The following is a 72,089-nucleotide window of genomic DNA, read 5'->3' as shown; positions in this document are numbered from 1 at the left end:
CGTGAAGATCTTTTTTGTACAGTTCTTCCGTGTATTCTTGCCACCTCTTCTTACTATCTTCTGCTTCTGTTAGGTCCGTCCCATTTCTGTCCTTTATTGAGCCCATCTTTACATGATGGTATCTCTAATTTTCTTAAATAGATCTCTAGTCTTTCCCACTCTATTGTTTTCCTGTATTTCTTTGCACTGATCACTGAGGAAGGCTTTCTTATCTCTCCTTGCTATTCTTTGTAACTCTGCATTCAAATGGGTATATTTTTCCTTTTCTCCTTTGCTTTTTGCTTCTCTTCTTTTCACAGCTATTTGTAAGTCCTCCTCAGACAGCCATTTTGCTTTTTGGCATTTCTTTTTCTTGGGATTTGTCTTGGTCCCTGTCTCCTGTACAGTGCCACAAACCTCTGTCTGTAGATAATCAGGCATTCTGTCTATCAGATCTAGTCCTTTAAATCTATTTGTCACTTCCACAGTATAATCCTAAGGGATTTGATTTAGGTCGTAGCTGAATGGTCTAGTGGTTTTCCCACTTCCTTAAATTTAAGTCTGAATTTGGCAATAAGGAGCTCATGATCTGAGCCACAGTCAGCTCCTGGTCTTGTTTTTGTTGACTGTATAGAGCTTCTCCATCTTTGGCTGCAAAGGATTCATCATGGCTGGCATGCAATAAAAGTTGTGGATTCATGTTAATCTGTACATAATTGATTTATGCAATACTTTTTTCATGTTTTAGGAATATATAACAGTCCCAAAAGTTCAGATTTACATCATACATATATTTTGATTGAATATTTAATTATGACATATTCTAAAAAAATAAATGTAAAGACTAATGACATACAAAGAAAAAAAAAAGAATATAATCTATCTGATTTTGGTGTCAGCCATCTGGTGATGTCCATGTGTAGAGTCTTCTCTTGTGTTGTTGGAAGAGGGTGTTTGCTATGACCAGTGTGTTCTCTTGGCAAGACTCTATTAGCCTTTGCCCTGCTTCATTCTGTACTCCAAGGCCAAATTTGCCTGTTACTGCAGGTGTTTCTTGACTTCATACTTTTGCATTCCAGTCTCCTATAATGAAAAGGACATCTTTTTTGGTTGTTAGTTCTGAAAGGTCTTGTAGGTCTTCATAGAACTGTTGCACTTCAGCATTACTGATCTGGGCATAGACTTGGATTACCATGATATTAAATGGTTTGCCTTGAACATAAACAGAGAATGCTTCCAAGTATTGGGCTCTTTTGTTGACTATGATGGCTACTCCATTTCTTCTAAGGGATCCCGGCCCACAGTAGTAGATATAATGGTCATCTAAGTTAAATTCACCCATTCCAGTCCATTTTAACTTGCTGATTCCTAGAATGTCGACATTCACCCTTGCCATCTCCTGTTTGATTACTTCCAATTTGCCTTGATTCATGGACCTAATATTTCAGGTTCTATGCAATATTGCTCTTTACAGCATCGGACCTTGCTTCTTTCACCAGTCACATCCACAACTGGGTGTTGTTTTTGCTTTGGTTCTGTCCTTTCATTCTTTCTGAAGTTATTTCTCCACTGATCTCTGGTAGCATATTGGGTACCTACTGACCTGGGAGTTCATCTTTAAGTGTCCTATCTTTTTTCATTTTCATACTATTCATGGGGTTCTCAAGGCAAGAATACTGAATTGGTTTGCCGTTCCTTCCCCAGTGGACCACATTTTGTCAGAACTCTCCACTATGACCTGTCCATCTTGGGTGCCCCTAAACAGCATGGCTTAGTTTCACTGAGTTAGACAAGGCTGTGATCCATGTGATCAGATTGGGTAGTTTTCTGTGATTGTGGTTTCAGTCTGTCTGACCTCTGATGTCCTCTCTCAGTGCCTACTGTCTTACCGGGGTTTCTCTTACCTTGGATGTGGGGTATCTCTCACAACCGCCACTCTTGACTTTGGACATGGGGTATCTCCTCTCAGCCACTGGCCACCCCATCACCACGCAGTCACCGCTCACCAGGATATATGGGAACAAGTTATGGACATCACCAGATAATCAACACCAAAATCAGGTTGATTATATTCTTTGCAGCCAAAGATGGAGAAGCTCTATACAGTCAGCAAAAACAAGACTGGGAGCTGAATGTGCCTCAGATCATGAACTCCTTATTGTCAAGTTCAGACTTAAATTGCAGAAAGTAGGGAAAACCACGAGACTATTCAGGTATGACCTAAATCAAATCCCTTATGATTATACAGTGGAAGTGAGAAGTAGATTTAAGGGACTAGATCTGATAGATAGAGTGCTTGATGAACTATGGACTGAGGTTCATGACATTGTACAGGAGACAGGGATCAAGACCATCCCCATGGAAAAGAAATGCAAAAAAGCCAAATGGCTGTCTGGGGAGGCCTTACAAATAGCTGTGAAAAGAAGAGAAGCGAAAAGCAAAGGAGAAAAGGAAAGATATAAGCATCTGAATGCAGAGTTCCAAAGAATAGCAAGAAGAGATAAGAAAGCCTTCTTGGGCGATCAGTGCAAAGAAATAGAGGAAAACAACAGAATGGGAAAGACTAGAGATCTCTTCAAGAGAGATCTCTTCATTTTAGAGATACCAAGCAGACATTTCATGCAAAGATGGGCTCAATAAAGGACAAAAATGGTATGGACCTAACAGAAGCAGAAGATATTAAGAAGATGTGGCAAGAATACACAGAAGAACTGTATAGAAAAGATCTTCATGACCAATATAATCACGATGGTTTGATCACTCACCTAGAGCCAGACATCCTGGAATGTGAAGTCAAGTGGGCCTTAGAAAGCATCACTATGAACAAAGCTAGTGGAAGTAATGGAATTCCAGTTGAGCTATTTCCAATCCTGAAAGATGATGCTGTGAAAGTGCTGCACTCAATACGCCAGCAAATTGGGAAAACTCAGCAGTGGCCACAGGATTGGAAAAGGTCAGTTTTCATTCCAATCCCAAAGAAAGGCAATACCAAAGAATGCTCAAACTACTGCACAATTGCACTTATCTCACACGCTAGTAAAGAAATGCTCAAAATTCTCCAAGCCAGGCCTCAGCAATACGTGAACTGTGAACTTCCAGATGTTCAAGCTGGTTTTCGAAAAGGCAGAGGAACCAGAGATCAAATTGCCAACATCCACTAGATCATGGAAAAAGCAATAGAGTTCCAGAAAAACATCTATTTCTTCTTTATTGACTATGCCAAAGCCTTTGACTGTGTGGATCACTATCAACTGTGGAAAAGAATTCTTCAAGAGATGGGCCTACCAGACCACCTGATCTGCCTCTTGAGAAACCTATATGCAGGTCAGGAAGCAGCAGTTAGAACTGGACATGGAACATCAGACTTGTTCCAAATAGGAAAAGGAGTTCGTCAAGGCTGTATATTGTCACCCTGCTGATTTAACTTATATGCAGAGTACATCATGAGAAACGCTGGGTTGGAAGAAGCACAAGCTGGAATCAAGATTGCCAGGAGAAATATCAATAACCTCAGATATGCAAATTACACCACCCTTATGGCAGAAAGTTTAGAGGAACTAAAAAGCCTCTTGATGAAAGTGAAAGAGGAGAGTGAAAAAGTTGGCTTAAAGCTCAGCATTCAGAAAACAAAGATCATGGCATCTGGTCCCATCACTTCATGGAAAATAGATGGGGAAACAGTGGTAACAGTGTCAGACTTTATTTTTGGGGGCTCCAAAATCATGGCAGACAGTGATTGCAGCCATGAAATTAAAAGATGCTTACTGCTTGGAAGAAAAGTTATGACCAACCTAGATAGCATATTCAAAAGCAGAGACATTACTTTGCCAGCAAAGGTCTGTCTAGTCAAGGCTATGGTTTTTCCTGTGGTCATGTATGGATGCAAGAGTTGGACTGTGAAGAAAGCTGAGCACTGAAGAATTGATGCTTTTGAACTGTGGTGTTGGAGAAGACTCTTGAGAGTCCCTTGGACTGCAAGGAGATCCAACCAGTCCATTCTAAAGGAGATCAGCCCTGGGTGTTCTTTGGAAGGAATGATGCTAAAGCTGAAACTCCAGTATTTTGGCCACCTCGTGCAAAGAGTTGACTCATTGGAAAAGAGTCTGTGCTGGGAGGGATTGGGGCCAGGAAGAGAAGGGGACGACAGAAGATGAAATGGCTGGATGGGATCACCGACTCGATGAACATGAGTTTGAGTGAACTCCAGGAGACGGTGATGGACAGGGAGGCCTGGCATGCTGCAATTCATGGGGTTGCAAAGAGTCAGACACAACTGAGCGACTGAACTTACTGAACTGAGAGGGAAATGTAAAAAAAGAAGAGAGATCCAAATCAATAACCTAACTTTCACCCAAAAGATACTAGAAATAGAGCAGCCAACCAAATCTACAGCAAGATAATAGAAGGAAATAATGAAATGTGAGAAGAAATAGAGAATAGGAAAACAATAGAGAAAAATCAGTGATACCAGAAGGGTCTTTTATAATCAGGAACATATTAAAACTTTGGCTACAATGAGTAAAAGAGACAAGACTAAATTGCTAAATATCTGCCTTACTTGATAGACTGTGTACTCTTTATAAGCATAGGTATCATGGTTGCTTCGCCAATTCTGTATCCCAAGGACCTATTTCAGTGTTATGCATAAAGTAGGTGCTCATTAAATATTTGCTAAATGAATCATCCATTTGTGATTTCCTACCTAAGGGCCTACCACTTTTATCACAAGACATGCTAAACCTCTCAGTTTCTGGCTTGTATTACTGATATGAACTATCCTTATTTTGGTTCCTTTTATCTGGTTTTGCTGCTCCCCACCCATTTCCTTAAATTCTCTGCTATAGAAAATGTCTATGGTGTTTGGACAATAGTGCTTTAAATTTTTTTCTAGTTACCTGATGTGGTTTTAAAATTTCCTGTTAGGAAACTAAGATAAACGTAAGCTAGGGACATAAAGTTCCAGACTTTAACACGAAGACAAACAGAGAAGATTTCTTTTTGATAAATATTTTGCAGTAATCACTTCAGATCGTTATGGTTTACCAGCACATGGACAATTCCTCACTTCATCCATCCTTACAGCAATCAGAATCAATAGGCTCTTCCATGTAGCCCTGGTGTTTCAGGAGGCAGTGGCTACTATTTTTTAACTCAGAAAATAAATCCTAACTGGTCTCCATAATTATGATGATATCAGTTCTTTGCCAGCAATTGGAGGTATAACAGCTCACATTTGTTAAGCATCAACTTTAAGCCATGCACGATTTTAAGTGTTTTACATGTATAAGCTCTTTTTCTGCAACTACTTTATGTGATAAGTATAAATATTATTTCATTGTAAAGTTAATAAAATTGAGGTACAGTTAAAATAACTAGAATTTAATTAGTATGGATTTGATACTCCCTGATAAAGAGGAATTGCCCAAAGTATCTGGAATAGACTTTCTCAGAGGTATGCAACATCTAGGCTAAAATTTTCAAATTACCAAAGATTTTTGAAGAACCTGAAAAAAAAAATACTCTAGTAACTAGAACATGAGTTATCTCCAGGCAGGAAGAAGTGTAAGAATTAAGAAGAGAAAAGAAGGTTATTTCAAAAGATATGCCAATAACAATGGCCTGAGTGGAGAAAACAGAAATGCTCTCAAGTTTCCAGCAAACTCCCACTGACAAATCACGTTCGCTTCATCTCAGTAGAAGTGAAAGGTTAGATGTTATATAATATAATATAATATATATTTGCATATTTATTTCTCTTTTTTGCTGGTTGCCCTCATGTCTTCAATGTCAGGAATGAAAGAGTAACTATTATTGCATACCTTGTAGACATGAAAAGGATAATAAAAACATTTAATGAGCCAACAAATTTAGCAATTCCAATGAAATGGCCAAAATCCTTGAAATTGCAACTTAAAATGTCACAGAAAATAGCCTTATATCTTTTAAAAAACTTGAAATTGTCATCAAAAATCTTCCCTTACAAAACAGAACAAACAACAAAAATCTTCAAGTCTGATGATTTTATGTGTCAACTCTTATAAACAATTTAAAAAATAATTGCAAATATAAAGTCTTTCATAAAAATAGTGAAACACTACCAAATCTGCATTTTCTAGGGCTCCAAAATCACTGCAGGTGGTGACTGCAGTCATATTAAAAGACGCTTGCTCTTTAGAAGAAAAGCTATGACAAAACTAGACAGCATAGTAAAAAACAGAGACACCACTTAGCTGACAAAGGTCTGTATAGTCAAAACTATGGTCTTTCCAGTAGTCATGTACGGATGTGAGAGTAGGACCAGAAAAAAGGCCGAGTGCCTAAGAATTGATGCTTTCAAACTGTGGTGCTGGAGAAGACCCCTGAGAGTCCCTTGGACTGCAAGGAGATTAAACAAATCAATCCTAAAGGAAATTAAACCTGGATATTCATTGGAAGGACTGATACTGAAGTTAAAACTCGGAAACTCTGGCCACCTGATGCAAAGAGCTGACTCATTGGAAAAGACTCTAATGCTGGGAAAGATTGAGGGCAGGAGGATAAGGGGACAACAGAGGATGAGGTGGTTGGATGGCATCATGGACTCAATGGACATGAGTTTGAGCAAATTCCAGGAAATAATGAAGGACAGGAAAGCCTGGTGTGCTGCAATCCATGGTATTGCAAAGAGACAGACACAACTCAGTGACTGAACAAAACAACAATCACTGTTTACACTTTCTAAGTTATCCAGCTCTTCTTACTAGCACTTTTCACATACACATTCTTCTACATGTGTAATCATCTCAGATATATCATACGTAATGATATAATTAACTTATTTCTACCTTCAGTTTCTACCCACTCCCCTCTTCCTCTCTGAGAAATGTCTACTACTGCTGTAGCCAGAAATTATTTATTTTTTCTATAAAATTTTTAAACTAAACCATTAATTTTGCAAATTATCTAGTATGACATTAGCACATATTTCTATTACTGCCTTACATGCTTTTCCAATCTTAATTGTATTTAGATTTGTGGGATTATTTCTCCTATCTATGTTGCCGGGTCTTAGAGGACTGTGATTAGATCACAAATTTCTCTGTGTCCTGTATGACACACCCATCACAGTGTTTGGAACCTTGTAAACAATAAAAGTATTTTGTTCAAGGACTAATTTATTGATTAACTACAGGTGTATTAGCGTTTAAGATAACTGAAGTGTTTCTTTCTATAGATAGGGGAAAATACAGTGTAATTCTTTTCTCTTAGTAAACTTCCTACTGCCATAGGTTTACACAAAAGATTTAGCTATAAAGCCCAATTTATAGAGCACTGCTTCAGCTGAATTTCTTCTATTAGTCCTGGACAATTATATTACCTACAGACACTAATAATCATGGCCCAGATAATCATGATGGTGTGATCACTCACCTAGAGTCAGACATCCTGGAGTGTGAAGTCAAGTGGGCCTTAGGAAGCATCACTATGAACAAAGCCAGTGGAGGTGACTGAATTCCAGTTGAGCTATTTCAAATCTTAAAAGATGATACTGTGAAAGTGCTGCACTCAATATGCCAGCAAATTTGGAAAACTCAGCAGTGGCCACAAGACTAATAAAGGTCAGTTTTCATTCCAATCCCAAAGAGAGGCAATGCCAAAGAATGTTCAAACTATTGCACTCATCTCACATGCTAGTAAAGTAATGCTCAAAATTCTCCAAGCCAGGCTTCAGCAATATGTGAACCATGAACTTCCAGATGTTCAAGCTGGTTTTAGAAAAGGCAGAGAAACAAGAGATCAAATTGCAAACATCCATTGGATCATCAAAAAAGCAAGAGAGTTCCAGGAAAACATCTATTTCTGCTTTATTGACTATGCAAAATCCTTTGACTGTGTGGATCACAACAAACTGTGGAAAATTCTTCAAGAGATGGGAATACCAGACTACCTGACCTGCCTGTTAAAAAACCTGTATGCAGGTCAGAAAGCAACAGTTAGAACTGGACATGGAACAACACACTGGTTCCAAACAGGAAAAGGAGTACGTCAAGGCTGTATATTGTCACCTGCATATTTAACTTATATGCAGAGTACATCATGAGAAATGCTGGACTGGAAGAAGCACAAGCTGGAATCAATAGTGCTGGGAAAAATATCAATGTCCTCAGATATGCAGGTGACACCACCATTATGGCAGAAAGTAAAGAACTTAAGAGCCTCTTGATGAAAGTGAAAGAGGAGAGTGAAAAGTTGGTTTAAAGCTCAACAATCAGAAAACTAAGATCATGGCATCCAGTCCCATCACTTCATGGGAAATAGATGGGGAAACAGTGGAAACAGTGGCTGACTTTATTTTAGGGGGGCTCCAGAATCACTGCAGATGGTGACTGCAGCCATGAAATTAAAAGACGCTTACTCCTTGGAAGGAAGGTTATGACCAACCTAGACAGCATATTAAAAAGCAGAGACATTACTTTGTCAACAAAGGTCTGTCTAGCCAAGGCTATGGTTTTTCTAGTGGTCATGTATGGATGTGAGAGTTGGACTATAAAGAGGGCTGAGCACTGAAGAATTGATGCTTTTGAACTGTGGTGTTGGAGAAGACTCTTGAGAGTCCCTTGGACAGCAAGGAGATCCAACCATTCCATCCTAAAGGAGATCAGTCCTGACTGTTCATTGGAAGGACTTATGTTGAAGCTGAAATTCCAATAATTTGACCACCTGATGCAAAGAACTGACTCATTTGAAAAGACCCTGATACTGGGAAAGATTGAGGGCAGGAGGAGACGGGGACAAAAGAGAATGAGATGGATGGATGGCATCACCGAATCAATGGATATGAGTTTGGGTAAACTCCGGGAGCGGTGAGGGACAGGAAAGGCTGGCGTGCTGTGGTTTGTGGGGTCGCAAAGAGTTGGACACGACTGAGTGACTGAACTGAACTGAACAGACACTAATGTGCCTTTCTTAAGTTGGCCCTACATATTTGTCATATTTTTTTTTTTACTTCAGAAGAGCTTTAATCATGAAATATAGTCCAAGAAAAAGAAATATCACCTGCATCAGTGCAACTCACATTTGCCTTGCCTGTCTCTTTTAACAGTCTTTGCTGTATTTGTCTTAGCAAAGTAACAAATTATTAGCCATTTGGAATGTATGACATTAAAATTTCCCTGTAAGCAGAATTCACTTTTATTTAACAGGTCCATGTGCTAATGATCCATCTTCTGGTGATCATTCATATTTTATAAATCACCAACTGAAAGCATTAGTTTTTAAAATAATTCTTGATCTTAAATTCTTGGTTTTAAAATCTACTATAAAGTTTGTATCTATAGTATTTAAATAACTTGCAATCAATTTATTGATTACATAACAAATTTCTAGTTGTCTAACTTAAGGGTGGTAATCTTTGCAGGATGGAAATGCAGCAACAATGACAGCCACATAAAAAACACTATGTGAAACAAGAGTTGAAATCTGGGTTCAAATGTCATATTGGTTAGTAAAATGCCCCTCTAGTGAGCAAACTATTTATTTGAGGTTTAAAAAATCTCTTGCATTTGTTTCTGTACAGTGTTCACAGTGCATATATTTAAATTGAGCTTGCTAAATGAATTAACTCTGAAATATTGAATTAAATCAATTAAATGTGTTTAGTTAAGAGTTTTTTTTTTTAATGCTTCTCATATTTCTCTTTCACTGTCTGTGTCTCCCTACAATCATTTCTTTATCATAGAAATTCTTCTATGTCATATAATTGAAACATTTCTCTAGCAATAGATATTTTAAGATATTTGAAAGAAAAGATGTTATGTGAAAGGATTAGAAAGATTACACCATTCATTGGAATGGGGAATATAGATATGTTATGAAGAACCATGTGAGATGGAGAGAGAAAATAAAATCAGCAGTTAATTAGCAGCATCAGTAGACAAGAAATAAAAATTATAAGCTTGACAATAAAGGATAATTAGTTTTGAGGTGACTTTTAAAAAGCAGTCAAAGTTCAAGTTGAATATAATGAGAAATAATATATCCATGAATTATAGTTGTCAGATATATTCACTTTCAAAATGACTATATATGTGTGTAATTGTGTGCTTTTGTATAGAAAAATATGGTAGGAAAAAGGGAAGATAGTATTTCCACAGCAAGAGAGTTTTACCTTACATTTCTGTAAATATAACTGAATTATAATACTCTTCTTTTATCATAAACACAGAATTAGCTTGGGTAAACATTACACTAATACTAAATCTTTGTCAGTTTGCTTTTTGCATTTAGGTCTACAATCCATGAAGAAGTTATTTGTGTATGCTATCATAGGGATCACATTATCTTTTCTCATGTGATAGCTAAGCACTTCAGACCACAAAATTAACATAGGTTGCCTACACCTTACAACAAACACTACTTCTGTCTGTTAAGGCAACATCAAGCTAGAAAAGAAAAACTAGGACCAGTGTCCAAGCCCAATTATTGGAAACAGCACCACCTAGTCAATACCTTGACATATCATTAAATAGTCTTTATTTATGGATGGATATCTCCACTTTGTTCCATCAATTCAGTCAGTTCAGTCGCTCAGTCATGTCCAACTCTTTGCAACCCCATGGGCTCTATGCAGCACACCAGGCTTCACTGTCCATTACCAGCTCTCGAAGCTTGCTCAAACTCATGTCCATCGAGTCAGTGATGCCCTCCAACCATCTCATCCTCTGTCGTCCCTTTCTCCTGCCTTCAATATTTCAGGGTTATCATAAGGGTTTTTCCCAGTGAGTTAGTTCTTCGTATCCGGTGGCCAAAGTATTGGAGCTTCAGCTTCAGCAACAGTGCTTCCAATGAATATTCAGGACTGATTTCCTCTAGGATGGACTGGTTGGATCTCCTTGCTGTCCAAGGGACTCTCAAGAGTCTTCTCCAACACCGCAGTTCAAAAGGATTGATTCTTTGGTGCTCAGCTTTCTTTATGGTCCAACTCTTACATCCATACATGACTACCAGAAAAACCATAATTTGACTATATGGACTTTATTGGTAAAGTAATATCTCCATTTTTTAATATGCTTTAAGGGTTGGTCATAGTTTTTCTCCCAGGGAGCAAGTGTCTTTTAATTTCAAGGCTGCAATCACCATCTGCAATGATTGTGGAGCCCAAGAAAATAGTCTAGGACATAACTTTATTCTATATATCTGCTTTTCTTTCTGTAGCATGGCATCACACTCTCTAAATTACTATAGGTTTATAACTACTGATGACTGGTAGAGCAAGTGTTACAATCTTGTCCTTTGTTAGGAGTGCCTGGCTTACTTACAGATGTGTGAAGAATTATGTAAACTTATGCCAGTTTGTCAACCTCATTTAAAATTTTGTTAAGATTTTTGAATGGGATTGCAATGAATTTAAAAATTAATTTGAGGCTTCCCTAGCAGTTCACTGGTTAAGATTCCACTTCCACTGCAGCGGGCATGTGTTCAACCCCCAGTCGGGAACCAAGATCCAGCATACTATGCACCATGGCCAAAAAGTTTTTTTTAATTAATAAAGAAGTAAATTCAAGAAGAATGCCACACTTACAATATAAGTTCTCTAATCCTTAAACAGGATATGTCTATTATTTGTATCAATATTTCATAGTTTTGTTAAATGTCTTTTGCTAGACCTATTCCGTAATATTTGATCTTTGATACTGTTGAAATTATCTTTTTTAAAATATTATGTTATATTCTTTATTGGTTTCTATAAATTCAATTATATACATATAGTCTTCTACTTTCAAGAAAATTATCTAAACTGTATTAAATATTCTAATAGAGTATTTAACATTTTGTAGATTCCTTGGCATTTCTTATGCACTCAATAATATCAACTATGAAAACTAAAATTTATGAATCTATTTCTAGGACTATATGAAGTATTTTCCCTATTCTCCCCACTTAAGTGCAACAAAATCCCTGAATATTATATATAAAAGTTCCACAAGAAAAATGAAAGATGGTGAGGATAAGGCTGATTGGAAAACTCAGGACCAGAAAAATGGTACTGAGCGAGTCATTTCCTAGGCAGGTTGATAAGAAGTCTAGGGGTCCCCAAGGAGAGAGGGGTCTGGAGTTTTCAAGGAGGAAAAAAGACAAACTTTTTTTTTTCCTTCTCTACATTCCTTAGGATTATATAACAATAATGTGTCCTGCCTGAGGACAGTCTCTGGATTAAACCTTCTGGCCAATTCTGTTATCTTAAAATGTAAATTATGGGAGTAGGTCTGGTGAGGTCTTTACAACCTCTAGACATTCTTTGGATTCATTGGAGAGTATATAACTTCATTGCTAACATTAGCAAGGGGGTACTCTTTCTGCCCCCTTCTGATGCCTATGTCAGAAGCTTTCTCTATCTCCTTTATACTTTAATAAAACTTTATTACACAAAAGCTCTGAGCAATCAAGCCTCGTCCCTGGCCCCGGATTGAATTCTTCTCCTCTGGGGGCCAAGCATCCCGGTGTCTTCGTGTGATTCAACAACAACCTTTCAGTACAGTGGTGGGTGTTCTCTTTTTGTCTCACTTGTCCCAGAGACACAGGGCTGAAGAATCCAGCAGGCCAGAAATGCTAACCAGTGCAAACAGGAAAATGTCCATACCACAAAACCCTGTTTTCCACCAAAAATTGAAGAAAAGGCAAACTAGCAAAACAGCAAACTTTTAGTGACTAACTACTCTACTCCAGCCAAGCACTGTGAAAAAAATTATGTTCCCACTGTCATCCACACTAGCACTCTCCAAGGTTCAAACTTGAATTTCCACACTTTCCAGCCTAAAACAAAACCTTCCAACTGCACCCTCTCCTGATGAGGTGGTATTAGAGAAAGCCGTCTAGGGATCCAGGATCATTTTTTTGTATTTATTTTTTATTGGAATATACTTGCTTTACAAAGGTGTATTAGTTTCTGCTGTTGTTCCATTAGTCACTCAACCATGTCCAACTGTTTGCAATCCCATGGAGTGCAGCATGCCAGGCTTCCCTGTCCTTCACTGTCTCCCAGAATTTGCTCAAACTCATGTCTATTGAGTTGATGATACCACGACAGAGTGACTAACACACACACACACACACACACACACACACACACACATCTCTTCTTTAATGTTTGGTAGGTGGGAACATAAAACTGGATTTCCTTAGTCATGTCTGATTCCCTGCAACCTGTAGACTGTAGCCCACTAAGTTCCTCTATCTATGGAATTTTCCAGGCAAGAATACTGGCATGGGTTGCCATTTCCTTCTCCTGTGGATCTTTCTGCCCCTGGGATCAAACCTGCATCTCTTATGTCTCCTGCATTGGCAGGTTGGTTCTTTACCACTAGAATCACCTGAGATGCCCCAAACTATCTGAGTATGGTGTGTTTTACTTATGTTTTTGTGTTTTATTTATTTCTCAAAGAAGATGTATTCACTTATGGATTCAATCTATTTAAAATTTATAAAACCATTAAGATTTTTAAAACTTCTTGTTTTAATTTTAGAAGAGGTTTATCTAGGATATGTCCATTTTGCTTAAATTGTCAAGTGTGTTAGCTTAAATCTATACATAATACACTTATGACATTTCATGCCTGCTTTGACCTTTCCTTTTTCATGGGTTTCATCTTCCTTCCCTAACATCTTGCCTCAGTAAAGGCCAGAAAAATCTATCAAGAAATAGTTTAACACATTTGAACTTCAAATTTATTGAGCAGAAGAGTGGTCATAATTCCTGAGTGTCTTCTACCTGCCAACAAATGTTCATACAGTCAAAGTTGTGGTTTTCCCAATAGTCATGTATGGATGTGAGAGTTGGACCATAAAGAAGGCTGAGTGCTGAAGAATTGATGCTTTCAAACTGTGGTGTTGGAGAAGATTCTTAGGCCCTTGGATTGCAAGAAGATCAAACCAGTCAATTCTAAAGGAAATCAACCCTAATATTTATTGGAAGGACTGAGGCTGAAGCTCTAATATTTTGGCCACCTGATGTGAAGAACCAGCTCATTAGAAAAGACCCTGATTCTGGGAAAGATTGAAAGCAGAGAAGGTGGCAACAGAGCATAAGATGGTTGACTGGCATCACCATCTCAGTGGACATGATTTTGAGCAACTCTGGGAGATGAAGGATAGGGAAGTCTGGCATGCTGCAGTCCATGGTGTCGCAAAGAGTCAGACACGACTGAGCAACTGAACGATGATGTCTTCTACCTGGAGGTTTTTCTCTCACTATGTTAGTAGATATAAACATATCCAAAGGAGGTGAGAGAAGCAGTTCTGTTCAAATTCATCATGCACCTATCAAGATTCACATACAAATAGAATTATTTGTTTCATCATTTAGTGACACAGGCCCTTATCTACCTAAAATTTCTACATGTTATATTTGCTATTTCTATACTACTATCTTTGAGAATATTCTCCCAAAATATTTTCTACATGTAAGAAGCCTGGAATTAATTTACATAAAGATATATCTTATCTTTGGTATAGTTCTTTTATGTCCTTTACTTTCAAAAATAGATTTTTCAGAGTCCAGGTTTACATAATAATGAACACTGTATTTCACCTTTACTATGTCAAGTTAGGAAGAAGAAACATACCAGCTCATACTTTCCAAACCAACTCATTTCTGTGTTTGAGAAGATATTTCACCAAAGAGGAAAATTAGAAAGTTCAAAGAGTCAATTCAAAGAGAAGAGAAGGTAAGAAAGTGGTTAGAAGTGGAAATTCCCCACTTATTTACTTAAGACTACCTCTTCTGAGCTTTTATGGTAACCAATATGAGATCACTCACACACCTGTGATTTAAAAATAAATTTGACCAATTTGCATAATTTGTTTTAATTCAAACAAAAAATGGAAGCCATGATTCTCAAGAAGATTAAAAGCTGTTTAGGAACCTAACTCGCCCATTGAAAGAAAAAGGAAACTTAAAAAAAAAAAAAAAAAGATGAACAGGTTGTCTCCGGAAATTGTATCAGGCCTGAAGTTTGCGGTTTCTGTAAACGTAGGCCACCAAAAAGGATTCTGCTGAACTGCTGCCCAATAAGGACTGTATATCCTGTCTTCTCTGTACCACTTTGCATGCAGCTCACATTACTTCATTTCCTTTCTGGAACCTTCCCCCGGATTCTTCATATATGGTCAAACGTGAAGGAGAACTGTGTTGAGTTCTAGTGGCTTCTTCCAAATTTGTCCAGGCACTAATTTCTCTAAGTCTCAGTTTTCTCAATTGAACTGTGAAATCTTAATGATAATCTTTGCCCTGTGATAGCCCTCAAAGTTTTGATATGTTCTTTATGAAATGAAACTTAGGAAAGATCTCTAAAAAAAGTTGAAAGTTATATATTATGACCATGTGTGTTTTGTAAGGAAAGAGTGTATTTGCACAAGTTTGGTTTCTTTAGGATTTTTAATGTGTTTCTTTGCTTCAGAGAATTGAATGCATCAGGGGTGACCACACAGCAAGTTGGCTTCCATATTTAGATGAATAAAGAGCAACCGAAATACCCTCTGACCCCAAAGTCTCTCTTATGTCGCCCTGACCCTGAACACTTTGCTTTGTCCTATTTAGTGCCATTTCAAGGTGAGCTATCTGTCTTTGATTTAACAAACACTGATTAGTAATATAAACATAGAATTCACATGGAAAGACACTCTTGCAAGAGAAACTATAGGCTTTTAATAATTACATCACGACAACAGGTATCAACCAGAATTGTGCTTGGTAACTCCTATTCATTGTTCACACCTCTGCATGGATTTAAGTTGACTGCTTTCTCAGATATAAGGCAGATTTCTTACACTTAAAAAAAAATCGACTGCAGAAGGGGAGGGAGGAGTAATAAGAAAAAAATTAATTTTGCAATGAAATTCAAGTTATTGCAGAAGACTTGAATTATATCAGGTATGAGGTATTCAATTAAGTATTGAATTGAATAGTATGAGGGCCAGTGGATACACCTAAGAAGCCCAACAATAGCATATGTTCTTGGTAATTTGATTGGTTTTTATGTTTTCAGTGTCTGACTACTCCCACCTTGAAAAGTGTTAATTTCAACAAAATACTGCGCTCATAAAAAAACAAATAGAGAAAAATGATTTCAGAACATTATTTTTATTATATTTATATTATTATAATTATAATATTATTATTATAAAGACATTTATTTTCATAAAATAAGATCTCCAGACATCAGTTTTCTATGTACAATGGCACATGTAACATATAGTACATATATTATACATATATATATATAGGGAAGATCTATTACACATATTACATAGTAGTGTATATAACATGTAGTACATATAGTATACATATGTTATTACATACACTATACATAAATATATAATATGTATAAAGTATTTATGCATGTGCATATATATAAACATGCTTATGTAAGTATATATGTATAGTATCCATTCACCTGATTATGACTGAAGAAATAAGAAAACTTGAACACAAATAAGTGTTTTGGTGTCACAAAAGCTGTTAGAGTTATAAGAGACTACAGTTTCCTCATCTGTAGTTTAGACAGACGAGAGTCACATTACATCATATCAGCAACTATACTGTGACTGCTCAGTTATTATCTGTTAACATCTTCCATCAAAGGAGGAATTTTTCTTTCCCATGATCTTAATCAAACTTTATTCCTTCACTTATTACTAAAGGCCTAATCTATACAAGCACAGTGGTAGAAAACTAATTTTCTCATTTATGATGTTTTCTTTATAAAAGCCTTATAAGTTGGATATTAATATTTTCATTGTACACTTAACAAAGCCAAAGTCCAGTAGAGTTGTATATCTGCAAATCTGCATAGGTAACAAGTGCTTGAGTTGATATTCACATACATTATTTCATGTATCCATCCAGCAAGTATTCGTTGAACTCCTATGTTCTAAGCTCTATTCTAGGTACAAGAGATGCATTGTTGTAAAATACAGCCATGTCCCTGCTCTTAAAGACCTTACTTCCCAGTGAGGGAAGTAAATAAAACAATTGATAGTTTAAAAAATATGCATTTATGTAAAAATTAAAAACAAAATCTCAGATGATGACATGTTCTATAAACTAAAAGAGTGAGATAATAGTGACTCAGTTAAGTTAGTCCCTCAGTTTTTCCAACTCTTTGCAACTCCATGGAGCACAGTACGCCAGGCCTCCCTGTCCATCACCAACTCCTGGAGTATAGTCAAACTTCTGTCCATTGAATCGGTGATGCGATCCAGCCATTTCATCCTCTGTCGTCCCCTTCTGTTCCTGCCTTCAATCTTTCCCAGCATCATGGTCTTTTCAAATGAGTCAGTTCTTCACATCAGGTGGCCAAAGTATTGGAGCTTCAGCTTAAGCATCAATCCTTCCAATGAATATTCAGGACCGATTTCCTTTAGGATGGACTAGTTGGATCTCCTTGCTGTCCAAGGGACTCTCAAGAATCTTCTCCAACACCACAGTTCAAAAGCATCAATTATTAGGTGCTCAGCTTTCTTTATAGTCCAACTCTCACATCCATACATGACTAGTGGAAAAACCATAGTTTTTGACTAGACGGACCTTTGTTGGCAAAGTAATGTCTCTGCTTTTTAAATGCTGTCTAGGTTGGTCATAACTTTCCTTCCAAGGAGTAAGCGTCTTTTAATTTCATGGCTGCAGTCACCATCTGCAGTGATTTTGGAGCCCCAAAAGATAAAGTCTCTCACTATTTCTACTGTTTCCCCATTTATTTGATATGAAGTGATGGGACTGGATGCCATGGTCTTAGTTTTCTGAATGTTGGGTTTTAAGCCAACTTTTTTACCCTCCTCTTTCACTTTCATCAAGATGCTTGTTAGTTCTTCTTCACTTTCTGCCATAATGGTGGTGTTATCTGCATATCTGAGGTTATTGATATTTCTCCCAGCAATCTGGATTCCAGCTTGTGCTTCAATGAGTCCAGCATTTCTCTTGATGTACTCTGCATATAAGTTAAATAAGCAGAGTGACAATATACTGCCTTGATGTACTCCTTTCCCTATTTGGAACCAGTCTGTGGTTCCATGTCTAGTTCTAATTGTTGCTTCCTGACCTGTATACAGATTTCTCAAGAGGCAGGTAAGGTGTTCTGGTATTCCCATCTCTTTCAGATTTTCCCACAGTTTGTTATGATCCACACAGTCATCAAAGGCTTTGGCATAGTCAATAAAGCAGAAATAGATGTTTTTCTGGAACTCTCTTGCTTTTTTGATGATCCAAAAGATGGTGGCAATTTGATCTCTGGTTCCTCTGCCTTTTCTAAAACCAGCTTGAACATCTGGAAGTTCACAGTTTCTGTACTGTTGAAGCCTGGCTTGGAGAATTTTGAGCATTACTTTACTAGCATGTGAGATGAGTGCAATTGTTCAGTAGTTTGAGCATTCTTTGTCTATGGAAGATAATTTGTGCAGATGTTCATGGAAGGTCTTACTGGGTACATGTGAGGTTAATATAAATGAGAAGAAAGACATAGCCATAAAAAAATCTGAGAGCAAAGCAAACAAAAGCAAGAGTACCTTCTATAAAATGAAAAGAAGTTTATCAATTTCAAGGAACAGAGTGATAGGATAGCTGGCCCATGAGGAACAAGAGGGACCATTGTGGGAGATAATTATCGACCTGTTAAGACTGCGTTCTTTCTCCTGCTCGTAACCTGCTAATTGTTCTGTGACATTCAAATTTCACAGGTAGTCAGTGTCCAGTTATGAAAATTAGTTTCACACTTACATGGAAATCATCAGAGAGGAAAACATACATTCAAAAATGGTAGAACTAGAACATGATTTCTGTGTTCACCCAATACACTATTGAAAAGTCTTGCTTTCCATTGGAGGAGATACATAGCAATGACGATCAAGTGTGTATTTACTTTCTTCTTTTTAAAATATTTAGCTGCACCACATGGCATGCAGGATCCTAGTTCCCCACCAGGGATTGAACCCATGCCTTTTGCATTATCTACTTAGCCTACAGTAGGTGGTAATTTCCTAACTAGCCTACAGTAAATGATAATTACTAGCCTACAGTGGTGGAGAAGGCAATGGCAACCTACTCCATTACTCTTGCCTGGAAAATCCTATGCACGGAGGAGCCTGGTAGGCTGCAGTCCATGCGGTCGCGAAGAGTCGGACACTTACTGAGTGACTTCACTTTCACTTTTCACTTTCATGCATTGGAGAAGGAAATGGCAACCCACTCCAGTGTTCTTGCCTGGAGAATCCCAGGGACGGGGGAGCCTGGTGGGCTGCCATCTATGGGGTCGCACAGAGTTGGACATGACTGAAGCGACTTAGCAGCCGCCTACAGTGGTGGTGTACTTGCTAAGTTGTGTCCGACTCTTGCAACCCCATGCACTGTAGCCTGCCAGGCTCCTCTGTCCGTGGGATTCTCCAGGCAAGAATACTGGAGTGGGTTGCCATTTCCTCTTCCAGGGGATCTTCCCAAACCATGAATTGAACCTGGGTCTCCTGCATTGCAGACATGTTCTTTACCAACTGAGCTACAGGAGAAGCCCAAGCCTACAGTAGATGTTAATTTCCCACCCAGTTGACCATAACATTTTCACAAAGGCTTTATTCTGAAAACAGAATATCTTTATTCAAGTCACATTAATGACAAAATTTGAGGGTACTAAAATTATTAATTAGAGCAGTGTTTTGATCCTCTTGTTAAATCACCAGATATAGACATTCTGCATTTATTTTGCATTGAGCTTAATAACTTACCTGGATGACATTGATACTATGGTAATATATTTTTATAGTAATTATACTCTAATCTAGCAAATGGAAGAAAAATGGAATAAAAAGATATTACTGAGGGGAAATAAGGCAGTCCAAATGACAGTAATATATAACCTGAAAATTGAGGAGATAAATGAAAGAGACCATTTAAGATAAACAATTTTAGAACATAGAAAGGAAGTTCCAGCCACAAGGTTTCTATTTCCTGCGTTAAAGCAACTACTTACTAGATGATAACTTAAGAAATTAGTTCCCAGGGAAGACGTGAATGGCACATTTCTAAAAGCCAGTTTATAGCTCGCTAAGTAAAACACTTCCAGACTGGAGAAAGATCCATGAGGATAGATGTCTTAAATTTTTTAACCAACAATAAATCTTCTAACCCCAAACGGTGTTGGGTTCAAAGCAGATGTTCAATGCATATTAGTTGTTAAATGTATGATTTAATGAATGAACGGGATTCCAGGGAAATATGACTCTTCAAATTATTTCCATCTCAAATATAGGAATCTCTAACTTTTAATTCTTTACTTGGATATTCTATTTCCTAAACTATTTGTTTTCTACAAATTTCAAAAAGATATCTCAGATTCTGGGAAATTCCCGCTTGCCTCTTCATATTGCACTTACAGTTGTGAGAAAGCACATTTCAGATGGCAGGGGAAACCCACAGCTCACCACAACAACACATTGTAAACTGTCTGGGCCTCTGGAGCATAAATTAAAGAGAACTGGAGTATCTGAGCGATTAGGAGGTGAGAGGAAGGGGGTGGAGACAACATAGCTGAATATAAATGCTGAGGTATCTCAAAGACACAGAGACGGAACAAGAGCTCCAGCAGAGACTTTCACTGTAGGTTGGCTCCACCTGGGATTAACCAGGGGGATTGTGACAAGGATAAAGATGACCTCTGAAGATTTTTCTGCAACAGAGACCAGCTCCTTGCACCTGAAAAGAGAACAACAAAGTAAGTCAATTCTTTTTCTCTAAATACTGGTAATATCTATATCTATGTTTATATCTATCTATCTATGATATATACCAGTAGTTGGGGAGAAAATCAAGCTTGCCTTTTGTAGAAAAACTTGGCTATGTTCTATTTGATCAAGATATAAGAGAAAGTGGGAAGAAGTAAATATTTCTTTATCTATGTGAACACAGAATACCTGAGACATGAAAGGAAATCACAAAGGTGAATTTTAGAAACTCCTTAAAGATTTATCTCTTTGTTTTATTTTATACCATCTCAGTTTTTCAGATTTAATTAGAAAATCCCCTCCCTAGCCCAACGAAGTATCATTTTTTCATAGCCATCTGGACATCCCTTAGGAAGCACTGCCTCTCTTTATGAAAAATTCTATTTTTTGTTCTTGACTGGCTGAACCTTGTACCATTGTGTGCTTTTCGTGGGCTTTATCTTGTGTTCTCAAGAAAACATCCTCCAGTTGCTAAGAACACAGGTTTCCAGACTTTGAGAGAATAGCCATATAAGCATCTGAATATTTATAGTGTCCAAAGGCAATTTATTGTGAGAACCTCATAAAGAATTCTTGAAAACACAGTCTTCTTCTCTAGTCCTATGGGTACTCTTTTCCTCCATTTCACTTTTCTATTTGTTGTTGTTGCTGTTCAGTCACTAAGTTATGTCTAACTCTTTGTGAACCCATGGACTGCAGCATGTCAGGCTCCCCTGTCCTCCACTGTTTCCCAGAATTTGCGCATATTCATGTCTCTTGAGTCAGTGATGCTATCTAATCATCTCATTCTTTGCTGCCCCCTTCTCTTCCTGCCTTCAATCTTTACCAGCATCACGGTCTTTTCCAATGAGTCGGCCCTTTGCATCAGGTGGCCAAAGTATTGGAGCTTCAGCATCAGTCTTTCCAGTGAATATTCAGAGTTGATTTCCTTTAGGATTGACTGGTTTGATCTTGCCCTCCATGGGGCTCTCAAGAGTCCCCCAGCACCACAATTTGCAAGCATCACTTCTTTGGCACTCACTTTTCTATTTCACCTTTCTAATCGTGGACTTCAAATTCTATATGAATCAGACATTTTTCTTCCTTTCTTTTATTTTTCATCAAAATCTACACTTTTGCTGTATCACTTTTCTCCTTTTCTGTTTGTCTAATCTATCCACAGACCTTTTCATCTCTTGTCACCAGGATTTTTCCATTGTTTTCCAATAACTTTTTTGGTGAAACTTTCTTGACTTATTTCATTTCTCTCTCTCTTCCTCTCATGTTAATGAGGTGCCCCAAACACTAGAAGATAGGAACTAGAGTTTACTTGTAAACACAACTATCCAGTAACAAAGAATGTGTTCTGAATAACAGAGGTGAAAATATCTAGAGGAGGGGGTTGTTTTCTGAATATGTGTCTACTAGCATGGTTTGCTTTAGAAAAGCATTCATTGCCTCTGATAAAACTATCTTTCACTTAGGAACACAAAATCAAGTGTGGATATTGCAAGCCACACAAATTTTTTGGTGACCAGATACCCATAACTTGATGACTCAGCTGAGCTTCCTGAAAGAAAAAGTATATTTAAGAATAAAACCATTCAATAATAGCATAGTTGAAATAAGAAGGAATTAATTGTAGGAATTGTGAACTTTTCCTGAAATCATCCCAATCTTCTATTGAATATTTGATTTATGAATATTAATTCTATGCTGCTCTTGTAGCTTTATCAGTGTGAACAATCTTTGAGCACCACCCTTGGGGGATTCAATATGTAGTAGAGGATTTGTTTTCAAATTTCTCCATTAATGGACAGGGCTTGTAACCAAAGCGGAAGTATACTCTTAGGGGAGTGTTTTGTTGCCTAGGTGATAAAACAAACTGTGAATAACAATAGCCCTAACTAATGAACTAATGATATAACTTAAAATCAGAAAATCACCTCCTCAGCTTATCCACTGGATGTCCAAGCCAACAGTGCGAGTCCAGTGGATAAGCCAGTGGACTCTGGCATCCATGAGCTACTTGGATGTGTTGATACCTGCTGAGGAGCCAGAGATGTTCCTGCATTGAGTTTGAGCCCCTTCATTGAGTCTCACATGGTGAGAAGTGAAACTAGACAGAGAGCTCTGAACTTGCTACCCTAACTACCAAGCGCTACTTCTGGTAATAGTTGTATGCTGATGAGAAAATAAAGATTTGCTTTAACAAGTTGAGAGAAATAGAACCAGATAGGAGTGAAGTAAAGTCTTCTCTTGGAAAATTTGAAAGCAGATCTATGCTGGGAAAAACAACCTTCAGAAGAGGCAAAAGTTGTCTTAACATCCATTGCATAGTAAATTGCTTTGAAGGAAAGCAGCATCTCTTTGTCTAGTTAAACCTTAAAGAATACAATTATAATATATGTCGATTTTCATAGCTACTCAGTACATATTTGGGCAAATATTTTATGATCTCATTATTGTGACTGGATTGTTTCATTTCTAGCCAAAAATAACTTATTCAAAATTTGAGGAAATGTAACTTATAAATTTCACATAAGAAGGTAGGGAGACATATAATATTTTTTTTAATGCCTCAAGAGAAAATCAAATATCTCTTTCTTACTTCTGTAGCCTGCCTCATCATCCACTTTCTCTCCTCAGGTCATGCCACTGGGACTTATTCTGCAACATATCATGAAGGGTCCATTCAAGTTCCTATCCCATGTGCTGTAGTAAACGTGGTCTTCATCACCACTCTCATCATAGCTCTTGTTGCTCTATCAGGTGAGTCTGCATTTCATGAGTTCATCAAAAATTCTGATTAATCTTAAATTATCTCATTTTTCGTACATGGTCAATTTCCTAGGAAATATAAAATATGGTTCCACATTCCTTAGATAACTGATACAATACTTTTCTAGTTTTCTAGTGCTTTAGAACTATTAAAAATTGTCTATGATTTATATAATACCATGGGATAAAATTACATGTGAGAAGATATTTAACTCTGGAACAGAAGGGGTTGATTTAGATTCTAAACAAATTGATATTTAACTGGAAAAATGTGGGCTGCCCATTCATTGTTGATTAAAAAATGATATCTAAGCCATAGATTAATCAGGAATTGGACAGTCTCTTATCTCAAAAGACACACAATAGTGGGTATGGATAATTGAGATAATTAAGAATATATCTAGAAGCTTCCAAGAGCTAGTTTTGTTATGGTATTTGAAGCATACAGCTATACCAAGATTCATTTGTGTTTTATACACACATGAAATTTTACAGTGCTAGGATACATTCCCCAGCCATAAACCTTTTTGTATTCTGAATTGCTACTCTGCTAGTATTCTCTCCTCCACCTTGCCATATAGAGTTATATCTATCACATCTTCAAATTCTTCCCCCTCTGCATTCAAATGCAAAGCCTTAATTTATAATGTACTGGGCTGGGCATAAAATTCAGTTTCTCTGTTACCTCGAACCAACTTTTCAGCCAACCCCAATACCTTATACCCCTTTTCAACTAGAGTCAAAAGACTATTTTCAAGATTTTTAAATTTCCCCTCCATTTTCTGACCAAAGTGACACCCTCTTATTTCTTAGACCTTGTACAATGATGATGAGGTACAATAAGAGATCAGATAAAGTGAAAAACTGCCTTCTTGCTCTCTAGGAATTTACCTTCCTTTTTTTATATCTTTAAATGGAGCATAACCTATAAAAATTCTGAATCAGTGTGCTGTACACCTGAAGCTAATATATTGTACGTCAACTATACTTCCATAAATTTTTTTTTTTAATTCATCTTCTTTCCTCTCTTCCTTTATCACCTAGTAGAGTATCCCTGAACTACTTTGTACCCTATGGGTACTTGGTTCCTTGTGTTGCTAAAACACACCATTTTTATGTTCACAGTGGGCCAGTATAACTGTCCAGGACAATACGCATCATCAGCGCCACCAAACACCCATGTGTTTCCATGCTCAGATGATTGGATTGGACACAAGGGGAAATGCTACCTTATTTTCAAGAAAACAAAGAACTGGACCTTGGCCCAAAACTCTTGCTCCAAACATGGTGCCACGCTTGCCATTATTGATTCCAAAGAGGACATGGTAAGATAGCATTCAAAAAGAATTCCATAAAGTATTGGTATTCTTTTTATTTTATATAGCTAATCCATGATTTTCTTCTGTTTCCTTCTAAGTGTAGATATTCTGTCTGTCTCTGACCCGGGAAAACTTAGTCACAAGAAACCACATGATCAGTCTGAGGTCCAAATGAGAGTCCAGTGTAGTCTTTAAGTGTGATGTGTTTAGCTTCAAAGATCAGAAATCCAAATGAGCTGAACCCACATAGCACTATTAATCATTAGTTAATACAAATGATCAGCTGAGCTACAATGCTTACTAGTTGCAGATTTGAAAAACAGAATTTATTACATACATACCAAGAGGGGTGGTTTAACATACACTTCCTTTGTTCTTCCTTCAAGAACTTTTTAAAACAACATGTGGGTAGAGCTGAACACTGGATCGGGCTGAAAAATGAAGCTGGCCAGACGTGGAAATGGTCAAATGGCCAAGAATTTAACAACTGGTGAGTTTCAAGATATCTCTTTATGCTCCCAAGGCTGCCAGCTCCCAAAGCTGGCAGCTTTCCTGTTTTTCTTTCAAAGTGTTGTTCTTTATGAGGGTTGTGCTCTTAGAAGCAGAGCTTTAACATTCTCTTTTGTATGTTATACTCTGTGGGAAGGGTCTCCAACCTCCAGGATCTAATGCCTGATGATTCAAAGTGGAGCTGATAAAAAAAATATAAAATAAAGTGTACCATAAATGTAATGTGTTCGAATCATCCCCAAACCATCCCCCTGCCCCAGTCCATGGAGAAATTATCTTCTATGAAACTTGTCCCTGGTACCAAAATGGTTGAGGACAGCTAAACTATGGAATTCTTAAAGAAGGGCTTTAATAGTAATATTATCCTTTTTTTATCTGCTTGGAGTTCATACAATAAGTACTTCTAGTAACTTGATCTCAGTAAATTCTAGTGAAATTAGATTCAAATATTCCAGGTATAATTATGATGATGTGAAAAAAATTTCCAATCTAATATTTTTATTTTATTGACAAGCTAGTTTTTGGAAAGGAATTCCCTTTTAACTTTCCCAGTTCTCATATCCACAGGGATAAAGAACAATATTTCCAACATCTATTGATAATTAGAAGCTTCTATGGATCTGAGAGAAAACTTGCCCCAAAATTAAAGATGCTGACTTAATTTCCATTACCTGTACGTTTTCAAGTTTGAAAGACACTGTATAAGTTTAGTATTAATCTTTGTCACTCAGATGTGAATGAACTGTTAGGTCTCTAGTTTCATGAAAATGAGAGATTTAGAGAACTAGTTTAAATCTCTAGAAAAAGAATCCTTAGTATGCCCCACATCCACAAATGGGCACCAGGGGCTGTTATCCCCGATAACTGTATGAACTAATATGCATGATTGTTGAACGTGCACACTTTCTGGGAAGTTTCTCAAAGGGTTTCTGCACTCAAAAATGAATAAGAGTCACTCCTGTAGTGACACACCAGCCAAATGAATGGAGCCCTTTACTCTTATGTTTGTATCTTCTCTCCACATACTATTCTTTTCCATCTTTGTCTACTGTCTCTACAGATTGTTCTCTGATCATTTGACTGACGTACTTGCCTCAAGCATTCCATCTTAAAAAAAAACAACAAAAAAAAGCAGAAGCCATCACCACCACCACAAAGTTGATTTTCATATAACTGAACGGAAATGATAGGCTGAAACTAATTCCGGTTTCTTTATTGTTTGACAGGTTCAACCTTACGGGGTCTGAGAACTGTGCAGTTCTGAACAGTGCAGAGGTCAGCAGCACAGAATGTGACAAGAATTTACACTGGATATGTAGCAAACCCTCCAAATAAAGAGGAATCATATTTGCTTATAGACATTCTAACATGGAACTCTAGGAAATGTGACAAATGTGGGCAACTGCCGCTCTCTGGTCAGAAGTTTCCCATTGAGACTTTGTGAAAAAAAACCTTTGTATTATTTGGGAAACTTTCTTCCACACAAGACTGGAAAAAAGGGAGAAAAATTCCAGGCATGTCTGCATTATGGAGTACTCCTGCCATGATCTGAAAGTGTCACAGGTTGACTGATAAATCTTGTCCAAGGATGAGATAAATGACTGCAAAGCTTTTGAGTGCACTTTATATATTTTTGATTCAGAGATAATAAAATAACTAGGTTTAGAGTTATTATTTATTGTTGAATGACTACAAACAATGTATGCCCTTCATGCATTTGTACTGTATGAAGGAATTAGATGGTGGTATTAAAAACTGAACGTTAACAAAGAAAATTTTAACTGGCAGCACAGAGATTTAGTCTAAATGCATTTTACTAACTCCAAGGACATTAGTAAATGGGCAAATGCTTATGAAATGAAGCTTTGTAATATTTCTCTCTTTTTAAAGAAGTTTGTCAAGTTTTTTGTTTTGTTTTGTTTTGTTTTCTGTCATTTCTCCACCAAAGAATGGGGTGATTAGGTATTTATGTTATTTTTTTCACTTCTTCACTGTAAACTTGTCTTTTTCAAAGGTATATAAAGTATTGCCTTATATACAGTCTCTCACAAAGATAAGGACAAAAAGAATACAAGGAATATTTGTAAAACAGATAAAAGTGTTGGAAAATGTGCAATATGTGATGTGGCAAATCTCTATCAGGAAAAAGTCTGTATTGTTCAAATCTGGAATAATAATAGTTCTATCTGCTTATCAATTTGTGGCTTTCCTGATACAATTCTATCATGTGCAATACTTCATGTGAAATATTTCCTAAGTGCAATAAGGTGTGTTTGTTTGTCTTTTGTATCCAGTGCAATTATAAGCTGCCTTTATGTATGTTAAAAAAAAAAGTAAAATAAACAAAATGGTTTCTAAGAAGTGGTGATTCCTACAAAATATATTAAAACTTACATCTCATACTAGAAAGGAAGAAACAGAATAATATAACATTTTTTGGAAGACATACCTATTATAAAACCTTAACTTTATAATGATTTGTACCTGGGAAGTTGTTTTCATGTGTGTTTTCAGAGAGCTCTATACAGAAAAAGTTCAGTAAATAGTCTAATTGACTTGAGAGGAATCTATGTCAGTTAAAAATTTTTCACCCTATAACTTCACTTTTTTCTTTTTTAAAACTTTTTATTTTGTATTGGAGTATAGATGATTAATAATGTGATAGTTTCAGATAAACAACAAAGGGACTCAGCCATACCTATATATGCATCTCTCCTTCCCCCAAATCTCCTCCCATTAAGAATGCCACACAACATTGAGCACAGTTCTCTGTGTTATACAATAGGCCCTTGCTGGTTATCCTTTTTAAATATAGTAGCCTTTACATGTTGATGCAAATGTTGTCCAAGTGAGAGAGTCATTTCCTAGACAAGTTTCTCTCCCCAAGGAGAGAAGGGTCTGGAATTCTCAAGGAGGAAGAAAGGACAAACATTTTTTTCCCTCTACATTCCTTAGGATTATGTATCCTGCCTGAGGACAGTCTCTGGATTAAACCTTCTGGCCAATTCTGTTATCTTAGAATGTAAATTATGGGAGTAGTCTGGTGAGGTCTTTACAACCTCCAGACATTCTTTGGATTCATTGGAGAGTATATAACTCCATTGCTAACACTAGCAAGGGGGTACTCTTTCTATCCCCTTCTAATGCCTATGTCAGAAGCTTTCTTTATCTCCTTTATACTTTAATAAAATTTTATTACACAAAAGCTCTGAGCAATCAAGCCTCATCTCTGGCCCCGGATTGAATTCTTCTCCTCCACAGGCCAAGGATCCTGACATCTTTGCATGGTTCAACAACAACCTTTCACGAGTTTCATCTCTACCTCACTAGTTGACCAGCTGTTTATTTAGAATTCGGTAGAAATTTCATTATTAGCTAGAAATTAAGTTAGCTAATACAAGAAAATGGACTTAGAACAGTACTTAGCTCAAACTGAACCCTAGTTCAGTTCAGTCACTCAGTCATGTCCGACACTTTGGACCCTGTGGACTGCAGCACGCCAGGCTTTCCTATCCATCATCAACTCCCGGAGCTTGTTCAAACTCATGTCCATCGAGTCAGTGATGCCATCCAGCCATCTCATCCTCTGTCATCCCCTTTTCCTCCTGCCTTCAATCTTTCCCAGCATCAGGGTCTTTTCAAATGAGTCAGTTCTTCACATCAGGTGGCCAAAATATTGGAGTTTCAGCTTCAGCATCAATCCTTCCAATGAACATTCAGGGCTGATTTCTTTTAGTATAGACTGATTGGATCTCCTTGCAGTCCAAGGGACTCTCAAGAGTCTTCTCCAATATCACAGATCAAAAACATCGATTCTTTGGAGCTCAGCTTTCTTTATAGTTCAACTCTCACAACCATGCAAGACTACTGGAAAAACCATAGCTTTGACTAGACGGACATTTGTTGGCAAAGTAATGTCTCTGCTTTTTAATATGCTGTCTAGGATGGTCAAAGCTTTTCTTCCAAGGAGCAAGCGTCTTTTAATTTCAAGGCTGCCGTCACCATCTGCAGTGATTTTGGAGCCCCCCAAAAACAAAGTCTGTCACTGTTTCCATTGTTTCCCCACCTATTTGCCATGAAATGATGGGACTAGATGCCATGATCTTACTTTTCTCAATGTTGAGTTTTAAACCAACTTTTTCACTCTCCACTTTCACTTTCATCAAGAGGCTCTTTAGTTCTTCTTCACTTTCTGCCATAAGGGTGGTGTCATCTGCATATCTGAGGTTATTGATATTTTTCCCAGAAATCTTGATTCCAGCTTGTGCTTCATCCAGCCTGGCATTTCTCATGATGTACTCTGCATATAAATTAAATAAGCAGGGTGACAATATACAGCCTTGATGTACTCCTTTTCCTATTTGGAACCAGTCTGTTGTTCCATGTCCAGTTCTAACTGTTGCTTCTTGACCTGTATACACATTTCTCAGGAGGTAAGGTGGTTTGGTATTCCTACCTCTTGAAGAATTTTCCACAGTTTGTTGTGATCCACACAGTCAAAGGCTTTGGTGTAGTCAATAAGGCAGAAGTAGATTTTTTTTTTCAGAACTCTCTTGCTTTCTCAATGATCCAACAGATGTTGGCAATTTGATCTCTGATTCCTCTGCCTTTTCTAAATCCAATTTGAACATCTGGAAGTTCATGGTTCACATATTGTTGAAGTCTGGCTTGGAGAATTTTGAGCATTACTTTGCTAGTGGGTGAGATGAGTGCAATTGTGCAGTAGTTTGAACATTCTTTGACATTGCCTTTCTAAGGGATTGGAATGAAAGTTGACCTTTTCTAGTCATATGGCCACTGCTGAGTTTTCCAAATTTGCTGGCATATTGAGTGAAGCACTTTCACAGCAACATCTTTTAGGATTTGAAATAGTTCAGCTGGAATTCCATCATCTCCACTAGCTTTGTTCATAGCAATGCTTCCTAACACCCACTTGACTTCGCATTCCAAGATGTTTGGCTCTAGATGGATGATCACATCATCATGATTATCTGGGTTGTGAAGGTCTTTTTTGTATAGTTCTTCTGTGTATTCTTGCCACATCTTCTTAATATCTTTTGCTTCTGTTAGGTCCATATCATTTTTGTCCTTTATTGTGCCCACCTTTGCATGAAATGTTCCCTTGGCATCTGTAGTTTTCTTGAAGAGATCTCTAGTCTTTCCCATTCTATTGTTTTCCTCTATTTATTTGCATTGATCATTGAGGAAGGCTTTCTTATCTCTCCTTGCTATTCTTTGGAACTCTGCATCCAAATGGGTGTATCTTTCCTTTACTTCTTTGCCTTTCACTTCTCTTCTTTTCTCAGCTATTTGTAAGGCCTCCTCATACAACCTTTTTATATTTTTGCATTTCTTTTTATTGGGGATGGTCTTGATCACTGCTTCCTGTACAAGTCACGAACCTCCATTCATAGTTTCTTCAGGCACTCTGTCTATCAGATCTAATCCCTTGAATCTATTCGTCACTTCCACTTATAACCGTAAGGGATTTGATTTAGGTCATACCTGAATGGTCTTGTGGTTTTCCCCACTTACTTCAATTTAAGTCTGAATTTGGCAATAATGATACGGTCCACAGGGTTGCAAAGAGTCAGACACAACTGAAGCAACTTAGAACACATCCCCACATTAGGCAAGATAATCCCCCCCAAAATTAATGATTTTGGAAAATATGAATATGTCATACTACAAGCAAGAAATTCTGATGGAATTACTGTTATAAGCTTTCAGATAGATTACCCTGAATTGTCTAGGTAGCCACAAACTAATTACAAACATACTTTGTTTTATTGTGCTTTGCCTACTGCATTTTTCACATCTTGAAGTCTTGTGGCAACTCTGGATCAAACAACCTATCAGTGCCATATTTTCAACAGAATTTTCTCATTTCATGTCTCTGTGTCACTTTTTGGTAATTCTAACAATATTTCTTTATATTTATTATGATGATCTGTAAAGCGATTATGACTCACTGATGGCCCAGATGATGATTAGAATTTATCAGCAGTATTTATTTAAGATTTTTTTTTTTTTAATGTGGACCGTTTTTAAAGTCTTTGTTGAATTTGTCTCTGTTTTACTTATTTATTTATTTATTGCCTCAAAGCATGTGCGATCTTGGCTCCCCAACCACGGATGGAACTCACACCCTCTGCGCTGGAAGGCCAAGTCCTAACCACTGGAGTGCCAGGGAAGTCCCAGAAGTAAAATATTTTTAAATTAAGGTATGTTCATTGATTTTTTTTTTCTTTAGACACAATGCTATTGCTCACTTAATAGACTACAGTATGATGTAAATATAACTTTTATATGCATCAGGAAACCAAAAAGTCTGCCTGACTTGTTTCCTTGTGACATATCCTTTATTGTGGTGGTCTGGAAACAAACCTGTACTATCTCTGAACTCTGCCTGTGTATGAGATTTTAAAAGCAGAGAAGTGTCTCTGGCTAGAGTTAGAGAGACTGGCCTGAAGGAGAGGTCAGAGAGATTAGAAGCATTTTTGCTGGCTTGAAGTTGGAGCAGGCAGCAGGATAAAGAAGGCCATTGGCCTTAAGAAGATGAGAGAGGCGGGCAGTCAGCAAGTAAGTGAAAATTAAACCACTTCAGCCAAAGAAACTGGCATTCCCAACTACTTGCACAAGCTTCAGAGCACACACGTTGATAAAGAACATCATAACACTGCTGGTAAAGTCCATTATAAATCTGTGCTACCTACACTCGGCTTGGTTTAGTGATCCCTTATCTAACTCTGTTCTTTCTCCACCCCAAACATTGGCAGTTCAAATATTTCTTCACAGATGACTAATTAGATATCTTAGTTTACTGAGAGTTCATCTTGAGTTCCTACTCTTTTAACCTTCAGGGAAGGGAAACCCTGCTGACACCTTGATTTTGGCCTCATAAACCCTAAGTAGAGAGAACTGAGTCACACTGAGTGTGAACTTCTGAGTTATAGAAACATTAAGATAATAAATACATGTAATTTAAAAATGCGGGATTTGTAGTAATTTGTTATGGCATCAAGAGAAAACTAATAATTTTCATTTTCAGCTAGTTTCTGTTGAATAAAAATACAATTGATATTTTTATATTCATTTTGCATATCCAGGGACCTCTCAACTCACTTATTAATTCTAATAATTTATCAGTAGGGTTACTTGGATTTTCTATAAGTGGGATTGCATCTATGGCTGATGTGTGCTGTGATTTTTCCTTTCAAATCTATAACTTTAAAAAATTTATTGTATTTGCTAAAGCCATCAGTAATCATGTTAAGTAAATGTGATGACAGTGAATATTTTGTCTTGTTCTCAATCTCTAAGAGAAAGTTTTCAACAATTACCTTTAACATGATGTTTAATATAGTTTTCTTTGCTTGTTTGGTTGTTTATTCTTTTTGGAGGGGTGGTGGTAGTGATACATATTATCAAACTAAGAAAAATTCTATTTCTTCTGAGATATTAATTTTATCATTATAATTTTTAGTTCTAAAATTCCATTTTCATCATTTTTGTAATTTCCAAGTTTCAGCCTAAATTCTAATGTATTTTATTTCCTTGAACTCATTTTAAATATGCTATTATTTCAACTATTTGTATTTCTTTTTAAAATACAAAATACGTATATTTAAGAAATAATTATATGCAAGGCTAATTATCTTTAAATTATATTTGGATTTTCCTATGTCAAAGTCTGCTTGACTTTGTATTAATACTTTCAAGATTATTAATACTTGTGGCTCAGCTGGCAAAGAATCCACCTGCAATGTGGGAGACCTGGGTTCTATCCCAGAGTTGAGAAGATCCCTGGAGAAGGGAAAGGCTACCCACTCCAGTATTCTGGCCTGGAGAATTCCATGGACTACTGTCCACGGGGTCACAAAGAGTTGGACACGACTGAGTGACCTTCATTTACTTACTTTACTTAGAGCCCTAGAAGGTCTTTAACTGCTATTATTTCTAATTGTTATTTTTCATGTTCCTTACTTACTCAAATACCCATTTTGTACCACTGTTGTGGAGTACTAGATTTTGTCTGTGAAAGACTGTGATAAATGTCTTAGAACTAAAATAATATATTCTTTGACCAAGCCAGACTTAGTATTCCTCTTACAGTAACTAAATCTTAGGTTTCTTCCTGACTGCAGACTCCTGACCTCCCTCTTCATAGAGCATTATTCAAAACATTTTGTAATTGAAAATTCTTTCTCTGTTGCTTTGAGATATAAATTTTCTTCCAGCCTCTTGCAAGTTTGACAGCCCAGAAATACTTTTCTCAGGCACCTGTGAGCCATCCCTTTGAAGTATGATCACCAAGGAAAGAGCACCCCTGCCTCCCAGTCTCAATAGAAGTGTAGGAACCTAACCTAAGAGCAAAATGTATGTGCTGTGTTCAGCTATATTCAACTTTTTGTGACCCCATAGACTGTAGCCCACAAGCTCCTCTGTCTATGGGATCTCCCAGGCAAGAATACTGGAGTGGGTTGCCATTTCCTTCTCCAGGGGGTCTTCCCCACCCAGAGATCAAACCCAGGTCTTTCCCATTGCTGGCAGATTTTTTTTTCTTTTTTAAACCACAGAACCACCATAGAACACTGTGGCTAAAATACTGTTGAGCAAATAAGCACCAATTAGCCAACACAAATGACCTAAGTACATTGACGACCTTCTAACATTCTCCAGCACCTTCTGACTCCAACACTCAGAAATCCTCTTGCCTTTTGTTTCAGTAGAATTTATTTCAATTTCTTCACTTACTAAAATAGGCTTCAGTAAACTCTTCCTCTCCTATACAACTTATTCAGTATAATTTTTCTTTGGCATCTGGCAGAAGTTAAATTTGCTTCTAGCAAATCATCAGAGTCATGAACAATCTAGGATCCCTTCCTTTAACTTTAGCTACTGAAAGGACTTGAAGTTGAGCTTGGTCTCCTTCAAAGACCAGCCTGCTTTCAGATCAGTCTTCCTCCTAGAGTGGTGTTTTTCAACCTGGGAGGATTTTGTTTCTCAAAGGATATTTAGCCATGTCTAGAGATATTTTTGATTCTTCAACATGGTATGGAGTAAAAGCAGGAGGAGGTTTGCTCCTGGCATCCAGAAGGTAGAAGTAAGGAAACTTCTGAACAGGCCTCAACAACAAAGAATCATCTGACTTAAATTGTCAGTAGTTTACAGACTGCAGACTCATGTCCTTGGGTGTAGATTTTGGTGAACCAACCCAGCCAGATATACTGATTTTTCAGTCCCTCCATCCTACTCGAAGACCAGAATTATTCTCACTTCTAAAACACCAAAGACTTGTTCAGGAACTCAGTTTCTTTTGTCCATCTTTGAAAATCTTCTATAGATAAAGGAACTCTTCTTTCCTGGTTTCAGCTTCTTCTAGATTTGCATTATGCCAGTTTTCATTACTTTGCCATCTCACTGATGCCTTTAATATGGTTTAAAATATTTAACCTACTTTATAAGTTGCCCTCAGTAGGGACAGGCTTAGTATGACCTATTGAATGATTACCCATGTCTTTTATGACTAGCCAAATAAGACTACTTGAAGTCTCATGCTCCCTTTAAGAAATTTCTTCTGAATAATTCTCAAACTTATTGTTGAGTGCTTAGAAACTTGTTGGTTATTTTCTATCTCTGACACTGAACTGTTGTCCCAGGCTTTCCTTAGTCACATTTTGCTGAATTATACCTGATTCCATGTGGCACAAGTTTCAACTCACACTACTGGACTAAATTTGAGGACATCTGTTCCTTATGCTATCCAAAGCACCAAAAATATAAAAGTGACAGAACTTCACACTGAATGATGATATTGTTCCAATAAACATAATTTTTAAACGGCAATAATTATAACAGCTGTATTTGGTGCGTCTCTCCGGTACTCTTGCCTGGAGAATTCCATGGACAGAGGAGCCTGGCGAGGAGAGTTATGGAGTCGCAAAGAGTCAAACACGACTGAGCGACAACTATTATTTATATCAGTGACTAAATAAATATGATCAATTTACTTATTTCTCACATTCTGACTTAGGTGTTACTGCTATTGGCATTTTATGTAGAAGGAAACTAAGTCACAAGGAAATTAAGTACTTTGCCCAAAGTCTTTACATTTCAGATCTAGGACCCATAGTCAGACTGGGGGGAATTTGGCTTATTTAGGCATATAAAAATATGGAATATTTAAAACTGAGTGAAATCCCATGGACTGAGGAGCCTGGCAGGCTATAGCTCATGGGGTCGCAAAATAGCTTGCTGCTGCTGCTAAGTCACTTCAGTCGTGTCTGACTCTGTGCGACCCCATAGATGGCAGCCCACCAGGCTCCCCCGTCCCTGGGATTCTCCAGGCAAGAACATTGGAGTGGGTTGCCATTTCCTTCTCCAATGCATGCATGAAAGTGAAAAGTGAAAGTGAAGTCACTCAGTCGTGTCCGACTTTAAGTGACCCCATGGACTGCAGCCTACCAGGCTCCTCCGTCCATGGGATTTTCCAGGCAAGAGTACTGGAGTGGGGTGTCATTGCCTTCTCCAAATAGCTTACTACTGGCTAAACAAATCAGATTGCTGTTATTGTTTATAGTAACCACAATCGCACAGCGCCCTCTGCTGGTAGGAGGTTTTTTCCGCCGCAGTTTTCACTTTCTAAAACTTTCCAATTCTTCAGGTGTGAAAGTGAAAGTGAAGTCACTCAGTCGTGTACGACTCTTTGCAACCCCATGGACTGTAGCCTACCAAGATCCTCCATCCATGGGATTTTCCAAGCAAGAATACTGGAGTGGGTTGCCATTTCCTTCTCCAAGAGATCTTCCTGACCCAGGAATGAACCCCGGTCTCTCACATTGTAGGCAGACGCTTTATCGTCTGAGCCACCAAGGAAGGATCTCTTCAGGTGAGAGCCTTTTAAAATCATCTACTCTTTTCCTAGGCTTCTCTAGTGGCTCAAATGGTAAAGAATCTGCCTGCAATGCAGGAAACCTAGGTTTGATCCCTGGGTCGGGAAGGTCCCCTGGAGAAGGGAATGGCAACCTACTCCAGTATTCTTGCCTGGAGACTCCCATGGACAGAGGAACCTGGTGGGCAACAGTCCATGGGTTTACAGAGTCAGAGATGATTGAGTGACTAACATAACAACAACTCTTTCTGTAATCCCTATAGATCAGATCAGATCAGTCGCTCAGCCGTGTCGGACTCTGTGACCCCATGAATCGCAGCACTCCAGGCCTCCCTGTCCATCACCAACTCCCGGAGTTCACTCAGACTCATGTCCATCAAGTCAGCGATGCCATCCAGCCATTTCATCTTCTGTCATCCCCTTCTCCTCTTGCCCCCAATCCCTCCCAGCATCAGACTCTTTTCCAATGAGTCAACTCTTCGCATGAGGTGGCCAAAGTACCGGAGTTTCAGCTTTAGCATCAGTCCTTCCAAAGAAATCCTGGAGCTAATCTCCTTCAGAATGGACTGGTTGGATCTCCTTGCAGTCCAAGGGACTCTTAAGAGTCTTCTCCAACACCACAGTTCAAAAGCATCAATTCTTCGGCGCTCAGTCTTCTTCACAGTCCAACTCTCACATCCATACATGACCACAGGAAAAACCATAGCCTTGACTAGACGAACCTTTGTTGGCAAAGTAATGTTTCTGCTTTTGAATATGCTATCTAGGTTGGTCATAACTTTCCTTCCAAGGAGTAAGCGTCTTTTAATTTCATGGCTGCAGTCACCATCTGCAGTGATTTTGGAGCCCAGAAAAATGAAGTCTGACACTGTTTCCACTGTTTCCCCATCTATTTCCCATGAAGTGATGGGACCGGATGCCATGATCTTCGTTTTCTGAATGTTGAGCTTTAAGCCAACTTTTTCACTCTCCACTTTCACCTTCATCAAGAGGCTTTTTAGTTCCTCTTCACTTTCTGCCATAAGGGTGGTGTCATCTGCATATCTGAGGTGATTGAGATTTCTCCCGGCAATCTTGATTCCAGCTTGTGTTTCTTCCAGTCCAGCATTTCTCATGATGTACTCTGCATCTAAGTTAAATAAACAGAGTGACAGTATACAGCCTTGACATACTCCTTTTCCTATTTGGAACCAGTCTGTTGTTCCATGTCCAGTTCTAACTGTTGCTTAGGTGTCTGTCAAAAACATCAGTGACAACTGCTTCATTTTCTAAAGCAGCAATACTATCGGTGGAGACAAAAAGCTGACCAAAATTTAAAAGGAAAAATTTTGCTCATTGGTAAATTTTTGATACTTATTTGTGCTGTTGCATGTGGATTTTGAAAAGTGGACTTTGAACCTATTCCTAGCAATCTGGAAGGTCATGCACATTTAGAGTATGCATGTCCAGGAATGATTTCAAAAAGCCCAAAACTCTCACCTCTGACTGATCTTGAGATGCTGTACCAATCAGAATTGAAGGCCAAGGGAAGTTTTTTAGCTATCTGTGTGAGTGATGAAGCTGTGTCCATAGCCGCCCAGATTCTCTTAACAAAGACTGAGATTTATACCTTAAGAAAATGAAAAATCAATAAGAAAAAGACAAACAAGAAAATGCAAAATTTTAAAGGGGCAAAAGACTTGAAAGGGAGTTGCACAAAAAATAGACATCAAAATGTCACATCAGCTTTATCAAAACCCTCAAAATTGTCATCAGAGAAATGACATGAAAACTAAAAGGAGTGATTGCACATCTACTACAGTATCAAAATTTAAATTAAAAAATGAACAAGAATAAAAAGAGAATCGCAAATGTTAGTGAGAATTTGTTTTAGTTGGAAAAAAGAAGAAAAACTTCTAAAGGGAGTGTATATTGAGGAGGACACCCTTGGTTTGACAATGTCTACTATAACTGAACGTGCAGGTAGCTCAGGATCCAGAAATTTGACTTATTTGCTAACAAAAATAAAAGTGGTATGCATATGAAGAATGGTGCAAAAAAAAATTCACAGAAATTTTATTCATCACAGCCCTGAACTGGAAACAACACAGATGTCCATCAGCTGTAAAACAGGTCAGTTGTGGTACAACTGTACTATGATGCTCTGTATCTGTGACAGCACAAATAAGGACTGAAAATCTGATGAGCAGAGCAGCTCGAAATAAAAGACTACAAACTGTGCAATTCTATTTTCATGAAGCTCTTTGAAACCCTGGAGTGACAAGGATTGCTGCAAATCCTGAAGGTACTTCTTTACAGTACCTTTCTGCCTGGCTGGTCCATTTGTTCATCAGCCTTATTTGTTACTAAAACTAAATTAGTTTTTTTCTTTGATGTTCACGTCTCATTTCAAGTTTCTCTCTGATGAACTTCTAGGCTGCAGTAGAACCTCGTGCTTGCTCTGCTGGATAATTTTTTTGATTCATATATTAAATGTTAGTAAATGGTTTGTCTAACTCACTAAAAACTCAGCTTCCTGAGGAGAGGATACTCTTTTGAATCTCAGCTTCTGGTTCCAAGAGAAGCCATTGAGTTTAGCCAGTGAGTTTATATGTGTTGATGTCAAATAATCTTTCAGATTTCTGATCAGCTCCTATCCTTCTGTGTGATTTTAGGTAAGTTACTTTGCTTCCTCATCAATAAATAGGGATAATAGTCACCTAGCTGTTTATATTTGTTGCAGTATGTGAGGTTTAAACAAGCTAATATCTGAAACACATGATGATCTTAATAAATGTTAATTTTTAGCTAATGCAATCTCCAGTATATTTTTACAGATTTAATGCACATTGAGTTTACTGTCTTTATGAGACTATCTTTATATTAAATTTGTGAAAAATTTATATAAATATTTAAGCTTTATATATTTTTCATGAAAATTGATCTACTAATGGAAATACACCCAATGTTTCCCTGAACAGAAAATATTTGGAGATCTCTCTCTCTTTTGATGTATACCTCACAACATATAAATAAATCCAGCCAGGCACAGGAACATAAATTGGAATGATTCTGTATATTTTAACAACAATGTGTCATCTGACAGAAAGTGCCACTAAAATACAGGGGAATTGTGACTACCCATCTGAACTTTCAGACTACATTTTAAGTTCACAAGTATAAAAACCTATTCAGACAAATTACTAAAAACTGTCATTTCTCTAACATCATTTATGTTGTGTTTGTTGACAAAAATCTTTTGATTCTATTGAGACAGTCAATTCCTAGGCAGGTTGATAAGAAGTCTGGGGGTCCCCAAGGAGAGAGGGGTCTGGAATTCTCAAGGAAGAGGAAAGGACAAATTTTTTTTTTTTCCCTCTACATTCCTTACCATACCACTGACTGTTCAGTCGTGTCCAACTCTTTGTGACTGTAAGCCTGCCAGGCTCCTATGTCCATGGGATTCTCCAGGCAAGAATACTGGAGTGGGTTGCCATTTCCTTCTCCAAGGGATTTTCCCAACCCAGGGATCGAACCTGGGTCTCCTGCATTGCAGGCAGATGCTTTATCCTCTGAGCCACCAGGGAAGCCCCTACATTCCTTAGGATTATATAATAATAATGTATCCTGCTTGAAGACAGTTTCTGGGGAAAAAGCCTTCTGGCTAATCCTGTTATCTTAAAATGTAAATTATGAGAGTGGGTCTAGTAAGGTCTTTACAACCTCCAGACATTCTTTTGATTCACTGTAATAACTAATTAAAAGCATGTAACTCTATTGCTAACACTAGTGAGGGGGCTCTCTTTCTGCCCCCTTCTGATGCCTATGTCAGAAGCTTTCTCTATCTCTTTTATATTTTAATAAGACTTTATTACACAAAAGCTCTGAGTGATCAAGCCTCATCTCTGGACCTGGATTGAATCCTTCTCCTCCAGAGGCCAAGAATCCTGGCATCTTTCATGGTTCAGCAACAACCTTTCACTATTTTGGACAAATTTCTGTGCTGATAAATAAAAGATGTCTCAGGTATTTTAAATCAATTACTAGTTAGAGACTACTGGTCCCTCCATTTTTGCTTAAACCTTAATCTCACTTCGTGTACTTGAAATTAAAGATTCTATTTTTTCTTTTAATGTAAAATTTCACTTTTCATCTTAGAACATATTTCCTGTTTTGTAACCATCTCACATTCCTGATTTGCACACTTTCCTGTTCTTACAACTCCCCAAAATGTGGTTAATTACTTAATCCACTGTATTATCTATGTCTTGGACGTTAACCATTACAGACCTTCATTGTTTTATCATGATGTTGTATCTTATTTTTCTTCATTGCAATTTAACAATGTTGGTAGAAAAAGGGACTTTTCTAAATTCTTAAGGATGCATGCAAGCTATTGTTAAATAATCAGTCTTCCTTAAGCATTACTATTTTTAGTCTCTTTCTAAACACAAAGGTACCTCTTTCAGAGGTAAGTAGAAGAAAAGTAAAGTACCACAAAAGGATAAGGAAGAAGTTAGAAAAATACTGGCAAAGGAAGCCAGTGGTGTACAAGAAAAAGTAGGAATATTTGTATACTTTATTTATAGTTTATTAAACTATATCATATAGTTTATTATATATTACAATGTTCAAAAATATAATAGTACTCTCATATGATTATATCTGTTATAGATTAAAAATTTGGCATTGAAAAGATAAATTTGTCCAAAGGTGTTTAGCTGTTACATTTTGAAGTCAAGATTTAGGCCCAGGCTTTTAAAGTTCCAAATCTATCTTACAATAGACTGTGATGGAAACTTATAATCAAATAATGTAGAAAAAAATGAAACTAAAACAATTTAGCCTTATAATATTCAACTTTTCAAACTTTTGTTTATAGAATACAATATAAATGAAAATGTGTTTAAAATGTAAACACTATCAGCCACAATGAAATAACAAGAATCAGACTTTTAATCTATTCGAAAATTTGTGGTTCCTGGAGAAGAAAACAGCAGCCCACTCTAGTATTTTTGCCTGGGAAATCCACAGTCCATGGGGTTCCCAAAAGAGTTGAACACAACTGAGAGACTGAGCACAGCACAGAAAAAATGAGAAATTAAAATCTATGCTTAATACATTGCATTCAGTGGTAAATTTCTGTGAACTTCATTTAAAAAATAAGATTTATTTTCTTTTATGACAGAACCTTGAGATATTTTGACATAAAGTTATTTCTATTTCATATAGATTATTTTTCAGTTTGGAAATCCTCTGCGTAATATATGCTTCAACTTAGCTTGCTGTTAATATTATAAAGTGTACAAGAGAAGAAATAGCTTTAAAGGAATTTTAAAGTATTGCCTAGGTAATTACAATGCATTTCAAAGATGAGGATTCTGTCAATTATTTCTACTACTTTCATTAAAAAAAAAAAAAATCCTCTTTTTCTTGTCCGTCCTTCCAAGTTGTTATTCCACTCTAGAGAAAATTCTAGAAGGTCAAAGGGTTTCTGCCTGAAAATATGTCTGATCTAAAAGAGGAAGTGGTTTATAGAAGAAAGTGATGCAATCTCTTCTGTGGTACTAATAAAGTTCAAAATCATTCCAACTGAGGGCAGAAAACTAACTGAAGTGCAAGAAACTACTGCATGGAGAGTTTTCTTTCAGATCATGCAAGTGTCCAATAACCTATTGCCTTGATTGATAAGGCTGAGCACATTGTTTTTATTTTTTATTCATTGAGGGAATCTACCAAACTTGGGAGAGAGGAAGGAAATTATATGTCTCAATATATCTCATTTACAGGAGGTTTGCAAAAATATAGGATTCTTTTTAATTTCTGCAATGGCTGGAGAGATAGTCTATGCTGATATCAAACATACATCTTCAGAACATTCATCTTCACTCCAGAAATCTGGTAAGCTGAATCTAGAGCTCCTGTTAAAATTAATGTTTTACTTTAAATCTCCCTTGTTTCTGTCCTGTGTTTACATCTGTCTTACTGGAAATGTGCTAAGTCACTTCGTCGTGTCCAACTCTTTGCAACCCTATGGACTGTAGCCCACCAGTCTCCTCTGTCCGTGGGATTCTCTAGGCAAGAATCGTGGAGTTGGTTGCCACTTCCTTCTCCAGGAGATTTACTGGAAATAGGAGACTGGATGCAAAGCAAAATCTACTGAATGCCAGGGTAAAAGTGAAGGATTTTAATGACACAAAGTGTTCATGAAGTTAATTGTAACTTTAGTCTTAATATGTAGACCTTTGCTTTTGGTTTCCATGAACTCTATTCCTTGTATTTCTTACGGTGGACATTTATTATGTTCCTGTGGTGACACTGATACTCATAACCTCTTTCTGCTCAATAATAATAAACTCATTCACACTGAGGAAAATATCCCTGACAATTATTCACATTGTTATTTAGCCTTTTGGAAGTTGTGTATCGGCAGGATGAAAATGTTAAACTAAAATAAAAAGACATAAAATGTTAATATCTTATTTCCTGAAGTTTAGAATTAATGATTATCTGAGTAATAGAATATTGTTGGAGCACAAGTAGATAGGCATACAGCTAAAGATAAGATTGTACCTTAATCACAAATCACCTAAAAACCAATAGCTTTTTCAAATCCAGTGTATGTTCTACATACATTCTATACAAATGAAGCTTTAGGGAAAATTCCATGTTGCATTTATATTATCTCCTCTAGGGTAAGAATTTTTGTATTGTAAAGGTTACATAAAATGTTTAAAGTCTCCACAGGCTTGTCCTTGTGGAATAAAACTGATGTCTTGCTTTCCTGTTATTCCCAAGTATCCATTTCTTCTTTCATATTTTTAAGTTTGCAGTTTTCAAATGGATCTCATGTATGGTTTTCTCCAGTTGAAAGAAATTTCCTATGTTTAAATGTTCTCTCTCTAACTTGCTCAATGGGGCTTCCCAGGTGGTGTTAGTGGTAAAGAACCCACCTGCCAATGCAGGAGATGTAAGAGATGTGGGTTTGGTCCCTGGGTCAGGCAGATCTCCTAGAGGAGGGCATGGCAAACCACTCCAGTATTCCTGTCTAGAGAATCCCATAGACAGAGGAACCTGGTGGGCTACAGTCCATAGTGCCATAAAGAGTCAGACATGACTGAAGCGACTTAACACAGCACATCACAACTTGCTCAATATGGGCTTATCTGCTTTCTGTTCTTGATAGACTGGGAGCTTTCATTTTATGTGAGCTAATGGAACTTAGTTTGAGAAGTAATATGAACAAAACCTGTATTCTTATTCCTCCATTTCCCGCAAATCTCATATAATTGGTCCATTTTTCTAGAGGTTGTTTTAACTCACTTTAAGCTACAAGATCAATATTTTTGATTCTGCATGCCAGCATTTAATTTCGTCTGTTCATGGAAAGAACATAACTTTTATCCTGGTCAAAAAAAAAAAAAAAAAGAAAATGGTACAAATGAACCCATTTACAAAACAGATACAGAGTCACAGACTTAGTAAACAAATTTATGGTTACCAAGGGGAAAAGAAGGGAGGGATAAATTGAGAGATTGAGATTGACATACAAATTTATAAAATGGACTTCCCTGGTGTCTCAGTGACAAAGAATCAGCCTGCCAATGCAGGAGACCTGGGTTCGATCCTTGGGTTGGGAAGATCCCCTGGAGAAGGCAATGGCAACCCAGTCCAGTATTCTTGCATGGAGAATCCCATGGACAGAGGAGCCTGGCAGGCTACAGTCCAAAGGGTCATGAAGGGTCGGACACAACTAAGTGACTAGGCACACAAGTCAGCTATATTCCAATAAAAATTAATTTAAAAAAGAATAGAACAAGGAAAAGAGATTTGGGGACAGTGTTTTTACTGTTATCTAGTCCAATTTTATTGTAATGTTAAAAATGAGGAAATATGAAAGCATAAAAATTAAATTACCTACCTATAGTCACGACTAGAAGTCAAATATTTTATTACTCTTTCACTGCATATCTCTGTTGTGGATAAATGCAACTTCTGTTCCCATGTGTCATATTCAAGAGGGAAAGAAAGATGCTACAATCCAAAGTACAATCCAAGTTTGCTACATTGGATTGTAATGTCCCACAGAGCCCTACACAATTGTCCCCGAGCTTTCTCTTCGAAGTTGCTAAATTTCACTTGTTTAACTCTGGTTCTTGACTTTCTCTTTCCTCTTTAGAATTATCATAGTCCTTCCTATTTCAGAGCTTCATGTGTGTTGAAACACTCTCCCTAATCTCTTAATCTTTGTTTCCACTGCCTCGCACAGTACTAAGTCCTCTGTAGGCAATTAATAGATGCTTGGTAGGCAGATGAATGTATAAATGGATTTTAAAGAAATGGATCTCATTTATTTTAAATATTATAGTTTCATTGGTTCTCCAAGATATAAAACAAGAGGGTACCCCCATGAAACTGAGTGAAATATCAGTGAGAAAAGGTAATACAATTGAGAATATTCCAGACTAAGACTCAGAAATTCATGATTTTCTTAAACTTTACTTCAGGTACTTAAAGGAATGATGTAGTACTCCTTGTATTAGTTCCATTCTTGAACTCTGATGATTTATTCTCCAACTTTTTAGGTCTGAAATCTCAGTTCTTCACCCTAGAAATGTGTGTTGGGATATTATCACATTCTTCTCACTATTGCCTAGTCAGGCACAATTTGCATTGTTTTGCCTGATAAAAGGAAATGCATGGACTTCTTTTAGTGTTTTGAGAATTTAATAAATTCTCATTAAAGATGTTTTACTTAATAATAATTTGAACAAGCACTCTCTAATAGTATTCTACTAAATAAGCATTCATGTTAATCATTCTTGACATTTGATTTTGTAATTGGTTGTATTTTCACATCAGTTATAGTAGTAGGCTCTCAGTTTGTGAAAGTATCAGTTGTGTCTGACTCTTTGCAACCTCGTGGACTGTAGCCCACCAGGCTCCCCTATCCATGGAATTCTCCAGGCAAGAATGGTGGAGTGGGTAGCCATTCCCTTCTCCAGGGAATCTTCCCGATCCAGGGATTGAACCTGGGTCTCCCGCACTGTAGGCAGACATTTTACTGCCTGAGCCACCAGGGAAGCCCCATGTAGATGTGTATATATCACATATCTAGTGGAATTGATATACTGTAACTATTTTGGATAAGAGCCCCTTGGTTTTAGTCATCAATCAGCCCAGAGCTAAAAATGTCATTTTCTTTTTATGACTTATTTATCTAATTACAAGAGATAGAATGGATAGTGAACAAAGGTCTAATTTGGTAGTCAAGAAACCTGAGCTATGATCTCAACTCTACTATCAAGTAATTGTGTTTTGTGGACTTAAAATTCCCATTTTAACATTCAAATGTTGGACAAGATTATCCCTAAAATTACTTTTATTTTAAAACGTATAATTTTATGAAATTGCAATTACATATAACAGGAAATAGGTTTATTGTATAAGAATGCATAAAAGAGACATAAAAGAATGGATCAACCCAAAAAAGTGAGGGCTGTCAGTAAGTTTATTAGAGAATCTTGAGAATGTCAGTCTTATATAAAAACTTAGGAATGCAGAGAGTAGATCATAAGTTAAGATTATGAATGGTGAATCAAAAGGAAAAAAAAATATTCATTCAGTTTTAGAAATTCCCCCTTCTTCACAAATCAGGGGACCAAATTTGTATGTAAGAGGAAGTTAGGTCTACATATTTCAAAGGAAAGTAACTCAAGAGCATAACTGACAAAGTTTATTCAGCCCTTCCTTACCACCTAAGGAATTACTTAACTGGGTTTACTAGTGAAATTTATCCAATTTTATAGATTCTCACCACCATGGAATTTTCCTGAAAGTTGGATGTGCAATGATTATCATTCTTCTTCTAATAGTAATTGTGCTGAGCATGCTTGGTAAGTAATTACCAATAACCTTTATTTACCCCAAAGTATTATTTTATCATGACCTGTTGTAATTGTGTTTAGTTAAAGTGGTTTCTACACAATTCAGTACAATTTCACAAAAAGCAGAAAATTTGGTACACAAAATTAGAGATTTTCCATAGAACTTCATCATGTGATATTATATATATTATGGATTCATTTCATTGATATATGAAGGAGGCTAGATTTATATTTTATGATCAAAATCAGCTTCTCTGAACCATGTTCTGTGAAAGCAAACTAAACTATAAAGCATATTTCTGTTTAAGCTTATTCAAGATCTTATTCAAGCTTACTAAAATCATGGCATCCTGAAAGTGAAGTGAAAGTCACTCTCTCATGTCCAACTCTTTGTGACCCCATAGACTATGCAGTCTGTGGAATTCTCCAGGCCAGAATACTGGAGTGGGTAGCCTTTCCTTTGTCCAGGGGATCTTCCCAACCCAGGAATTGAACTGGGCCTCCTGCATTGCAGGTGGATTCTTTACCAGCTGAGCCACAAGGGAAGTCCCATTATCTACTCAGGGGCATCCTTAATCTTGCATCCATGGGTGAAAATTTTGTCTAAAACCAATCAATTCACTCAGGCACTTAAAAATTATACTCATATGCTGTGGATATAGTGAAATATAGTCCAACTTTATATGGCAATTATTTTAATTTTTTATTAAGTAAATGCTTAGAGAAAAACTTCCAGATGATGTATACTCTAAGGAATTCAGGTTTCCAGATTCAACCAAGTCCTAGAACAGATCAAGGCAATATCTGCCTGTATTGTCCTTGTGAATGATATTAGTAATTATGTATGTCATTAGTTACTAGAGGTCAATGGGCAGAGTCAGAATTCTAGAACTGGACGGAGCCCTAGAAATCAACAAGGTCAAGCCTCCAGTTGAGGTGAACAGTCTAAAGCCCAGAGTGATAAGTGGTTTGACTAGTTTAATATAACTAGGCAGTGGCCAAATTGGAACTTTAACATTGAAGGGATGAAGCAAAAAATACTTATCATTCAACACCTCTGCTGGGATTTCCCTGGCAGTCCAGTGGTTAAAAAGACTCTGCATTTCCACTGCAGAGGGTGCAGGTTTGATCCCTGGTCAGGGAACTAAGATCCCACATGCCATGGGGCATGGCCATTAAAAAAAAAAATACCCTCTCTGTTATGTTTCTTTTTGGTATAGGTTAATAGATTTGCTTGTTATCAAAACAGTAGTTTGTTAGTAACAGATTTGTTACTATGATAAATTTTAAAGATTTAACTGATTAATACACAGTATTATGAGATTATAAATAACCAAAAGTAATTTCAGTGAAATGGCCATCAGAAAGACAAATGTTTTTCTCACGGTAGAAAAATACTCTGGGCTCACCCTGTCCTTCCATATGTAGACTTTAAATAGACAACCTCAAAAGGAACAGAATCATGAACTGAAATCAAAACACAGAAAACTCTTTCCATGAATCAGGTGACACTTGGTACAGTTAATAGGAACTTACCAAACACAAACTATCCAAATGAAGCTTACATTCAAAGCTGGTTATTTTGTGTTTATTAAAATAAATATGAAAACTCCAGAAAAAAAATCAAGTGAGTTTCCTTCTGGTCCCAGATCATATTTTACCAATTTTCCTAAATTTGATATTAATAAAATTAACACAAGTATGTGCAAAAGAAGGTCCAATCTTGGGAAAAGGAATTTTTCCCATAAATTTTAATCACTTTAATTGCTCTGGAGTTTCCACATTAATCAACTTCACTGAGTCACTACAACCTGACTGTTTTCTGCTTTATATTTAATTAAGAAAAGATGTGTCTTCTTTCACTAGTTATTCAGTTCAAGTCTGCAAGACAAACTGAAGTGGATAATGAATCAAAGAAGAAATATTGTACTGAGCAAAGTAAATCTGAAGCAAACAGCTCAATAGGTAATGTTATTTTATATTGCCTAATTCTTGAGTTGACTACTCCATTTCTTGTAAGGGATTCTTGCCCACAGTAGTAGATATAATGGTCATCTGAGTTAACTTCACCCATTCCAGTCCATTTTAGTTTGCTGATTCCCAAAATGTTGATGTTCACTTTTGCCATCTCCTGTTTGATCACTTACAATTTGCCTTGATTCATGAACCTAACATTCCAGGATCTTATGCAATATTGCTCTTTACAGCATCAGAACTTGCTTCTATCACCAGTCACATCTACAACTGGGTGTTGTTTTTGCTTTGGCTCTGTCTCTTCATACTGTCTGGAGTCATTTGTCCACTGATCTCCAGTAGCTTATTGGGCACCTACTGACCTGGGGAGTTCATCTTTCAGCGTCCTGTCTTTTTGCCTTTTCATACTGTTCATGGGACTCTCAAGAATACTGAAGTGGTTTGCCATTCCTTTCTCCAGTGGACCACATTTTGTCAGGACTCTCCACCATCACCTGTCCGTGTTGGGTGGCCCTACACGGCATGGCTCATAGTTTCACTGAGTTAGACAAGGCTGTGGTCCATATGATCAGATTGGTTAGTCTTCTGTAATTGTGGTTTTCATTCTGTCTGTCCTCTGATGGAGAAGGATAAGAGGTTTATGGAAGCTTCCTGATGGGAGAGACTGACTGAGGAGGAAACTGAGTCTTGTTCTGATGGGCGGGGCCATGTGCAGTAAATCTTTAATCCAAGTTTCTGTTGGAACAACAGACTGGTTCCAAATCAGGAAAGGAGTACATCAAGGCTGTATATTGTCATCCTACTTATTTAACTTATATGCAGAGTGCATCATGAGAAATGCCAGGCTGATGAAGCACAAGCTGGAATCAAGATTGCCAGGAGAAATATCAATAACCTCAGATATGCAGATGACACCACCCTTATAGCAGAAAGCGAAGAAAACCTAAAAGCCTTTTGATGAAAATGAAAGAGGAGAGTGAAAAAGTTGTCTTAAAGCTCAACGTTCAGAAAACTAAGATCATGGCATCCCGTCCCATCATTTCATGGTAAATAGATAGGGAAACAGTGGAAACAGTGGCTGACTTTTTATTTTGGGGGGCTCCAAAATCACTGCAGATGGTGACTGCAGCCCTGAAATTAAAAGACGCTTGCTCCTTGGAAGAAAAGTTATGGCCAATCTAGAGAGTGTATTAAAAAGCAGAGACATTACTTTGCCATCAAAGATCCATCTAGTCAAAGCTATGGTTTTTCCAGTAGTCATGTATGGATGTGAGAGTTGGACCATAAAGAAAGCTGAGCACCAAAGAATTAATGCTTTTGAATGGTGGTGTTGGAGAAGACTCTTGAGAGTCCCTTGCACTGCAAGATACAACCAGTCTATCCTAAAGAAAATCAGTCCTGAATATTCATTGGAAGGACTGATGCTGAAGCTGAAACCCCAATATGTTGGCCACCTGATGTGAAGAACTGACTAACTGTAAAAGACCCTGATGCTGGGAAAGATTGAAGGCAGGAGAAGGGGACAACAGAGGATGAGATGGTTGGATGACATTGATTCAATGGACATGAGTTTGAGTAAACTCCTGGTGTTGGTGATGGACAGGGAAGCCTGGTGTGCTGCAGTCCATGGGGTCGCAGAGTCGGAAATGACTGAGTGACTGAACTGAACTGAACTGAATTCCTGAATAAGCAAGTGTGGACAGTAGCATGTATTTTACTTGGGTATATCTGAATAAAGGGGAAATTCCTCTACCCCTACAGAGGCATGGTTTAGTCCATTGTTTCTCATGGGCCTATTACAGTTCTTGACAAAACTATTTAAAGACTGAAGACAAATGAGAAAAATAAACTTGTATGTGTTTTAAATGAATTCAAAGGTACTATGTTGAAATCATTGCATTTTATTAGTATTTTTATTTCTACTGGGACATGTGCAGGTGTACAATATGGTAAAATATTTTCTTTCCTAAAATTCATGACCACACCACATAGCTTTTTGTCAGTTTTTTAATGGCACTATATGAAAAATGTTATAAATGATTATTTTATGCATTTTTATCTTTTACATATGAATGTATTTATATATTTTTAAAAGTCAAGAAAACACTCAATTATTTAGCTTTTCTGTTTTCTTTTTCTTTCTGTTTCCTTTATTATTTTTAATTTGTTGATTTAAGTTTTTATTATATATTGAAAAACTATATTCCTTTCTTTTTTTGAACCTGCATATATAATGTTATTAGAAAGACTTACCAGTCCATGTTATAGAGTAATTTCAACTTCTGGGAACTCATTAAAACTTTAAAATGGATTTTAATTTTTCCAAGTCTCCTCAACCTCATTCCAAAAACTAATTTTTTTAAACTAGTGAGACTATGATAACAAATTTTCTGGGACATTATTCCCAACATAAAAGCACATTGTCCTCCTTCTACCCTTGATAGAGGTGGTAACATGGTGTTGAATAAAATTGCTTTAAATTCTGTCCAGACCCTTTTATACATAGGAAGATCAATCTATCTGAGTTTTAGAGACCACCTATCATACAAATTTTGCCCAATAAAAATTCTTCTCATGATTTTATCATTCTCAAAATTATAGTGATATATAATTCTCAAAATGTCTGGTTCATTGTTGAAATCTCTAATTTCTACTTTTCCTCCCAAATTTTTATCTTCCTGAAGTTTGAATGTTGATCGCTTTATCCTAGTGTCTGTGCATTGCCTAGCTCATAGAAAATATAACATATTTTAAAGAGAATAAATTAAATGAGAGAAAGAAGAAAAGAGAGAAAGAAAAAAAAAATACAATTGAAATTCTGTTAGGTTTTATTTGTTTCAAAATCCATCCTGAGAAAAGCACATACTTTTGTCAAAGAAAGCTTAGGCCATAATTTAACAAATTTTGAGAGGCTTTAATTATTATACAATATTAGGGATGCATTCACATGTTTCTTTTAATTACTTATCCTTTTTCCTTCCAGTTTCTTTCAATTCTTCCTCTGTTCATACAACATGCCCCACCAAAGATTGGAAGCTACATGGGGGGAAATGCTACTGGGTTGCTGAACATGAAAATAAGAAATCTTGGAATGAAAGTAAAAATGACTGTGTCATGAAAAAATCACATCTCATGGTGGTCCGAGACTTCACTGATACGGTGAGGTATAAAATTTTAAAATTATAGCATCCTTCACAACTGCAGTAGTTCTTTGTGCTACGAATTTGAAAATTTCGGTGAAAAAAATTTAAGCCTCATTGATATTAACTGCACAATTATTGGTTGAATGAATCACTGAAACTATATTATTATTTTAGGCTTCTTTTGCTTCCTTTGTGGCTCAGCTGGTAAAGAATCTTCCTGCGATGCGGGAGACCTGGGTTTGATCCCTGGGTTAAGAAGATCCCCTGGAAAAAGGAAAAGCTACCCACTCCAGTATTCTGGCCTGGAGAATTCCATGGACTATATAGCCCATGGGGTCACAAAGAGTCAAACACGACTGAGCAACTTTTACTTTCACATTCACTTAGCTAGGGATAGGAGAAATCCTTTTAGTAGTATATACCTAAGTTCTTCTCTATAAGGGATCCGTTTCCCAGATTGCATTTTAAATGTATGACATCAGTCTCATCTCCCATATTTAATCCATCATTGCTCACAAAGTTTGTAGTCAGACAGCATGGCAGCTGAAATTAAAAATGATGTTCAGAGAAAGGAAATACAGTATAGCCTTCTTATTAAGCTTTGTTTTTTGTTGAAGAAAACAAATATTTTTCTAACTCTGGCTTAATTTAAATTGATATTTTCTTACACGAAGGTTGGACACTAAACCTAAATAAGACCAGTATAGATATTAGTTGGCAAACATCAAATAAGGATTCTCAGCATAAGAATTAGTATGTTGAAATTACAAGTGATGTCAAAGGCTCAGTTTCAGAAAACTCAATGACGAACAGTGCTTTACAGGCCTGGTTAAGTCTGGAGAGTTTATATTAAGGCAGCTGTTGAAACTTTTGTAGGGGGAAGAAAAAATTCCTCTGAGTTTCATATAAATCCACAAAAACAAGAAAATCAAAATGGGAAGTAAGTTATCTTCAGTGTAACCAATGTAACCCCAAATATCAAACTGTAAAACTCTTTGTCAGATCCAGTCCAAATTGGTTTGAATATGAACCAAATCCAGAATAGGTGAAGAACTAAAAAGAGACTTTTTTCTTCTCTTAGAAGTCAGCTTAAGACAAAAACGTGGAAGAAAGTATCAACTTGAAAGGACCTAATAAAGTGAAGTCGCTCAGTCGTGTCCGACTCTTAGCGACCCCATGGACTGCAGCCTACCAGGCTCTTCCGTCCATGGGATTTTCCAGGCAAGAGTACTGGAGTGGGGTGCCAATGCCTTCTTCAACTAATTCACTAGTTTAGTATGCAATAAAATAACAGAGGCTTTGTTGTTGATTTTTTTTAATAGTAATAAAAGCAGACATTTATTGAACATGTACTAGGTGCTAGAAACTGTGCTTAGCATTTTATACACTTATTGTCGTTCTACCAACCTTAATGGACGTAAGGTCTTTCATTATCCCCATTTCACTGTGAAGGGAGCAAAGGCACAGAGAGGTTGGGAACTTTGCTCAAGGTCACACAGCACTATTGTAAGTGGCAGAGCTAGGACTAGAACCCAGTTAGGCTGTCTCCAGAGTCTTGCTTTTACCCACTATGTAGCCTTGTGTGTTAGTCGCTCAGCCATGTCCAACTCCTTGTGACCCCATGGACCGCAGCCCGCCAGGCTCCTCCGCCCACAGAATCCACTGGAGTGGATTGCAATTCCTTTCTCCAAACAGAGGCTTTGAATAAGTTAAACTGGCTAGTAACAATTAATCAGTTTTCTTCAGTGATCACTGTTCTTCTACATAGGCAGGATAATTAACTCACAGATAGTCTTTCTGGTCTATCTTCAACTATTCTTACACTACATAATCAATTAGGGACATCTTTTTACAGATATATGAAGAGAACACAGGTAGCTTTACGTAAGTTGAGTTTGTTAAATCCGTTTATTATGACAGGGGATTTCTGACACAAAAATTGCTCACTGCACACTGAACCCCAGAGAAGTGATGAAACAAGACAGCTGATGTTAGGAGGTATATGGGAGTGGGGTAGGGTGAGAAGTCATGGATAAATTAAAAACTGGCAAGTATCTGCTGAAGCAGAGCCACTTTTTAGGACCTAATAACAAGAAAGCATCTAATAAAAAAAGAGACTGAGTTACATAGCTTTGTGTTTGGAAATGAACACACAGTTCCTCCTAGGTCTTTAAAGTGGAGTTTCAGTTCATTATTAAGTGATGGGTTAGGTTTCTTGTTGCCCAGGAAACACATCTTTTCTGCATTTCCACATTTTTCCATTTGATGATGAGCAGGAAACAGATAAGGTTTTTAGGGAAGTCTTTCATTGCACTGTTTCTCCATGCAGTGATTTATTGTCTGTTTCTACCCAGGAATTGAGCCCAGATCCCCCACATTGCAAGCAGTTTCTTTACCATCTGAGCCACCAACAGAATAATAAAGGGGCTGTAAGGCTTTCCAGGTGGTGCTTGTGGTAAAGAACCTGCCTGTCAATGCAAGACATGCAAGTTTGATCCTTGGGTCAAGAAGATCCCCTGGAGGAGGGCATGGCAACCCCTCCAGGATTCTTGCCTGAAGAATGCTATGGATAGAGGAGCTGGGTGGCTACAGTCCATGGTGTTACAAAGAGTCCGACACAACTGAAGGGACTTAGCATGCAAGCACCCAAAGGGGTTGTATGAGTTTGTCAGAGCTAACATAACAAAGTACCACAGACTTGACGGCTTAAGCATCAGAAATTTATTACTCACAGCTCTGAAGGCTAGACGTTCAAGATCAAGGTGTTGGCAGATTTGGTTCCTTACAAGGCCTCTCTCCTTAGTTTCTAGATGGCCACCTGCTTACTCTGTCCTCACACGGTCTTTCCTCTGTATGCATGCATCTGTGTCTCTCTGTATGTCCAAATTTCTGCTTCTTATAAGGACAGTAATCAGATTGGATTAAGATCTACCCTAACAGCCTCATTTCTGCTTAGTCACATCTCTAAAAGCTGTGTCTCCAAAGGCAGTCACATTTTGAAGCACGGGGGGTTAGAGCTTCAAATGCATACATTTTGAAGAGACACAGTTGAGCCCATAATATTCTATCCTCTGGCCCCTTAAGCCTGTAATAGGGGTCAATTATACATGTGTAGCAACTGAGCACAGCATGGCATACATGTGAATTTGGCTGTGGTAAAGAATCTGCCTACCAATGCAGGAGACACAAGAGACACAGGGTTGATCCCTGGGCTGGGAAGACCTCCTGGAGGAGGAAATGGCAACCCACTCCAGTATTCTTGCCTTGGAAATCCCATGGACAGAGGAGTCTTGCAGGCTACAGTCAGTCCACAGGGTCACAAAGAGTTGGACAAAACTTCAGCAACTTAGCACATTATGGCCAGCCATATACTTTGTCTCAGGGGTTATGTTATTGTACAAAAAGGAGACATTACCCACCTCCTAGAGTGATGGACATAAAAACAAAAATAAACAAATGGGACTTAATTAAACTTAAAAGCTTTTGTACAGCAAAAGAAACAAGATTAAAAGACAACCCTCAGAATAGGAGAAAATAATTGCAAAGGAAAAAGCTGACAAAGGATTAATCTCCAGGATATATAAGCAGCTCATGCAGCTCAATATCAGGAAAACAAACAGCCCAAACAAAAAAAATGGGCAGAGGACCTAATCAGACATTTCTCCAAAGACATACAGATGGCTAATAAACACATGAAGAGGTGCTCAGCATCGCTCATCATTAGAAAAATGCAAATCAAAACTACAATAAGGTATCAACTCACAGGGGTCAGAATGGCCATCATCAAAATCTCTATAAACAACAAATGCTGGAGAGGGTGTGGAGAAAAGGGAATGCACTTGCACTGTTGGTGAAAATGTTAACTGATACAGCCACTGTGGAGAACAGTAAGAAGATTCCTTTAAAAAACTAGGAATAAAACTATCATGTAACCCAACAATCCCACTACTGGGCATATACGCTGAGAAAACCATAATTGAAAGAGACGCATGTACCTCAATGTTTGTTGCAGCACAATCTACAATAGCTAAGATATGGAAGGAGAAGGCAATGGCACCCCACTCTAGAACTCTTGCCTGGAAAATCCCGTGGACGGAGGAGCCTGGTAGGCTGCAGTCCATGAGGTGGCTAAGAGTAGGACAGGACTGAGCGACTTAACTTTCATTTTCACTTTTCACTTTTCACTTTCATGCATTGGAGAAGGAAATGGCAACCCATTTCCAGTGTTCTTGCCTGGAGAATCCCAGGGACGGGGGAGCCTGGTGGGAGGCCATCTATGGGGTCGCACAGAGTGGGACACGACTGAAGTGACTTAGCAGCAGCAGCAGCAGCAGTAAGATATGGAAGCAACCTAGATTTCCATCAATATATGAATGGATAAAGAAGTTATGGTAAATATATACAATGGAATATTACTCAGCCATAAATAGAACACATTTGAGTCAGTTCTAACAAGGTGGATGGACTTAGAGCCTATTTTACAAAGTGAAGTAAGTCAGAAAGAGAAAAACAAATATCATATATTAATGCATATATATGGAATCTAGAAAGATGGTACTGATGATCCTATTTTCAGCAATGGAGATGCAGACATACAGAACAGACTAGTGGACATAGTCGGGAAAGGAGAGGGTGGGAGGAATTGAGGGAGTAGCATGCAAACACATAAATTACCATTTCCAGTGGAAATTTGCTATATATGATGCAAGGAGCTCAAATTAGGTGTTCTTTGACAACCTAGAGAGGTGGGATAAGATGGGAGGTGGGAGGGAGATTAAAGAGGGAGGGGACACATGTATACCTATGGGTGATTCATGTTGATGTATAGCAGAAACCAACACAATATTGTAAAGCAATTGTCCTCCAATTAAAAAAAAAAAAACTTATGAACAATATATGCTCCATCAGCTCAGAGACTACTTTCTTTCTGTGTGTTTTTCCTGTGTGTTTTTTTGCTTCTAGATTATTAATACTTGTATTTAGTAATAATCACTATTATTTAGGCAAGAAGCATTCATTATGTGCCAAGAAGTGTTTAATATTACTTATTAACAAAACAATAACAGTTCTTTGAGATAGGTATGAATATTATCATAGTCAGAGTTTTAGTGACTGGAAAAATACAGAAATAAAAAGAATGAATAACTGTGCAAAGATGTGTAGTAGTAATAGTAGCTGCAGCCTGACTCCACAGCCTTGGTGTCTACTAACACTGTCCATAATAGTTCTTTTTTTCTTTGCAGTCTCAGTTTATGTTTTTACATTGGAGTATAATTGGTGTACATATATTCCCTCCCTCTTGATTCTCCTTCCCACTCTGCCATAATACCCCTTTAGGTCATCACAGAGCCCTGATCTGAGCTCCCTGTGCTATACAACAGCTTCCCACTAGCTATCTATTTTGCACATGGTAATATATATATATATATATATAGGGGGGATATATATATATATTATATATCTCCCAATTTTTCCCACTCTCCCTGTCTTCTTGTGTTCACATGTTCTTTCTCTATGTCTGCATTCCTGCCTTGCAAATAGGTACATCTAGATTTTTTTTTAATTTATGTTTAGATTCCTTATATATACGTGTGTATTAACATATGATATTTGTTTTTCTCTTTCTGCCTTACTTCACTCTGTATGATGAATGATAAAATTTCATTCTTTTTTATGGCTGAGTAATATTCCATTGTACATATGTGCCACATCTTTATCCATTCATTTGTCGATAGACATTTAGTAATTTTTTTTTGGCTTTTATCCCATTGCATTACTGTGGATTTCCCCTCCACTGTGATCTATTTGAAAACGTGAAGCCTGTCTTACCTGTTCATTCCTAGCTTCTAGTGCAGTGCTAGCCACATAGAAGGTGCTCCTGTGGTATTTTATCTTGCATCTGTAAGAATCACTTGATTTCATACAGCATTTCCTATTCTTTTTAGACTTTCCTATGGCAAAATATACATGATTCATTTTGGGTTGGTTTGAGGATTCCTCCTGGAGGGAAATTATGGACCTGGTTGGACAACAGCTCTTTTGACCCTCAGCTGTAAGTCTTTTGCATTTCTTTTGCATTTTTTTCTTTTTGTGGTTTTTAATCCCATGTTGTATGTGACAATAAAGAGACATATGACATCATTGGCTTTGAAGTGATCTAATGGGTATAAATTTCCTGACTGCTACAGTCTGATTAATATTTCTATAAAATGATTCACACAGAAAGTCGAGAAAGAAATCTCCCTACATCCACTCAGAAAACTTATGTATGAAACAGGATTGCCCTGTTGCCTGATTTTAGCTTTTTATATAAAAGGTAAATTAGCAAGTGTAAACTCTTTTATGAGTGCACATGTTTGTTTTACAGAGCATAACTTTCTGCTCACTTCTTACGGTGATCAATTTTTAAGCAATAAAAATGTCAGAGCTGAGGGACTTCCCTGACGTTCCAGTGGTTAAGATTCCACATTCCCAATTCAGGGGGCATGGATTCAAACCCATCTCCTATCACGGGGAACTAGGATCCCACACACTGCTCAGAGTGGACTAAAAAAAAGTCAGAGGTGATGTTTTAGCTCTCTTTAATAAACTATCAGGGCTTCCCTGGTGGCTCAGTGGTAAAGAACCTGCCTGCCAATGCAAGAGATGCAGTTTCAATCCCTGGGTCAGGAAGATCCCCTGGAGAATGAAATGGCAACCTACTCCAGTATTCTTGCCATGGACAGAGGAGTCTAGCAGGTTATGGTCTGTATGGTCACAAAGAGTCAGACACAACTGAGAGACTAAACAACAAAAATGAACTATTAACTTCTCTGGAGAGACATTTGAGAAATTAAACATAAAGTGGGAAGAATTGCTTTGCCTATCATATTGTTGTGTATTTAAATAGTTTTAATGAGTTTACTCTTTATTTTAAAAAATAGAAAACATTTTCTGAAGTCCTTGTAAGCCTCTGGCCATATGCATATACTCATGGCTGATGTAAAGAAAACCATCTGCTTTCTTTCTGTAGGTTTTCAGATGAACGAGAGACCCGGAGTATGAAATGTGCCTGGGTGTCTTCTACCAAGATAACCAAAGAAAATTGTCAGAAAAGTTATCCATGGATTTGTCAACTATAATCCACTTGGCAGAAAATAAGTCTCTATTTGTCTGACTAAGAGACACCACATGAAGTTTGAGCTCAGATCATAAGAAAGCTCAGAAGGCTGTGTGTGTGTGTGTGTTTTATAGTACTATTCTCAGAAGTGTGGAAAGGGAGATACACAAAATAAAATATTTTAGAAAATGAGTGTATGTGATGAATATATTTTTACATCTGAATGATGTGGTGATTCAATCATCCATCTCATCTTGCCAGTATTTTTTGAACTTTAGCCTTTATCTTTTCTGTATCTTCAGACTGAGTGATTCACACTTTCACTTAGCTTAACTTTATATCCTTAGTTAATTTCTTACATTCTCACAGTTTCAACTACCACATACAAAGCAGTGCACATCAAAGTCATATCTGCTGCTCAGATCATTCTCTGATCACCAGACCTGTATACCCTACCAGCTATTTAACACAGCAAGTATAAAACCCCAAAGGTACTTCCAACTCAACTTATAACAGTAGTCCACTAAATTTCATCATAAAAGGAACCATCTTCCAGCACTCCATATCTCAGTAAAGGATATGCCATACAAGACAATTATGCCATCTAAAAACCAGTTGTTGTTGTTGTTCAGTTACTAAATCATGTCCGACTCTGCAACCCCATGAACTGCAGCATACCAGGCATCCCTGCTCTTCACTATCTCCTGGAGTTTGTTCAAAATCATGTCTCTTGAATCAGTGATGCTATCCAACCATCTCATCTTGATATTACTCTCTCTCACATGCATACCTCTAGGCTGCTCTCCACCTTCATCTCATATCACCAAGTTTTATTTGTGTATGTGTTAGTCGCTCAGTCACGTCTGACTCTTTGCGACCCCGTGGATCATAGCCCATGAGACTCCTCTGTCCATGGGATTTTCCAGGCAAGAATATTGGAGTGGGTTGCCATTTCCTTCTCCAGAGGCTCTCCCCAACCCAGGGATTGAACCCAGGTGTCCCGCATTGCAGACAGACTCTTTAGCCTCTGAGCCACCAGGAAAAATTCCAAGTTTTATTTATTTTTAACTAAATATCTCTGATGAAGTACAGGAAAGCCTGGCATGCTGCAGTTAATGGGGTCACAAAGAATGGAACATGACTGAGCAACTGAAAAACAGCAGAAATATCTCTCAAACATGTCCTCCTCTCTTTAGCACCACTTTCGTGATCTTAACACAAAGACACTAAAATATTAACTAGCTTTAATAACAACATCTTCACTCCATTTCAATTATTCTCTGCCATGAATTCTGTGACATTTTAAAAATAAATACTGACAATGCAATTTTTCCCTTTAAAAAACACCTCATTATCTTCCTTGTAATAATACCAAATTCCATAACAAAGCCGAACAATCCCTATCAAGTCTTATCTTTCTTTATTGTCTCTTCCTCCACCTGGGCTTCCCAGGTAGCCCAGTGGTAAAGAATCTGCCTCACAATAGGGGAGATGCAAAAGAGATGGGTTTGATTCTTGGGTTGGGAAGGTTCCTTGGAGTAGGAAATGGCAGCCACCCCAGTAATCTTGCCTGGAAAATTCCATGGACAGAGGAGCCTGGCGGGCTACAGTCCATGGGTCTCAAAGATTCAGACATAACTAAGCATGCACACCAAACTTACCCAAACTCTCAGGACCACAACTTCATTGAACTAGCTTTTGAAACTCATAATACATTTCATAGCTTTGCCTTAACAGAAGTTGCTCTCTGGACCTGAATTCTTTCCTCTCTTCTCCATAAAGTTACCTCCCAAACATTCTCTGCAACTCTGCCCAGTTTTTAAGAGTTTTCCCTTGAGCTCCAAGACAGGGTTGAATATCTTGACATTACATTCCCCTCTCCAGCACCTATTACATTTTTAGTCTTAATTATACCAGTCTTTTGAGTGAATATTTGATTAATATCCTCTGCCCTCACTTGACTATAAATAACATGAGGGTCCAATCGCTGTTTTTATATTTCTACTGCCTCTTAAATTACCTACTATGTAATAACTACAAAAAAAAAAAAAAATATATATATATATATATATTGTATTGAGTTTTCCCTAAGAGACCATAGAAATAAAAATGCCAATATGTGGTTAGGGAGAAGGGATGGAAAAGAGGCAGACTGAGATAACAGAGGTTTAATTGCTACATCATTAAAAGCCAACTGAAAACCCAAGTATTTGTCTGCTTGTACGACTGATATGGAAAGAGAATCTTATAAATACCAAAGGACTTTAAGTGCTTCAGAGACAAACTTTCTTGTGATGTTTATGCTCACAGGTGATGATATCTGTACAAGTTTTCTTGCATATCTTATGTAACACAAACCACCTTATATGTGCTGAGTTGAACATTATGTATAAACTGGTGAGCAAAGCATTTAAACTGTGGCATGTTGGCACTGGTGCTGGGAAAAACTGAGGCAAGAGGAAAAGGGGCCAACAGAGGATGAAGTGGTTGGATGGCATCCCTGACTCAATGGACATGAGTTTGAGCAAACTAAGGGAAATAGTAAAGGAAGAGGAGCCTTGTGTGTTGCAGTTCATGAGGTCGCAAAGGGTCAGACATGACTTAGCAGCTGAACAGCAATAACATGTTGGCACTACATCCCAACAACAACAACAACAAAAAAATGGTTTCATTTTAGGGACACAGTAGTGTTCATAAGACAGGGGTAAAAGTCACCAAAGAACACTTGAAAGATTAGCAGAACCCAGTGGCCAAGAAGACTCAAGACAGGATATAAGACCATTGGTTGGACATGAGGAAATTGACGTGTTAATACGTGTTGACCAATGTCAGAATGGTGTCTGGTAACAGGGAGACACCCAATGAGTAAAAGGATCCAATGTGAAGCTGTGACAAAATAAGTAGATGGGAGATGTGATAAAGAATAGATCAGAACTGAGTTAGGAAACAATGAGAAGAGCCTGTATAGAGCTCTCAGGGAAAGAGGAGACAATGGGTCCTTTTACTCTCATCATTGGAACCCAGTGTGAAGTTGTGACAAAAATAAGAAGATGGGAGATGTGAGGGAGAATAGATCAGAACCAATGAGAAGAGCTTTTTTAGAGCTCTCAGGGAAAGAGGGGACAAAAAGACCAGAAATAGACAGTGTTTGGCAGGGCGTGGTTAGTGATTGGAGTTAGTGGACTTGTGGTTAGTAATTGGAAAGGTGACTATGGAGTATTTGCCGGAAAAAAGGGGGACACCAGAGCTACAGAAAACTAAAACCACGGAGCTGAGGAAACTAAAGAGGACAAAGAGGAAGACACATTCCCCACAAGTTCCTCACGCAGCAGCCAGCTGCCTCCATTGCTACAGCAGAGTTGCTGACAGTGTCCCTTAAGATAGAGTTTGTTCTCATGGCTGCAAGAAACAGAAGATACAGGCTCCAGACAGAAGCAGAACAGGAACAGGAGGATCTGGTCATTTTCCCGATATCCCCAACTTCCCTCTTCCCTTTTACTCTCAACTGAGGACTTTCTTCATATGGCCCTGCCTGTGGTTTCCCCTACTCAGTGTCAATGCAAACTGTGCTGGGGCTCTGGAACTTCATACCTCGTGTGTTGAAGAAGGATACAGGAAAGAATGAAAGTCAGTTCATTACCTTTTCAGAAAAGAAAGCCAATCTTGGGTCAAGTTCTCAAAGACTGGAAATGAAGAGAATCTATTACAAGTGTTCAAGACTGTCTTATGTGAGGCTGAGTAGAATATACTCCTAGGGGAAAACCCTTGAGAGATTAGACTTTGGTATCTCCAGTCTTTAGTATACAAGGTCAAATGACCAACATCAAAATAGTAAGATGTGTATACAATGTGTGTATGAGTTGCTTAATAATACACAAAGTCATACACATATCTAGTATCCTATGTGAAACTCACAATAATTCTGTATGGAGTCCAGTTTTTGTTTTTTCTCAATTAGGAATCAAAAATATAATAAAATTAAACCACTTGTGCCAATATTCCAAGTCAACTTCTACCTTTGATTATACTTGATATGGGTGAGTGACTGAATAACATGGATAAAGTCCTCTCATTCTTCAAGTATTTTGAATTCTTATAATAAATAATAGCCATTGAATCATTGTGTTTAGGATTTTATTCTGGAGCCCAAAACCATACTTAGCTTGAAGGTCTGAGAGCTTCTATCCATACTGCTCTTTCCTAGTGCAATCTGTCCTCTGAGAAGAATGATATCCTACTATTTTCTAAGAGTTTCCATCTTCATTGTCTCTCTGAGTTTACATAATAGAGGCAGAAAAGTTTGAAGACTGCAGGAACAATGTAGAATCTGCTAGAGGCTGAGCCTAGATTTCCCTTATCTAATTGATGTCTTTCGCAAATATTAGCAAAAACTGATACTGGAATGGTAACATCTAGAGAAATAAATGTGCATCACACTCCAGGTGTGATTTTTTTTCTTGCCCAAGGCTCTTTTGGACTCTGCCGTTGATGGTCTCAAGTCTCCCCTCTCCATCCATGCCGGATCCCACACTTTCTGGTCCCTCTCTCTCATGTCCCTACTGAGAACCAGGAGAAAAACCACATGATTGATTCTACAACCCATTGAACTCACTGTCTAGTCAGTCACAGAACTCACTTCTTATACTGACCTACTGACTTACTCTGGCTAGTGATGTCTTGGGTCTCCTGAAATTAATGTCAGTCAGAGTCAGTGTTTCCATAACTCTCCCAAAGTCTGATTCTTCAAATCATAGTCACGTAGGTAAATGGTCACAGATCTCTTTGGGGAAACATGGGGAAAAGATGAACTATAAGAAGTCTGTCAGTTTATCAGGGCACTTCCTCAAGGGACGAGGAGATTCTGGCTCTATAAACCAGCTCGTGTCTAGGAGTTGACTGAAGGGATGATGTTTTGTTGATTCAAGTTATCATTCTGTTCACTCACCCAGGACTCTTCCACTTAAGGGAGGCCATTTACAGTCTCTTCAGGCAAAATAAGGTTAGCCTTCTCACACATGGGCCACAGGGGTACTTCTAATGGTAAAAAGAGCTCGATAGGAGTTAGAGTTCCATATCCCTAGTTTGTTTGGAATCTTCCCATATGTCCCCATTCTAGTTTTCAAGACCTCATTCCTTTCTAATTAGTGTTGAAATGTTAACAGAAGAGGTCTGCAGTGTTGGGAATATAGAACAACCCTCTCTCCACTCCCCCTCACAATGCAGCTAACAGTGGTTTCAGGAAATCTTATTTCCCGGAAAATTCCAGATATTTCTAGGAACTTGCTTGTGCTGTGCCTAGATTGTCCCAGCATTGTGTCTGACAACAATAAGCAGTGCAAGACTCTATCCAGCAGAGGGAGCCGTTCAACAAAGGTATTCTTAGGAAAGGCCTTATTAGGAAAGGTTTCCTGTTTATTGTTTTCAGGACATGGAGAGCAACTCTTAACATTAATAATTAATAAATTTGTTGTTATTGTTTAGTTGCTAAGTCGTGTCCAACTATTTTTGCAACCCCATGTACTGTAGCCCACCAGGCTCCTCTGTCCACGGGATTTCCCAGGCAAGAATACTGGAGTAGGTTACTATTTCCTTCTTTAGGGGATCTTCCCCACCAGGGATCAAACCCACGCTTCCTGCTTTGGCGGGCAGATTCTTTACCACTGAGCCACCTGGAAAACCCAACTGATAAGAAAGAAAATGCGTTCATATTGGAAAGGAAGAAGTAAAACTTACACTATTGCAGATGACATGATATTATATACAGAAAACCCTAAAGATTCCACCAAAAAGCTGTAGGACTAATAAATGAATTCAGTACAGTTGCAGGATATAAAATCAATATACAGAAATATGTTGCATTTCTATATGCTAATAACAAACTATCAGGAAGAGAAATTAAGAAAACAATCACATTTATAATTGTATCATAAAGAATAAAATACCTAGGAATAAATTTAACCAAGGAGCTGAAAGACCTGTACACTGATAACTAAGACATTGATGAAAGAAACAAAATAACACAAATAAAAGGAAAGACATTCCATGCTTATACATTGAAAGAATAAATATTGTTAAAATGTCCCTCCTACTCAAAGCTATCTGGAGATTCAATGTAACTTCTGTTAAAATTGCAATGGCATTTTTCAGAAATAGAATAACAACAACAAAAAAATCCTAAAATTTGTATGGAAACACAGAAGATGTAGAGTAGCCAAAGAAACTGAGAAAGAACAGAACTGAAGGCATGATGCTCTCTGATTTCAAAGTTTATTACACAGTTATAGTAATCAAAACAGTATCATACTGGCATAAAAACAGACATATAGATCAATGGAACACAATAGAGATCTCAGAAATAAAGCCACATGTATATGGTCAATTAATTCATGACAGAGGAACAAGGAATACCCAAAAGGAAGGGACAATCTCTTCAGTAAATGGTGTGGGGATAATTGGACAGCCACATGAAAGGTAGTGAAGCTGAACCACTGCCTTACTTCATAAACAAAGTTAGTGCAAAGTGAATTAAAGATGTGAGTGTAAGACCGGGTGGAGCCATCACCATAGCCTCTCTTCCCCCACACACCAGCATCAGCAGCTGACCAATAGAGAGGCGGGCCCATCAAACACCTGATGCACTGTACTACAGAGTAGGACCCCACCCTGGGTGCCCTTAAATGCCTGACTTGCCGGTCTGCAGAGTAGGACCCCAGCCGGGGGGTGGGGGGGGGCCCTCTATGTGCCTGACTCACCGAACAACAGGGAAGGACCCCAGGCAAGGAAACCTTGCAGGTGCCTAAATGGGTTGAGCTACAGAGAAAGACTGGCCAAAGAGGCCTTCTGATCGCCAGCCGCAAGAGGCTCGGAAAAAAAGACTCTGATAGGGCCATAACTCCTGTGGTGGAGGCAGTCTGTGTCCCTGCACAGTTGTCGTTGCCAGGGCCCCTGCAAGCTAAGCAACTGCGCCACCTTCAGGCTCAACTCTCACTGGGGCAGAGCTGCCACAGGCAAAAATGTATTGCGCCTATTCGCGCAGGGTCACTTCAGTTGTGTCCGACCCTTTGTGACCCTGTAGACTGTCGCCTGCTAGGCTTCTCTGTCAGGGAGGGGGGCTCTCCAGGCAAAAATACTGGAGCGCATTGGCCAATACTGGTTGCCATACCCTTCTAAAGTACTGTGTTTCCTGCTGCGCTAGCTGCCAACTCCCCTGAGTACCTGGTGCTGCCAGAACCCCTGGGCCCAAGCAGCTGCACCACTCTACACCTGGCCCTCACAGGGGCAAACCTAAGTCCTCCAGGGTAGCCTCAGGAGCAAACCCCAGTAGACGACCCACATGCAGAGGTGGAAATAAAGCCACAGTTGAAACTCAGGGGCAATGTGGCTAAAGAAGAAGACCCGAAAACCTTCCCACCAGCTGTACAAGTTGCAGATTAAATCCACATGATCAACTAGGCAGACCCTGTGTCTATGGAATATATAAAAGGTCATTGAGAACTCCCACAAAAGAAAATGCACTAGTTCTGATAGCTGTGGACATTGGAGACAAGAACACACAGGAGGAGGACCAGATTAGAATCTGAGCTGCCCCCACAGTAGGTTCAGAGATCAAGGACAGTGTTGGAGGGCATCCTGGGGAGGTGAGGTGGACTGTGACTCCCAGTGAGGGAAAAGACTCTGACAGCTGTGACTCAAGAAAAACATTTATTATTCTTATGTTTTGACTTGTTCTGTAGATTCTTTAGAATTTTTTTCTTTTTTTTTTCCTGCTCCCACACTCCCCGCCCCCCCCCCATTATAGTTGTCGATTTTATTGGCACTTTGAAATCTAATTAAGCTTTTGAGCTTTTTTTTTTCTCAATCACATTTTTATTGTTGTTATAAACCTCTGCCTCTACATTGGGCTTTTGCAGCTCTAGGGAGTTTTCCTTTTTTTTCCCTCTCTTTTTTTAATTATAATTTTTTAAACCTATTATTATTTTTTCTACATTTATTCCTTTGTTTGCTTTTCCTACTGTACTGTTCCCCTTGAAGTTAATCATTAATGTATATAAATCTTCTTTATCTATCTCTATTTAACTTTTCATATCTATTTTTTCTTTCTTTTCTTCTTTCCTTTCCTCTCAACATATTTGTTAGTTTTATTTTCATTGTTTTATTCCACAATTGACACCTTGCTTTAGTTTTGTTTTCCAGTTAGTGCTTTAGTTATTTTTGTTCTGGTAGACATAATTTTTGGTTCCACTTGTTTGCCAGGTCTTTCTATTGTACTTTTTATTTTTGTTGGACAGTTTTAATTTTGCTTATGGGTGTGTATGTGTTTATTCAGTCACATTTTTTATTGATATAAACCTCTGCCTCTATGTTGGACTTTTGCAGTTCTGTCGAGTTTTCCTTCTTCCCTTTCTTCTATCTTCTTCTGTTTATTTTTTTTTTCTTTTTTCTTTTTCATAACTTTGTTTTAATTTTTTTAAACTTATTATATTTTTTCTACATTTATTCCTTTGTTTGCTTTTCTTAATGTTCTTTACCCCTTGCAGTTAATCTTTAATGTATGTAGATCTTCTTCATCTACCTCTATTAACTTTGCATATCTATTATTTCTTTTCTTTCTTTCCTTTCCTCTCAACATATTTGTTATTTTTGTTTTCATTGCTTTATTCCCCACTTGGCACCTTGCTTTAGTATTGTTTTCCAGTTTTTGCTTTAGTTAGTTTTGTTCTTAACTGGTAAATATAATTTTTGCTTTCCTTTGTTCACTGGGTCAATCTATTGTACTTTATTTTTGTTGAACTGTTTGATTTTGCTTATTGGTGTATATGTATATGTGTATATTCCATTAATTTAATTATTATTTGCATTTTTAACTGCCATTTGTCTGGGGTTCATATTTGGTTTCTCATTTTTGGATATTTGTTTTAATCTCACTTAATATCATAACAAACCAGTTGCAAAATCTTCATCCCTTACCAGAGATCAACCCCTGAGCCTTTGGAGTGGGAGCACTGACTCCAGAGAACTAACCCTTGGGGTATCAAATAGTGAGAACTCACACAAAGGAAACCACTGGAATACAAGACCCAGCATCACCCAACCACCAATACCATCCTGGTGCAGGACACCTCATCTAAACAACAAGTAAAACAAAAATACAACCCCAATCATCAGCAGACAGGATCACCACCTCATTCAGCCTTTCCCATAAGAGGAAAAACAAACAAGAATTCAGCACAAACCTCACCCTAAAAGAAGCTTACACAAACCACTGGACCAATCTTAGAGGGCAGAAACCAAAAGGAAGAAAGAATTCAACCTTGAAGCCTGGGAGAAAGATATCTCAAACCCAATGAGTTTAAAAAAATAATAATGAAAAGGCAGAGAAATACTACACAAAGGAAGGAACAAACTAGAAACACAGAAATCCAAATAAATGAAAAGGAAATAGCCAAACTACCTGAAAAAGAATTCAGAATAATGATAGTAAAGATGATCAAAAACCTTGAAAGCAAAATGGAGAAAATGCAAGAATCAACTAACAAAGGCCTAAAAGAATTAAAGAATAAACATGCAGAGACAAACAACACAATTGCTGATATTAAAAATACTCTAGAAGGAATCAATATCAAAATATCTGAAGCAGAAGAACGAATCAGTGAGATGAAAGAGAAAATGGTGGAAATAACTTCTGAGGAGCAGAATTAAGTAAAAAGAGTGAAAAGAACTGAGGATAGTCTCAGAGACCTCTGGGACAATATCAAATGCACCAACATTCAAATAATAGGGGTCCCAGAAGAAGAAGAGAAAAATAAAGGGTATGAGAAAAATTTTTAAGAGATTATAGTTGAAAATTTCCCCAACATGGAAAAAGAAATAGTCAGTCAAGTCCAAGAGGCACGAAGAGTCCCGTACAGGAAAAACCCAAGGAGAAACACACCAAGACACATACTAATCAAACTAACAAAGACTAAACACAATGAAAGAATATTAGAAGCAGCAAGGGAGAAGGAACAAGTAACATACAAGGGAAATCCCATACACTGAACAGCTGATCTTTCAGCAGAAACTCTGCAGGCCAGAAGGGAATGGCAGGATATATTTAAAGTACTGAAAGGGAGAGATCTACAACCAAGATTACTGTACCCTGCAAGGATCTCCTTCAAAATTGATGGAGAAATAAAAAGCTTTTCAGACAAGCAAAAGTGAAGAGAATTCAGTACCACCAAACCAGCTTTACAACAAATGTTAAATGGACTTATATAGTCAAGAAATACAAAAGAAGAAAAAAGATCCACAAAATCGACCCCAAACAATTAAGAAAATGGCAATAGGAACATATATATCAATAATTACTTTAAATGTAAATTGATTAAATATTCCAACCAAAATATACAGACTGGCTGAATGGATACAAAAACAAGAACCCTATATATGCTGTCTACAAGAAACCCACTTCAGACCTAAAGACACATATAGACTGAAAATGAAGGATGGAAAAATACATTCCTTGCAAGTGGGAAGCAAAAAAAAAAAAAAAAAAAGCTGGAGTAGGAATCCTCATATCAGACAAAATAGACCTTAAAATAAAGAAGATTACAAGAGATAAGAAAGGACACTACATAATGATCAAGGGATCAATCCAAGAGGAGGAGATAGCAATTGTAAATATCTATGCACCCAACATAGGAGCACCTCAATACATAAGACAAATACTAACAGACATAAAAGGAGAAATTGACAGTAACGCAATAATAGTAGGAGGCTTTAACACCCCACTCACACCAATGGACAGATCACAAAAACATAAAATTAATAAGGTAACACAAGTCTTAAATGATACATTAGATGAGATGGATCTCATTGATATCTTCAGGACATTCCATCCAAATGCAGAACACACCTTCTTCTCAAATGCACATGGAACATTCTCTAGGATAGACCACAATTGGGTGAAATCAAACCTCAGTAAATTTAAGAAAATTGAAATCGTATTAAGCATTTTCTTCAACCACAACACTATGAGACTAGATATCAATTACAAGAAAAAAACTGTAAGAAACACAAACACAAGGAGATTAAACAACACGTTTCTAAATAACCAACAGGTTACTGATGAAATCAAAAGGGAAATAAAAAAGTTTCTAGAAACAAATGGCAATGAAAACATGACAACTCAAAACCTATGGGATGCAGCAAAAGCAGTCCTAAGAGGGAAGTTTATAGCAATACAATCCTACCTCAAGAAACAAGAAAAACATTGAATAGACAACCTAACTTTACACCTAAAACAACTGGAAAAAGAACAACAACAACAACAAATAGTAGAGGGAAAGAAATCATAAAGCTCTGAGCAGAAATAAATGAAAAAGAAATGACAGAAACAATAGTAAAGATTAACAAAACTGAAAGCTGGTTCTTTGAGAAGATAAACAAAATAGACAAACCTTCAGCCATACCCATCGAGAAAAAAAGAGAGAAGAATCAAATCAACAAAATTAGAAATGAAAAAGGAGAGGTTACATCAGACGATGCAGAAATACAAAGGATTATAAGAGACTATTATGAACAACTATATGGCAATAAAATGGATAACCTAGAAGAAATTAACAGATTCTTAGAAAAGTTCAATCTCCCAAGACTGAACCAGGAAGAAATATAAATTATGAACAACCCAATTACAAGCACTGAAATTGAAGCTGTGATCAAAAATCTCCCCAGGACCAGATGGCTTCACAGGAGAATTCTACTAAACATTTAGAGAAGATTTAAGGCCTATCTTTCTAAAACTATTTCAAAAAATTGCAGAGGAAGGAACACTTTCAAACTCCTTCCACGAGGCCACCATCATCCTGATACCAAGACCAGACAAAGACAGCACAAAAAAAGAAAACTATAGGCCAAAATCACTGATGAATATAGATGCAAAAATCCTCAACAAAATTTTAACAAACAGAATTCAGCAACACATCAAAAGTTCATACACCATGATCAAGTTGGGTTTATTCCAGGAATGTAAGGATTCTTCAAGATACACAAATCAATCAATGTGATACACCACATTAACAAATTGAAAGATTAAAAACCATATGATAATCTCAATAGATTCAGAAAAAGTCTTTGACAAAATTAACACCCATTTATGACTAAAAATCTTCAAAAAATGAGCATAGATGGAACCCACCTCAACATTGTAAAGGCCATATATGATAAGCCTATAGCAAACATTATTCTCAATGGTGAAAAACTGAAACCATTCCGCCTAAGATCAGGAACAAGACATGGGTATCCACTTTCACCATTATTATTCAACATAGTCCTAGAAGTCCTAGTTATAGTAATCAGAAAAGAAAAAGAAATAAAAGGAATCCAGGTCAGAAAAGAAGAAGTAAAGCTCTCACTGTTTGCCCACGACGTGATACTGTACATCAGATCAGATCAGATCAGATCAGCCATTCAGTCGTGTCCGACTCTTTGCGACCCCATGAATCGCAGCACGCCAGGCCTCCCTGTTCATCACCAACTCCCGGAGTTCACCCAAACTCACGTCCATCGAGTCACTGATGCCATCCAGCCATCTCATCCTCTGTCGTCCCCTTCTCCTCCTGCCCCTAATCCCTCCCAGCATCAGAGTCTTTTCCAATGAGTCAACTCTTCGCATGAGGTGGCCAAACTACTGGAGTTTCAGCTTTAGCATCATTCCTTCAAAAGAAATCCCAAGGCTGATCTCCTTCAGAATGGACTGGTTGGATCTCCTTGCAGTCCAAGGGACTCTCAAGAGTCTTCTCCAATACCACAGTTGTTAAGCATCAATTCTTCGGCACTCATCCTTCTTCACAGTCCAACTCTCACATCCATACATGACCACAGGAAAAACCATAGCCTTGACTAGACGAACCTATGTTGGCAAAGTAATGTCTCTGCTTTTGAATATGCTATCTAGGTTGGTCATAACTTTCCTTCCAAGGAGTAAGCGCCTTTTAATTTCATGGCTGCAGTCACCATCTGCAGTGATTTTGGAGCCCAGAAAAATGAAGTCTGACACTGTTTCCCCATCTATTTCCCATGAAGTGATGGGACCAGATGCCATGATCTTCATTTTCTGAATGTTGAGCTTTAAGCCAACTTTTTCACTCTCCAATTTCACTTTCATCAAGAGGCTTTTTAGTTCCTCTTCACTTTCTGCCATAAGGGTGGTGTCATCTGCATATCTGAGGTTATTGATATTTCTCCCGGCAATCTTGATTCCAGCTTGTGCTTCCTCTAGCCCAGTGTTTCTCATGATGTACTCTGCATATAAGTTAAATAAACAGGGAGACAATATACAGCCTTGAAATACTCCTTTTCCTATTTGGAACCAGTCTGTTGTTCCATGTCCAGTTCTAACTCTTGCTTCCTGACCTGCATACAAATTTCTCAAGAGGCAGGTCAGGTGATCTGGTATTCCCATCTCTTTCAGAATTTTCCACAGTTTATTTTGATCCACACAGTCAAAGGCTTTGGCATAGTCAATAAAACAGAAATAGATGTTTTTCTGGAACTCTCTTGCTTTTTCCATGATCTAGCGATGTTCGCAATTTGACCTCTGGGTCCTCTGCATTTTCTAAAACCAGCTTGAACATCAGGAAGTTCACGGTTCACCTATTGCTGAAGCCTGGCTTGGAGAATTTTGAGCATTACTTTACTAGCGTGTGAGATGAGTGCAATTGTGCGGTAGTTAGAGCATTCTTTGGCATTGCCTTTCTTTGGGATTGGAATAAAAACTGACCTTTTCCAGTCCTGTGGCTACTGCTGAGTTTTCCAAATTTGCTG

General features: G+C 37.7%; 2 protein-coding genes and 1 non-coding gene across 4 annotated transcripts; 2 read left to right on the top strand and 1 right to left on the bottom strand.

Annotated features, from left to right (window-relative positions):
* The first annotated feature begins 20,490 nt into the window (after nucleotides 1–20,490).
* On the top strand, nucleotides 20,491–27,671 carry CD69 (CD69 molecule). The gene is made up of 5 exons (XM_006064665.4): nucleotides 20,491–20,711; nucleotides 23,350–23,472; nucleotides 24,607–24,806; nucleotides 25,187–25,290; nucleotides 26,537–27,671. The coding sequence occupies exons 1-5, from the start codon at nucleotides 20,648–20,650 to the stop codon at nucleotides 26,643–26,645; spliced, it is 600 nt and encodes a 199-aa protein (XP_006064727.4). The 5' UTR covers nucleotides 20,491–20,647; the 3' UTR covers nucleotides 26,646–27,671.
* A 12,027-nt stretch (nucleotides 27,672–39,698) lies between these two features.
* TRNAC-GCA lies at nucleotides 39,699–39,770 on the bottom strand. The gene has a single exon. It is a non-coding gene; the product is annotated as a tRNA-Cys (tRNA).
* Nucleotides 39,771–41,672: 1,902 nt separating this feature from the next.
* On the top strand, nucleotides 41,673–58,478 carry CLECL1 (C-type lectin like 1). 2 transcript variants are annotated; one of them, XM_006064663.4, is made up of 6 exons: nucleotides 41,701–42,084; nucleotides 45,993–46,079; nucleotides 47,937–48,035; nucleotides 51,028–51,203; nucleotides 57,133–57,239; nucleotides 58,200–58,478. In XM_006064663.4, exons 1-6 carry the CDS (start codon nucleotides 42,012–42,014, stop codon nucleotides 58,306–58,308), a joined length of 651 nt encoding a protein of 216 aa, XP_006064725.1. In that variant the 5' UTR covers nucleotides 41,701–42,011; the 3' UTR covers nucleotides 58,309–58,478. The 2 variants fall into 2 exon arrangements, with proteins under 2 accessions (XP_006064726.1, XP_006064725.1); XM_006064664.4 differs by lacking the exon at nucleotides 45,993–46,079 and having other exon boundaries at nucleotides 41,673–42,084.
* The last annotated feature ends 13,611 nt before the right edge of the window (nucleotides 58,479–72,089 follow it).

This window comes from Bubalus bubalis, chromosome 4 (assembly GCF_019923935.1).
Source record: "Bubalus bubalis isolate 160015118507 breed Murrah chromosome 4, NDDB_SH_1, whole genome shotgun sequence".
Taxonomy (NCBI): domain Eukaryota; kingdom Metazoa; phylum Chordata; class Mammalia; order Artiodactyla; family Bovidae; genus Bubalus; species Bubalus bubalis.
This window is presented reverse-complemented; position numbering and strand designations above follow the sequence as displayed.

Coding starts and splice junctions, on each gene's coding strand:
- CD69 (XM_006064665.4), top strand. CDS start 20,648: ATGACCTCTGAAGATTTTTCTGCAACAGAGACCAGCTCCTTGCACCTG. Junction 23,473..24,606: donor AGCTCTTGTTGCTCTATCAG/GTGAGTCTGCAT, acceptor TTATGTTCACAG/TGGGCCAGTATAACTGTCCA. Junction 25,291..26,536: donor GGCCAAGAATTTAACAACTG/GTGAGTTTCAAG, acceptor ATTGTTTGACAG/GTTCAACCTTACGGGGTCTG.
- CLECL1 (XM_006064663.4), top strand. CDS start 42,012: ATGGCTGGAGAGATAGTCTATGCTGATATCAAACATACATCTTCAGAA. Junction 48,036..51,027: donor TGAAGCAAACAGCTCAATAG/GTAATGTTATTT, acceptor TTTTCCTTCCAG/TTTCTTTCAATTCTTCCTCT. Junction 57,240..58,199: donor AGCTCTTTTGACCCTCAGCT/GTAAGTCTTTTG, acceptor TTCTTTCTGTAG/GTTTTCAGATGAACGAGAGA.